Source organism: Quercus lobata, chromosome 12 (assembly GCF_001633185.2).
Source record: "Quercus lobata isolate SW786 chromosome 12, ValleyOak3.0 Primary Assembly, whole genome shotgun sequence".
Taxonomy (NCBI): Eukaryota; Viridiplantae; Streptophyta; class Magnoliopsida; order Fagales; family Fagaceae; genus Quercus; species Quercus lobata.
The window spans coordinates 35,828,430-35,900,518 of record NC_044915.1 but is presented as its reverse complement, the minus strand read 5'-3'; the positions used below and the strand labels follow the sequence as shown (position 1 = coordinate 35,900,518).

At 33.6% G+C, this 72,089-nt stretch overlaps 3 protein-coding genes, 2 long non-coding RNA genes and 1 pseudogene across 6 annotated transcripts; 2 read left to right on the top strand and 4 right to left on the bottom strand.

The window, feature by feature from the left end:
* The first annotated feature begins 15,563 nt into the window (after positions 1–15,563).
* LOC115972308 (low affinity sulfate transporter 3) lies at positions 15,564–20,022 on the top strand. Its single transcript, XM_031092550.1, has 12 exons — positions 15,564–16,004; positions 16,117–16,165; positions 16,331–16,538; positions 16,646–16,820; positions 16,971–17,036; positions 17,127–17,357; positions 17,444–17,570; positions 17,699–17,985; positions 18,977–19,170; positions 19,265–19,350; positions 19,445–19,521; positions 19,605–20,022. The coding sequence occupies exons 1-12, from the start codon at positions 15,675–15,677 to the stop codon at positions 19,755–19,757; spliced, it is 1,983 nt and encodes a 660-aa protein (XP_030948410.1). The 5' UTR covers positions 15,564–15,674; the 3' UTR covers positions 19,758–20,022.
* Positions 20,023–40,407: 20,385 nt separating this feature from the next.
* On the bottom strand, positions 40,408–41,316 carry LOC115969856 (annotated as a pseudogene).
* Positions 41,317–42,094: 778 nt separating this feature from the next.
* Positions 42,095–42,735, bottom strand: LOC115971043. Its single transcript, XR_004087202.1, has 3 exons — positions 42,508–42,735; positions 42,381–42,388; positions 42,095–42,273 (listed from the first exon to the last, which is right to left on the bottom strand). It is a non-coding gene; the product is annotated as an uncharacterized LOC115971043 (long non-coding RNA).
* Positions 42,736–43,254: 519 nt separating this feature from the next.
* LOC115970790 (zinc finger CCCH domain-containing protein 15 homolog) lies at positions 43,255–45,912 on the top strand. 2 transcript variants are annotated; one of them, XM_031090402.1, is made up of 3 exons: positions 43,255–43,623; positions 45,300–45,435; positions 45,594–45,912. In XM_031090402.1, the coding sequence occupies exons 1-2, from the start codon at positions 43,522–43,524 to the stop codon at positions 45,432–45,434; spliced, it is 237 nt and encodes a 78-aa protein (XP_030946262.1). In that variant the 5' UTR covers positions 43,255–43,521; the 3' UTR covers position 45,435; positions 45,594–45,912. The 2 variants fall into 2 exon arrangements, with proteins under 2 accessions (XP_030946262.1, XP_030946261.1); XM_031090401.1 differs by having other exon boundaries at positions 43,256–43,623; positions 45,597–45,912.
* A 3,469-nt stretch (positions 45,913–49,381) lies between these two features.
* On the bottom strand, positions 49,382–49,941 carry LOC115971084. Its single transcript, XR_004087226.1, has 4 exons — positions 49,922–49,941; positions 49,723–49,784; positions 49,566–49,572; positions 49,382–49,437 (listed from the first exon to the last, which is right to left on the bottom strand). It is a non-coding gene; the product is annotated as an uncharacterized LOC115971084 (long non-coding RNA).
* A 7,017-nt stretch (positions 49,942–56,958) lies between these two features.
* Positions 56,959–64,426, bottom strand: LOC115970588 (altered inheritance of mitochondria protein 3-like). Its single transcript, XM_031090195.1, has 19 exons — positions 64,280–64,426; positions 63,875–64,093; positions 63,139–63,345; positions 62,460–62,590; positions 60,814–60,943; positions 60,591–60,697; positions 60,372–60,458; positions 60,165–60,269; positions 59,690–59,800; positions 59,500–59,589; positions 59,269–59,382; positions 58,918–59,031; positions 58,682–58,783; positions 58,415–58,525; positions 57,755–57,866; positions 57,598–57,669; positions 57,391–57,471; positions 57,139–57,257; positions 56,959–57,046 (listed from the first exon to the last, which is right to left on the bottom strand). Exons 1-19 carry the CDS (start codon positions 64,424–64,426, stop codon positions 56,959–56,961), a joined length of 2,247 nt encoding a protein of 748 aa, XP_030946055.1.
* Between the last annotated feature and the right edge of the window lie 7,663 nt (positions 64,427–72,089).

The following is a 72,089-nucleotide window of genomic DNA, read 5'->3' as shown; positions in this document are numbered from 1 at the left end:
TTTATGTTGTTAAGATTTACTTTATTATATTTGATGGGAGATCTGAATGTCTCTTGTATAGATAAATAGATGACCATTTCTTTATACATTTAACCTCCACTTGCCCATAAAAGTAGGAAAGTCTTGATGTTTCTTTTTAGGATATGTGCCTACCAATTTAAATAGGTAGGATATGTACCATTAGCATGAGTGAAGAATAGTTTATTATTTTCGCTAGTGGTTTTGTTGGAAAGATATTGGTATAAAGCCATATTGGGCATAAATTTTAGCTAGAATTTTAAGCCCTCAAATGGTTATATCCCATGCTAAAAATTCCTTCTTAAGTTTGAAATGATTAATTAAGATTTATTACTCAACCTACTTGAGACTTGAGAGTTGAGAGAGCACTTTTTCTATAGGACTTGTCTAAACTGTATTGATTTTTAAGCAAATAAGGACTACTATAAGTAGATTCAGTACTATGGTCATCGCGATAAAGTTGTCACAATTAATCTTCTTTGTTAATTAAGCTATCTTAATTACCAAACAGTCGCTTTGAATCCGGAATCCCTAAAAACAAAATTACAAATGAGTCCAACAACATCCTATTTTCTTACCACTTGGAAGTTTTTTTCCAAAACTTTTATTCTTTTCATCGGAATAAAAGATATTTTCTACAAGAAATATCAACAAAATTTATGTTTCACCATCATTTTTGGGAGTAACTTTTGTGTTTTCTAAGAGATTAATGACTGATTCTTCAGTCTCTTAAGAGTTTTTTAGGCTTAAAATGTCAAATTTCTCTTAGATATGGCATTAGCATTCCCCAATGCTAATGCTCTTACACGATAGTAGCTTTCCCCTTTTTGGTAGGTAGAGTTAATAGAGCAGCACCTCCTTCAATTCAGAATCTTATCAGCAACTATGAAAAGAATAAAGAGGAAGAAAAAGAAATGCAAACTACCACAAAATTTTTCATTGATGGGAACTGAGAACAAAGTAACAAACAAGTAACATGATATTTTTGTTTACACAACTTTATGAGTTACGTTTTGAGCAAAAAAACTTTATGAGGTATGTCAGCATCTAACAGCAAGCGCAGCAAAGAGTAGAGTTGGGCTCCGTTATGAAAGCTGGCCCAACTTAGATAACGGGCCAGAATTGGCTTATTTTACTACTAAGTTTTAATTACAGGCCTAGTCAAACAGAATTGGGAACCAGAAAAAGTCCGGTTTCTGGAGGAATTTTATCAAAAAAAGAAACGAAAAGGAATTTCATCTATTTATTTATAGATTGGTCTTGTTATATGCTCAGGTAATTATTGGGAGTCAAACCCAAAAGTCGACACTAGTCTAAACAAAATAGATGGCTATTGGTGCATTTTTTAGAACTTCAAAAAAATAAGCCCAAAAATAACAAATAACTTTTTTTGAGAAGGAAAAATAACAAATAACTTTAATTTATGGTGTGATTTGGATAGGATTGAAACTGCGTTTACGTTTTCTATGTTTTTTTTTTTTTTTTTTTTTTTTTTTTTTTTTTTTTCAGCCCGCATTTGTTGACTTTTTCATGGTAAACAGTACATCCGTGCACTGTTCACGGACCCACAAATTCCACTTTTCAGCAACTTTTTTCTTAAATATGGGTTCCACGGTACTATTCACATATTTTAAAATTATTTTGCTATAGTGTTTTCAGTTTTCAGTTTCAGCAAAATAAGTTCTATCCAAACTGACCCTATATCTAGTGGAAAGTAAGGGATAGGATAAGATATATAGATGCAATGGTAAAATGAAGATACAACACATGTTTAGGAGTTTTTTTTTTTTTTTTATTTTTATTTTTAAAGAGAGTTACAATATGCTGTATAGATTAGTCTTGTTATATGCTCAAGTTATTATTAGGAGACAAACCCAAAACTCGACACCAGTCTAAAGAAAGTAGATGACTATTGGTGCATGTTTTAGAACTTCAAAAATATAAAGCCCAAAAATAACAAATAACTTTTTTTGGGAAGGAAAAATAACAAAACATAAATCCCAAAAATAACAAATAAACTTTTTTTTTTTTGAGGAGGAAAAATAACTTTAATTTATACCTAGTGGAAAGTAAGGGATAGGAATAGATAGGATTTTTTTTTTGATGAACAGGAATAGATAGGATAAAGTATATAGATGCTCGGGTTATTATTGGGAGTCTAACTCAAGACTTGACACCAATCTAAAGAAAATAGATTGGTGCATTTTTAGAACTTCAAAAAAATAAAGCCCAAAAATAACAAATAATTATTTTTTGAGAAGAAAAATAACAATGAGTTGAAAGTTTGAGATGACAACTTGACAGGTTGTGGAAAGGTGAAAAGGCGCAATTTCTTTGAGTTTTGGCCACGTTTATAAGAGCGAATTGGCAAAGCTTATAGTCTTCATTTAAAAAAAAAAAAAGAAAAAGAAATTTAAGAAGATGATGTTGGACAGTTGGAGTGGTAGAAGAGGGGCTAGTGTACAGTCCTAATTTAGTAATGCTACACATATAACAAATTTTACAATATTTTTCATATAAATTGAATTAATAAATTTTTATTAACTTTCACGTTGATTTACTACTAGTAACTCTTTTACTTACTAATACTAATTTACCATCTTCACCGTCCTAAATTTGTTTATGTCTCTAGACTTATTGGTCCTAATTTTTAGTGAAAATGGTGGACTTGGTCTTCTTCTTTTTAGCCTCCACGTACACAACTTTTGCCCATTTTTAATGAATAATGCAAGTTATAAGTTTCTGCTTTCCATTTGCATTTGCCTGTTTTGTACTATCTATTACATCCTTTATATTCACTGTGTTTTGGGACACTCCCGAACTCCACTCAAGACTATCTAATTGACCTTTTTCCAAAAACATAGGTAAGCACCCAACCCACATGATATCTTTATTTTTATTTTTTCGATCTAACCATTTGTGTTGGGAGAAATGCTTTAACCTATCTTTTTTTGGGGCCCTAGCTTGCCAGCCTAACGTAGTTTTTCTAAACTTGGGCGTTCTACCTTTCCTTTTTTTTTTGCCTGCCTTGCATTCTTTGTTCTGTCTTTCACTTTTTGGCTCTCCCTTTTCCTTTCTGTCAGTTTCACTCATCATGTCATCCCCAATGAGAGCCAATGAGCGTGTACTTAAGTCAAAAGGTCGATAAATAATGTAAAACGTTTACTATTTGAATAGGAAGTTCACAAGCAATAAATTAATTAATAGTTCCTGACTGCTTTCAAGAAATATCCTTTTTTTTTTTTTTTTTTTTTTTTTGGAGAAACTTCAAGAAATATCCTTAACCATAAAGTCTCGTACAAGAATTATCAATTACAAGAAGATATCCTAAAGAAAGGTATTGTGGAGCCAGTCATGCTAAGCTTAATTTGCTAATTATAATAAGGAGGCATTAGAACTTAATTTGCATCTTACATCTATGAATCTACCCCTAATTGAGTCCAAAATCAATTTGTAGGTGATGCCAAGGGAATGGATTTCACGATAGCAAAAGCTAACTTTTTGTTTTTTTGTTTTTTTAGTTTATTAAGAACCACTTCACCGAAACAATTATAAAGGAATCGATGTAGAAAGGCCGACTTCCACTTGAGCAATAATCGATTACAACGTAAGGCATCTTTGAAAATTTTGGAATGCATAGACCCACACGTAAATGGGCTATCATAGCAAAATGAGAAATTACATGGTCATCCTCTAGCTAGCTCCTAAATATCACCATGATTTTGAAGAGCCTGTCTTTTCATAGTTCAAAAACTTATGGCAAATGCATATCAAAATTGAATAAAAACTTTCGAAAGTATTGTATGGAAGATTCTTTCATATACTGAACTTAGATATGGTTGAAAATGAAACCCCATACAGGTAAAGTAGAAGATGCAGCTTTCAAATGACAAGCGCCAAAAACAAAGGAATGTGAAAAAAGAGCTGCGACATTTAGGAATAAGGTTAGTGGGTCGGTTCGAATAGTTTGGGATGGGATTGTGATGGTGCATGCTTTTGATAAGGATGAGCACTATTACATTGGTGAGGAAACCCTATGGACTTTGATTGAAACAAAGGGGACCATGGCACAAAGTCAGCCTGATCTACCTCCTCCATACATTTGTATTTCTCTCAAACAGGAAGTGGCAAGTACCAAAAAGAACAAGAAAAAGAAGCAAGAAGAAGTCGGCACCACCATAAAATCATATATATCAAACATCATATATGGTCCTGCTGCTTAATTTCTTTACATACATGACCAAACCCAATATCTTCATGTATACGTTTTCATTAGTCCTCCTCGGATAATGACCATCCACTTCCCTATCCAAGCTATATCATGGTTATTTTGTGAACCAAATTTAACATATGTGCCTTGACAAGAACACCTTTATCAAGCTATCTTCTTCTTCACTAGGTCCATGCCTTGGTTCTAAACTTAAAACCCCATCAATACATCTACATAATATTCGAAATTATGATTACATACATATTAAATAAACTTTTATTATATGGCAGGCATTGCAGTTAGGGATCTACCTATTTCCTCTTTAATTAGGCTTTTTTTATCAGAATCTGCCAATATATTCTATATAATATTTCGTAATATTCAAATACCCATTCTTGGTTTAGATTTTTTTTGACATGAATCTGCCAAAGATGATATTCTATTTGGGTAATAACACATTACATTTACGGGATAAAGAGATTTTTTGATGAGATTTTAATATAAAAATATTGAGACAACTCTTAGCTGAAAAGTTTTAGATTAGTGCATTTAAACTCAATTATGTCGTCTGTGGTACCTGTCCAACATTCTTTTTTACAATATTAGTTGTTTTAATTATGATGTAGAATAGAACTTCATGGCATTCTTGGACTCTCACGTGCGCTTAAAATTATCGCGTAAGGTAAAAAGGCACTAATAGAAATCATAGGTCTCGGAATCGGAATCGCATGAAATTTGGTAGGCTGAAACGAAATGGCCTTATTTCTTCATTTAGGCCCCGAAAACTACGATTTTGCTGTTTATAGTAATTTTTGTTTTCTTAATAACTTTTTGCTCAAAAGTCAGAATAAAGTTCCGCTTGTTTTGGGATGACTCTTAAGATCTGTAGTTTATGATTTTGCATTTAATTCAGTTTTGCCATTTTTGGTAAATTTTGGTATTTTGTCACTTAATCGCGTAATTAGTACGAATTAGGGTTTCACACGTTTTTCTCAGTATTTATATGTTTTGTAGCTTAGACTGTTATCAATATACATAGATTTTTGTTGAATTCTTTCTTTGGTGGATTCTAGTTTATCTGCTTGTAGATTCAGGAAACCTCTCGTAAATTCAAGGTTTACTATCAGAAACTAATAGTTTAATTTTTATTCTTTCAAAAGAATATTGTATGTGTTTTCTTTAAACTTCCGCAACAACAAATTATAAGACTATATCTTGGAGGCTCAGTCCCATTATCATCTTGTACATCAGTACTACTACTTCTTCTAGATCTCCCTCTCTTATTTCTTGTAGGACACTCATAAAGTGTGCCCATAAATATGTTTCTCCTCTCTCTCAATAGGGTTCAAGAGGCCCACCGCTGAGCTCAGCCGTTGCTGACCATATAGTTTGGCTCAACATTGCTGACCATTGTTTGGAACAGTCATCGTCTCCCACTGTTTTTGCATTCTGCATACGTATAGCTGTTTCTCTTGGATCTCTATCTTTAAATTGTCTCTTGGACTTTTGGGCACACTGATCTATAGATCTCTCAAAAATCATCGAGAACAACCTCTACGTGCACTTTCACACGTTGCCCATAGAAGTTGCCACGCACCCTCACGAGCAGCACATGCCTCACACGTCCAGAGACACTCGAGTTTGCTATGTCATATCAGTCCTAGTGTTTGTCATGTGTAAACGCCAATTTGAGTGACATTAGCCTTAGTTCTACATGCTAGTGTTTGTCATCTGTTAATGTGGCTAAACATGACTCACAAACTTTCATGTTTTGCCACATTAACAGAATGCATATATGCCAGCCATCATTGATTATTGATCGGCATTAACAGTCATCGTTAACCGGTTTTCGATCACTATTTTCCTCCAAGCATGATGCTTCAAAAATGCATGGTGAATCCTCTTGAAAGTAATATCAAAGATGTTAGAAAATTCTTAAGTACTATTAAGATACAGTGAATAGTTCTCATTTTTCTTACATTTATTTTTGAAAAAGCATTATCTCACATTAATGGTAGGGTTTACTCATTGATATTATTCTAGATATATATTCCATGCCCACTAATCCAAGGATGACACCCAGCCCTCTTTTTCTCTTTTTCTTTTTTTCTTTTTTCTTTTTTTGGTTAAAAAGGATGATACCCAACCTATTCATATTATTCTAGATATATATAGCTAGTACAAACAATAGTGCCTATGCTCACAAGTCACAACATGCGTCTCTTTCTTCGTGGTCATAATATTTGGGAATATATATATGTCACTATATAGGGAAGAAAATTTATTCAGCACTAATATTATTCTGAGAGCTCCTGTGCCTCTCGTGGTCATATATATATATATATATATATATATATATATATTTAAGTGTTGAATGTTGAAACTTTTTTTTTAGAGGGGGGCACAAGTGATAGGCTAACTGAAAATTCGTTTTACTCGAACTAATTAAATTTCCAAGAAGTAAATATATATATATATATATATATATATATATATTTATTTATTTATTATTAAAAAAAAAATGTTTCAATTGGAAAGAAAAGAAGGGGGTGTTAGGGTCAAGGAGCTCATGGCTCCCTTGGTCCCAACGTGGGTCCATCCTTCAAAAAAATAAATCAATATCAAAATAATACTTTGTATCAATAAACAAATCAAAACGTTCACCAAAACAAAGTTGACAGTTTGATAGTGTATGGGTATGATTTGGCCCTAAGCCCAAAGGGTTAAAAGGATTTAAGTCTAAAGAGCCCAATATAATGAATTTCTAGAGAACGGGTTATAAAACTAGGCTCTAATGAGTTAGACAACAATTATAGTAAACTCAGATGACCTAAAAGCAAAGATAAACTAGTTTCATCCAAAGAAAATCGTCATCGGCACAATCCGAGGAAATCAGTTCTTGTATATATTTCTTTTCAATTCGATTACAATCTAGTTCCTGTTGTTACAGTGTTTTTTTCCTAATTTCTAGATCCCTCCTCCTTAAGGTATTCTTTCTCTTTTATACTATCTTCTCTCTTTCATCTTCACCCTTCACGTGTAGGCCAAGTTTCTGACGTTGATCCATGTCCTATCAACATCTTCTTGAAGTCTCTAAGAGTAGCTGTAAGACTAAAAATTATTGTTCAGGTATTACTTCTACATTAATGCGATCAGAGAGTTAGTTACAAAACATTCAATGCGGTGGTAGCAGAGTTAGTTACAAAACATTCAATGCGGTGGTAGCAACTTTCTCTTAGATATTTCATGGCTTCCCTTTGTCCTGTGCTTTCATTATGTGTATTTTTATTAATAGAATCCCTCAAAACATTGTTCTGGATGGCAAACCACACCTTCTAACCTCTGCCTTGCTTAATCGAGGAGGCATTTCTCCTCGAACCACCTTCCTGGACCCTTATGACCAGACCCCATTTCTTCATTCACTAATGTAGACTTCCATGACTGCGTTTACCTGTCCTTGGACTACTAAATGTCTTCGGATTGTGGCCCCGACCTAATATATATACATACATATATATATATATACACACACTACTATCACCCTACAGATAGATATGGTAATCAAAATTGGTATATTGAATTAAATTATTGAGTGAAATATAAACTATGCATTATATTGAACCAGCATTTTTCTATTTATGGGACAAGCGTCATGTCTCCACACACACACACACACACACACACACACAAAAAAAAAAAAAAAATTTGAGAGAGAGGAGTGGGGGGTGGGGGGAGTGTCCCTTCTTAAATACAAATCTTCTATATTACTTTTTGGTGTTCTATTTTATACTCCTTCAATCACAATTTATCATTTATTCTTTTTAATTTCGTTATAAAATAACAGAAGTTTAATATTAAAAAAGAAAAGAAAAAAAAAAACACATAACATACTACAATTAGTGGAGAATATAATATATAGAATACAAAAAATGTTACAGAGAATTTGTATTCTCTTTTCTTTTGTGTTGTTGCATGTCAAGTAGCATTTCGAAATAAATAAGAAATTCATAATGCATGGCAAGATAATTAGGTCATATAAATTATAAAATGATAGTTTTGGAAGGACCTCTCCTTGGTATGGATGTTCATGGTTACAACTTACCTTTTCTGTTCTTTTTCTTTTTTTTTTTTGGAGGGGGGGGGGGGGGGGTATTGTTAAGTGAAAGAACATTTCACACGCTCAGTTGCCGTTTTTGAAAGACTTTTTCTGCTTTTTAATATATTAAGGATGTTCAAGGTTTCAATCACTTGCTCATACGCCCAGCATTGGTTATAAATTTATATTACAAGAACATTACGTAGCCTTTGCGGTAGATGAACGCTGGTCCCCAAACCCCTTTGTTGTAGGTCCAAATCCTAAACTATGATAAAAAGAACATTTTACACGCTCAGTTGACTAACTTTAACTCCCAAAGTCTTTCCCTGACTTGGGTCTCCCCACTGAGACTGAGACTGAGACTTTAAATTGACAGTGGCACGCTGGTCAAGTGACGTGTCACTTGATTACGAATAATCCTGAGACACGCTACTAATTTGTTGATTTGTGCGTTGTGAATGATTGATATTTTTTGGGCACAATTGCACTTTTAGTTCCTATATTTTGAAGTTTTTTCATTTTAGTCCCTACATTTTATTTTTTCCATTTTTAGTCCCTAAAACCAATTTACGCTTTCCGTTTTAGTCCTTTCCGTCAGTCAACCAACGGAAATAGCTGAGGTGGCAGCCGGAACAATTAAAATATTATAAAAAATGCCACATCACCCTGACAAATCAGCACATATATTTTAAAAATTAATTTATTAATTTTAACTAAATAAAAAAAATAAAAACAGAATTAAAAATCAAAATTCACCTTAATTAAGATTGTTCTTCATGTTCTTCAGATTGTTCTTCATTTTACAACTTGTTCTTCATGTTCTTCCCAAATCAAACCCAACAACCAAGAACTCAAATCCATCACAAGAACACAAACCTAGCAACCTAAGAACTCAAACCCAGATCATTAAGACATAAATGAAAACAAGAAGAAAAAACTCAAATTCAACACCTTAGAGATCATCAAACCAAGCAAACTATTCTCTCATCTCAACCAACCCAAACAAAAATTTATCATTAGATCGTTTTAGTTTTAAGTGTATTTACTTTTCTTTAAGTGAGCTATTCAAAAGCATCAAACGAATTTTTTTATTTTTTTATTATCAGACCTTTTTAAACCATGATCTGAGTTTAGAGAGAGCTCTACCCAAAAAAAAGAGTTTAGAGAGAGGGGGGGAGAGAATGAGATTAGGCCGGCGGTTTGGAGCAGATCTAGAGGAAGGGGGCCGGCAGTGGTTTAGAGAGAATGGAACTCCAACAATGGCAACCACAACCACAGCCACAAGCACAGCTCTCCGAGACCCACCTCAAATCCACAGATTCCCATAAACCAAATACATCGACGCCGTCCGCTAGCTCCCTCAACTCTCCGCCCTCGACTGCTTCGCCGTCCTCTCTCTCTTCGACCCCGACTCTAACACCCCCTCTCTCGAAATCCACTCCCTCAATCCCCAATCCCAAACCCTAACCCTAACCCCTCAATCCACATTTTCTCCACCTTCCCGAATCCCCTCCCTCAACACCAACCCCAACGCAGAAACCCCTCATTGTCGCCTCCACCTTCTCTAACTCCTTCCACCTCCTCTTCGCCAACGCCGTCGACACCTCGCTTGAGTCCAAGTGCTCGGTCCCAGCGAAGGAGCTACACGTTGGGGCTGTGTCTTGTGTCGATGTGAAGGACGGTGGGGCTGAGTGTGTGATAGTGGAGGGGCTGAGATCGGCGGTGGTTTACCTCCAATCTCTCACAGATCAGTGGGTCTTTATAGATCGATGGGTTTAAAATTTCTGGGTTTGTTTACAGGTTTCTTGAATTTGGGTTTGAAATTTATGGGTTTGTTTTTGGGTTTGATGTTTGTATGGAGGATTTGATTTTTCATTTGATGTTCTGGGTTTGCTAGAGATTAAGGGTTGGGTTTGGGTTTGTGTTCTTTGTGTTTTGAATCTTTGAAGGTCTTTGTATTTTGTAGATCTGTGCCCATGTTGGCATGTTCTTGATTTTTTTAATTTCCTCAACAACCTTGAGGAAGAACTTGTTCTTCATGATGGCTGGGAAGAACATATTGTAAAGAAAAATTTCTTTTTTAAATGATTCATTTTTAATTTTTTTTTATTTAGTTAAAATTAATAAATTAATTTTTAAAATATATATGCTGATTTGTCAGGGTGATGTGGCATTTTTTATAATATTTTAATTGTTCCGGCTGCCACCTCAGCTATTTCCGTTGGTTAACTGACGGAAAGGACTAAAACGGAAAGCGTAAATTGGTTTTAGGGACTAAAAATGGAAAAAATAAAATGTAGGGACTAAAATGGAAAAACTTCAAAACATAGGGACTAAAAGTGCAATTGTGCCTATTTTTTGTCCATTATCAACTATTTTTTTTTCGATCATTTATAAGCATACAAATGGTAAAATTGAGTGCAAAAATAGTCGTGTTCACACTAGCGTTGATTGATCAATTGATCAACCCCACAACACCTCCACTTTATGCCGCGTAAATGAGATTAGAAGCCATGGGACTAACCTTTTTTGTTTTTTTTTTTTTTTTTTTTACTTTGGGGTCAGCTTGGGTTGGCGGAAGGAACCTTCACTTTTTTTCTTTTTTTGAGAAAGGGAAGGAACCTTCACTTGATCAGTACCAACTGTAGACTATCAACTCATTAGTTGCCCATTTATTAGACAAGAAGTCACGCATGTATTGATTGATTGCTAATAAAGCGAAAGATATATAATATTATTTTAAAAAATCACTTTGGCTTGTAGCATATAGTTTATAGTAGGTGTTGGGTCAATAAGATTAGGATCAGTCCAAAGGAAAAAATTGGTGGAAAATCTCTTTCCATAAAAAGGATTTTGAATATATCCTCTTACCTTAGGGTTACATATCTACAAATCATAAGATGCTGGAACTTGCCCAACAATAATTATTAATTACTTAATAGAGTTCAAAGTAGTTACCCTTTTAAGGTTTTATTTAATATTTCTTTAAGATCGTAAATCCTACCAGCCTTGCGTACGTACCTTCCATGAGTATCATTATCTGTACAAAACTTTATAACTTTATTTGTGAGCATATTTTTATTGCCGAAATGATTAAAGGGCAATAGAATTAGAAGCAAATAGTCCATATTCCTTGCTTCTTCTTCTTTTTCCTTTTCTTTTTTTTTTTTTTTTTTTTTTTTTTTTTTTTTTTTTTTTTTTTTTTTTTTTTTTTTTTTTTTTTTTTTTGTCGTCCCTAGGGACCAAGTTTCTAAATGATTTGAACAATAGAGAATAACTATAATGAGTTTTCTATTTGTACCTTGAAACATGTAGGGATTTCCTTAATTTATTATATATGCAGTTATTTTGAATTAGAGAGGGACTACATTAATGTGCAATCACAACATATCCTTCTGGTTGATCTAGTCGTCAACATCGGAAAATTATTGTGTACTCTTGGAGTACTATAAATGCGTACTCTCTCATCTCACATAAATGGTAGGTTCCACTAATTAAATTCATGATAAGATCCACCATTCATGCATGTGAGATGAGGGAGTACGCATTTATGGTACTCCGGAAGTACCTAATAATTTTCCGTCAACACCTCGTTCTATTCGGGCTTTAGTGCTTGTGCCTGCCATGTAGGTAGTACCTGTATCAGATAATATATATTGGTTTATTTGGATATGTTAAAAAAGTTCCTTTTTCTTTTAAATGGCTTGAATAGATTGTGAAAAGTATAATTAATGTTTTTCTATTAATGGAAATCCATGAATGGATTAATCTTTAATGATATGTAGATTATAAATAATTAAGTATAAGATGATGTTTTAAAAAGTTGTAAGATAACTCAGGACAAAGGATTCCCAAAAAAAAAAAGAAAAAAAAAAAAAAACTCAGGACAAAGTATTAAAGTAAACAAGTAGAGGGATTAACCCTGACTCTAAGAAGATTTTTCCTATTAAAATTGAAGTTTACAACAAAATCAAACCCTTGATCCTAATTTCTACCTCATAGAAAACCTGTTACCCACTATCTATTTCAAGTCACTTGGACTCTTCTAATATGAAAATTTTTCACAAACCATGTTCGTGATTCCAAGGAATGTCTGAAGATTTGATATCTGTTAGATGTTTAGCTTTACTTGGCAAAACTGTTTGGCCATTAATGGACATGTTTTAATAGCAAGTTGGCCACATTAATGCATGTTTAATTACATCAAACATGCATGGATGTTATAAGGGAATTGTAACTATTTATATTGGTTGGCTAGCTACCTTAATGGCCTGTTTGGAAGTTTAAAAAAGGAGGGGGAGTAGAGTAGAGGGAGGGAGAGTAATTCAATTACCTTCTTTGAAAGTTTTTTAAGGAAGGAGGGGGAGGAATTTGGAGGGATTTGGAGGGGTTTCAACCACCTCTAACCCCTCATTTTTAATTCCCCCAAATTGGAGAGATTTGGAGGGAGAGTAGAGTAGATAAATTATTGACTAGATAAATTTCCCAATTTATCATTTCTAAATTAATAATAGACCAATGTTGCAAGTCCATTTTCAAATAAGGGTAAATTTGTCTATTTTAATAATTTTCTCTCCTCTTTATCCTAATTTTTAAAACATCCAAATAAGGGAAAGTACTAATTACTCCCTTCCCCCTTACTAATTTTAAAAACATTCAAACAAGGTGGAGGGGAACCATTCCCCTCTACTCTCCTCCCCTCTACTCCCCTCTACTCTCCTCCCTCTCTAAACTTCCAAACAGGGCCATAAGTAATTTGAAAGTATTAGTGAATATTGTATCTTTCTCGCTCTCTCTTTCTTCTTTGTCTAGTAGCAAGCACCACCTTGAGCAATAACTGATAGAGGTGTGGTTGGCAACGTGAATCAATCAGCAAATCCATCCTAGAGGTATGTAACAATTCTTTTAATCTTCATGATAAACACGTACCATGATTGACTTTGTGGCTTCACCCTTGATTACCAACTGAAATCAATGTCTTCAAAACTACTTTTTTGTATTCATAGGGTTATGGTGAGTAAATGTTTAGGGTTTCTTACATTCTTCTCTATAGTGCATGACAATAATCTTAGGGCACGTTTGATAAAGTGTAATAGACACTATAATGTAATAATTATTCATATAGCTTAACTTTTTTTTTTTTTTTTTTTTGAGGAACTTTCTATAGTTTAGCTATTCTTTAATTTTGCAATGTTTTTATTATGAGGAGTATAATAGTCATTTCTTATAAATATCTATTTTTAAAATGAGGAATAATTCTTATTTTCTAAAAATATTGTAATAGTTATTCCTTAGTAGGTGTAATAATTTTTAAAATGAATATATCTTCAAATAAACAAACTTTCAATATGCATATAACAATTATAAAAATTAAAAATCATAATAAATAATTCATCTCTCTCTCAATTTAAAAAAAAAAAAAAATTTAAGGAAATATAATCATATGAATAAGATATTTCCTAAAATAAATTTTAAGTTTTATCATAATGTTACATCTCACAACCAAACTTACGAATAGATTTAGTTATTTCATTACAATACATTTTATTCCTAATAATAAATATTACCTTTCTTATTGTTATCCTCATTCACTGTACCAAGTGTGTACTTAAAAAAAACAAGTTAGTTGATCAAGAAAGTCTCAATAGAGGGTGTCGAAAGGCTTGTCTTGATTGATCGAGATTTGATCAAAGGTCATTGAAAATCTAGTAATTTCTTTCTCATGAGCTAAATCTTGGAACCTGATCTTGTACTTGAAAATTGACATTACAACTTAAACAAGATACATAATCATGAAACTCATCAAGACTAGACCTAACACATATTGTGAGAGGAACACTCCTTAAGGCTGTCTCATAATATCTCTTCCCTACCTTTTCTTACTTTTTTCAAAATACAAGTATACTTTAGCACACTTTCAGCAAAAAGTTAAATAAGTAGTTCCCAAAGGACATTAAATATTGTTTCGTATTCAAAATTTTAAGGGTAAATTGCTAATTATACCCCTAAAGTTTGAGAGTGTTTGGATTTTACACCTTAAAGTTTCAAAATTTGGATTTTTTTCCCTGAAATTTGGGGGTATTTGGCTTTTACATCCTGACATTTAAAAGTTTGGCTTTTACCCCCTAATTTTAGGGGTGTTTGGGTTTTACTCCCTAAAGTTTAGAGGTGCTTGGAATTTACACCCTCAAATTTCAGAATTTCAAGGTGTAAATTTCAAACATCCCCAAACTTTAGAGAGTAAAATTCAAATTCTGAAACGTCAAGGTGTAAAATCTAAACACTCCCAAACTTCAAGAAGTAAAATCTAAATTCTAAAATTTCATGTTATAAAATCAAACACTCCCAAATTTTAGGGGTGTAATTTGCAATTTATCAAAATCATTAAAAAAAAAAAAAATCCATATTTTCAATAGCTTCAATTATTATAATGTTGGTTGTTGATTTCCTGTTATGATTCTGATTATGTGAAGCTACTTATGTGGTGTGCATATATGGAATCCAAATCTTTACTAATTACATTAAAATGCGTGAGGGGACATGGTCCCCTAACCGCTGTTCCACCCCGAAAATGAAACGGGCTTGGGGAAGAGAAATCTTTTAATGATATTAAAGCTACCATCCACTTATCGTGGAGGTGAAAAAAAGGATCAGACCTGCATGACAGGATGCAATGAACTTTATGTTTTGCTATTTTTTTCACAGTGAAGAAAGTAAAAAGAAAAAGTGAGAAAAAATGAAGTTTTAAAAATGTGTATATAAGACTAAAAACTAATGTTAAAAGCTGATGCTAAACTCACCCATACACTAGTGGCATCTTTTGTTAACAATTTACAGTAATTTATGGATAAGAGCTATACATAATTGACAGTATGCTTCATAACTAAAACTACAACTCTACAAGTAACATTAGTAATAATGATTTAGGTAAAGTTATTTAAAATTGTATGATAAGTTACTGAAAGGTGAGTTGTTAACAATTAAAAGTTAATGATTGAAGCAAAAGAACATTTTTCATGAAATAGTATAATATTCGATTCTTAAAACATTCAACCATGTTAAAAGAACACAAGCATTAAGCAAGTTGCAGCTCTTGACATCATCCACATACAATGACCCCTAGAATTTCCCAACTGCACAGAAGTCAAGCACTTTCTAAGATGACCCAATATCTACATTAAATTTTATTATTACACTATAATGGGTAGGTATATAACTAACTCTGGAGGTATACATACAACAGGTTATCCAAAAAAAAAAAAAAAAAATAGGAGGCATACATATTAGTATATAACAGGTAACACAGAGAGTTCACCCAAACACTTCAACTTTTTGAAAGTTCAAACAACCATGGGTTCAGTTCCAATTGAGACCTTCAGTATAGAGGAGAAGCAGCTGGACATAGAGGATTCTAGTCCAGTTCAGAGGGCTGAATGGGTTCTCAATTCTCCTGATCCACCACCTCTATGTCACGAGCTTATAAGTTCAATCAAACAGACAGTGTTTCCTCATGGAAAAAAACACTCTTCGTCTTCCAAGAAGCAAACCCCAAGGGATTATGCTGCTTCATTCCTGCAGGGTCTATTTCCAATCCTCAGGTGGGGAAGGAATTACAAGGCATCAAAGTTTAAAAGCGATTTGATGGCAGGTTTGACACTGGCTAGCCTTAGCATCCCTCAGGTATATACATAAGTTAACCCATCATGTTTGCTTACTAAGTTAAGTAGAACATTATGGGAGCTCTTTTCATGGACTAATTCCTGGTATACATGTTGTATGGAATTTCTTGCAGAGTATTGGATATGCTAGTTTAGCAAAACTTGATCCTGAATATGGCCTGTGTAAGTTGCTGAGCTGAGTTTAGTGCTGTATATTATGCTTTTAGTTTCTCTATGTATTGTTCTTTCAGACCCGGCAATATGCCACTGGAGAAAGAAACAGTTGTGTCAAATAGGAATTATTCTAATGTTGTTAGCCTGAAAGTTTATGTTTGTTGACTCCACTAGACACAAGCGTTGTCCCACCTCTGATTTATGCTCTAATGGGGAGTTCAAGAGAGCTAGCTATTGGACCAGTAGCCGTAGTTTCCATTCTGATGTCTTCCATGGTTCCAAATATACAAGATCCTGTGGCTGATCCCATTGCCTACAGAAATCTTGTTTTCACGGTTACCTTCTTCGCCGGAACTTTCCAAGCTGTGTTCGGAATGTTCAGGTAATTATTCCTTTTAGAGATACATTTATTTTTTCTTGTAATATGACACTTGCTCCTTGTTGTATTTGCTTCTCCTAACAAGTTGTTTTATCTTTCAATATTCTCAGATTGGGCTTCCTTATTGATTTTCTTTCACATGCTGCAATTGTTGGATTCATGGCGGGTGCAGCCATTATTATTGGTCTTCAACAACTAAAAGGGCTATTTGGGTTTAGTCACTTTACCAACAAAACTGACGTAGTATCTGTCTTAGAGTCTGTTTTTGAATCACTTCACAGTGAAGTAAGTTCTGCTATGAGAACCATGGTTCTTTTCTTTTTCTTTTTTGGAATAGGGGCTTCTTATTTTTGCTCTCTTTAGTCTTAATGTGCTTTCACTGATTTGTTACAAACTTTGATAGTTTCCATCTTTGCCTTGCTCTTTCAATGACAGTGGTTTCCTCTGAATTTTGTCCTTGGTTGTTCATTCCTGATCTTCCTCCTAGTCGCCAGGTTTATAGTAAGTAATTGAATCCTAGCAATATTCCCATTTCTTTACGCACTTTTTTCCTGCTTCTTTAGTCAAATTATAATCATGGCATATTTGCAGGGCAGAAGAAACAAAAAGCTCTTCTGGTTGCCTACTATTGCTCCTCTTATAGCAGTTATATTATCCACTTTGATAGTGTTTCTGACCAAAGCTGATAAGCATGGAGTTAAGATAATAAAACACATCAAAGTAGGCGTGAATCGAAGTTCAGTTAATCAGTTACAATTCCACGGTCCACATGTTGGACAAGCAGCAAAAGTTGGACTAATTACTGCAATTATTGCTCTCACGGTGTGATTTCATTCCTCTTGGCTATATTGGTTATACATTAATTTTGACTATCAAGTTTATTAATGATTATCAATCATTCACCTCAGGAAGCCATTGCTGTTGGCCGATCTTTTGCTTCCATTAGAGGCTACCATCTTGATGGGAACAAAGAAATGGTAGCCATGGGTTTTATGAACATTGCAGGGTCTTTAACATCATGCTATGTGGCAACTGGTGAGCTCTTCTTGTGACTTTTTCCTTTTCTTTCTTAAAAACTTATCTTGGACACTGCAATAATCCATATATCCAAGCCTAGTGATGCATAAATCAATTATTTGACAGGTTTTGGTCAATTTCTGCAGGTTCATTCTCACGGACAGCTGTAAATTTCAGTGCAGGATGTCAAACGGTGGTATCAAATATAGTGATGGCCATTACTGTGCTTGTATCACTTGAATTGCTAACTAGGCTCTTGTACTTCACCCCCATTACAATCCTAGCTTCAATCATTCTATCTGCTCTTCCTGGACTTATAGACATAAATGAAGCTTTCTATATCTGGAAAGTTGACAAAATGGATTTTCTTGCGTGTCTTGGTGCATTTATTGGGGTCCTGTTTGCATCAGTGGAGATTGGCCTTATGGTTGCGGTAATGTATATACTTTTTTTTTTTTACCCTTTAACTTTGTTAGTCCCCTGTGAGTTTTGGCATGGATCATTTCCCTGTTCGGCTGTGCACAAGATTGAGACAATTTCTACCTTAAAAAAGAACCCGACTTTTAGTAACAGACAACTTCATTATAATTGATTCATGATGGTAGAATAATGTCAGATAAACTCTGAATATATTTATACTCGATTTGGATGAATCCAATAGTCTTGTGACTGATGTGTTTTACTGTGAACGTGATGGTAGAATAATGTTAGATAAACACTGAATATTTTTATACTCGATTTGGATGAATCCAATAGTCTTGTGACTGATGTGTTTTACTGTGAACGTGATGGCAGAATAATGTTAGATAGACTCTGAATATTTTTGTACTCGATTTGGATGAATCCAGTAGTCTTGTGACTGATGTGTTTCACTGTGAACGTGTTGACTCAATTCCTGTTTACATTATTGAGACAATTTCTGCCCAAAATAGGACCCAACTTGTAGTAGCAGACAACTTAAAACAATAATTGATTCATGGTAGTAGAATAGTGATAGATAAACTCCAAATATCTAATGCTTAATTTAAAAGAACCCAGTAGTCTCATGATTATCGAATTCAATTACGTAATTGAGTTGGATTATGCTACAGCCATCTGATTAGTGGGTGCTCACACTATTGTATCCTTAGGCCTAATTGATTAGCAGACTTGGGTCATCCCTTTTGGCATGTAGCTTCTGTTCATGATTGGTATGCACCACTTTAAAAATCTGCCTAGTTATTTGGATGAGCTAGGATAGGAGTCCAATGAGCTCTGTACTGAACATGTTCTCAGTGAAGTGACTACATGTTAGGATGAAGTATGATCATAGTTTTGTTCAATGTGAAATATTTTATTTCTTGTAGGCAGTATACAAAAATATTCATTGTTTGGGAATGGGATAGCCACTTATTCTAACTCTGGTTGTGATTTTCGGAGTGCAGGTAGCAATCTCATTTGCAAAAATATTACTAAAATCAATTCGCCCTGGCATAGAAGAACTAGGTAGACTTCCTGGAACAGATATCTTCTGTGACATCAGTCAATATCCGATGGCCATTAAAACTCCAGCAATCATAACTATCCGTGTCAATTCTTCCTTATTATGCTTCGCTAATGCCAATTTCATAAGAGAAAGGTACTGCATTTTTTGCATTTATTTGTGTACCATGAGAAAAAAGACACAGAAGTGGTGCAAGTTGAACTTAATCCATGTATGGTACTTATTTCAGGATAGTAAGGTGGGTGACAGAACATGAAAATGAAATGAAAGACAATGCAAACGGAAGCGTTCAAGCAGTAATCCTTGACATGTCCAGTAAGTGTTATACACTTGGATATCTGGTACCAAGTTTAATTCTGTTTCAATGATATCATATATCACTAACCATATTGAATTCCTTTTATGACAGACATGATGAGCATTGACACTTCAGGAATTGTTGCACTACAGGAACTGCACAAAGAGTTGGTTTCTCATGGCATAGAAGTAAGGAATTGACCTGCATTTCAGGATTTGTGATATTTCAGTTTATTTTGTACCTTACCTTTAAAATATTTGTGTTTTTTCAGTTAGCTATGACCAACCCAAGGCAGCAGGTGATTCACAAGCTGAAGTTGGCCAACTTTTTAGATAAACTTGGAAGAGGGTGGATTTTCCTCACCGTCGGTGAAGCTGTAGATGCATGTCTTAATTCTAACTTGGTTAGTCTTAGCAGCTGTTAATGGCTCTATGAGGTCTTGAATGTATACTAATTAAGTCGGCTAGCTAATTTTGTGACATATATCCCTTAAGAAATTCACAATAGTACCGGATGTTGTGACCATGAACTATAGAGTGTGATGAAGCAGAAAACTGTAGCTCATCAATATGCTCCTCGTCAGTATGATAGACGACCTGTAAAACCTGGGTCACAAAAAGCACTCAATAGATAAGGGCACCGGTTTGGGGCTTGCCAAGGACCCTCCGATGCTTAAGTTAGCTTATTCTCTCTGGAAAAATTGTAATTTGTATAGCAGTTGTGTGTTCATGTCCTTTTACCTGTTTTTCCTAACTTTATATAGCCTTAGGCTAAGTTAATACTCAGTAAACCGTTATGTTGCAGCTAGGTAATCAATGCTTAATGATTGCAATTTAACTCCAACGTTTTCTATTCGTAATCGGTCCTTAATTCTTCATTATTGGACGATGGTAATGGTTTTGCACTATTCATTACTCAGTTATTGATTGCTGCCTGGAGTTAATGCACATACGCTTGTCTATATCCTTACTTGTCACTATCACTGATGGTTTGCAAGTAATGGACGACCATTTATATGCTACTCGTTAGTTGCCCTCCTTATTCCTTTGTCGTCCATCGTCTGGACGAGCTAAGGAATATGGAAAGTCCGTTTTGCGCGGATCACTTTATACGTGCCCCAAGATCCTCATTCCATCATATTTATTGTGGGGCTATATTTTTGTACGCTAATCACCACGTTCAATGTTTGTGTTGGCTGCACGTGTGTGTTTTCCTTAAGTTTCCCGTGCATTGAATTCATTTCCTTTTTATCTATTTATCAAAAAGCCTTCTCATATTCCTCTTTTTCTTCTTCATTATACACCAAGCTTGGAGTCTAAAACTAAAAGAGAGTTCCTGCACCTTCTATATGATAAGACTCCTTTTTCTCCCTTAATGGTTGATTTTGATTTCATTAGGAAAGAAACTCCCTCTGTTTCGTTCTTCTTTGCTAGGTTAGGAGTGTTTCTTGAGTCTTCTGGTGGACGTCATCCCCACATAGGTTTATTTGTTCCTCGAGACTGTAGAGCTTTCAGGCCTATTTTGATTGGCCTTTACCCTTTGCTCCATCATTCTCTAATTGCCTATCATCTAGAGATAACTTCCATAGAGTACAGAGATAGCGACGTTAGGTCTAGTGAGTTAGAAACTGGTTTGTCGTCAAGTGGTGAGTCCTTTGATAAAGATTTTGAAACCATCGTCTTCAAAACTCTCCTCTTCTTCAAAACCCTCTTCTTCTTCTAAAGTTCCTTCATCTTCAATCTCTTTTCATGCCCTCTCTGTGTCTTGCCTTTTAGAGTCGAGACATTTGAAATCTATTCGTAAGAGGTTTCAATTCCCTAAAGGGGTATCTATAAGATTATCTCGTCCTAATGAGAAAGCATGCACCTTTACCCATGGCGAGGTGAGTTTTTACAAAGCTACTTTTTCATATGGCCTTCATTTTCCAATTCATCCCTTTATTATGCAACTCTTTTCTGCTCTGAATGTTGCACCTGGTCAACTTGTCCCTAACGCATGTAGGACGATCATTGGTTGTATGTCAATCTGGGTGTTTGTCCATGATGGAGACATGATTACCCTGAATGAGTTTCTTTACATGTATCGCTTGAAGCCTTCCACCCGTTATATGTATTTTGAACTTCTGCCTTGGAATAGGGAATCTAGAATTGTTCGTAGCTTCCCTACTTCCTTTCTTGACTATAAGTCATGATATTTCTTCATTTTTGGATTTGGATGGGAAACCATGTCTGACAACCTCTGGGGTGAGGTCCCGTGGTTGCTACGGAAATGGGAAATTCCTTCTCTTAGTGCGTCTCTCTTTTCCTCTTCATTAAACATGTTGTTTTAAGTTTACTGCTCTTCTGATTTTTTTTTTTTAGTTCCTGATCATCCTTTGTTGGAGGAATGCTACCAAGGACGAATTAAGGCTAACCTTGAGTTTGCCTTCACTGTTGACGATTTCGATGAGCTGGTTGATCCTCGTCGTCTGTACGAGTGTTGTCTTGGACCCGAGCCTTCTACATACATTTTGATGAAAATTGCCTAGGAAGAGAAGAGTAGGTTTTTAATCCTTCGTCTTTTCTTGTCTTACCTTATAGATTTCCACCCTACTTACCTTCTTCTTGCAGAAATGGCTACTAGGTACAACAAAGACAAGTATGCTCGTGTTAAGAGCTTGAAGAATGAATGCTTATCTCTCATTACCCCTAGATCAAAGAAACGCAGGCTGGATGAAGGGAAGGATAAGACTCCTACCCTCTAGTCACTTTTTGGCACTCCTTTTCCCACACCTTCTCTCGAGATAATGACCTTCAGTCCTCCGACCACACCCTCTAAAGGGAAGGCCAAGGTTGACAAGAATGTTTTGGGACAACTCTGCTACTGCCCTTGGAAGTGCTCATAATGTTGTCATTGACAACGAGCTTAAGGGTCTCTCGTTTATTCCCTTCTCATGAACTAATCAGCCGTCATATTCACAAGTTAGTGCAGGCATTGTACTCAACGTTTCTTCATTACTCATTAAGTAGTTACACCTGTTAAAAATTATTAACTTTTTTTTTCTAGGTTCATGGTGAGTCCCTTCGTTTAAGGATAGACTACTTGAGCAGCAAGGAGAAGGTAGTGGTAGCCAACTCCAAGGTTGATTCTATTGAGGCTGAAAGCTCAAGGTTGAGGAAGGATTTGATTGAAGCTATGGATCAGTCGACTATGGCCAAGGAGAAGGTGAAAGAACTGAAAGAAGCACTGAAAGTTGAGAAAAAGCTCGTCATTCCGAAAGATAAGGAAGTTCAAGCTACCTTCCTTTGAATGGATGAAGAATGTGAGAAAGTGATTTCCAAGTTCCTAGAGTCTGATTGCTTCTCCAACATGCAATTCAAGCAGTACTTCAAGGGCTTCGAGCTTCTTTATTGGTGAATGATGAAGCACCATAGCCATGTAGCTAATTTTGTGAATCTGGACTTTGAAGCTATTGATACTGAGATCCTTGCTAACGAGGCTAATGAGAAGGAAGGTGAAACCATTGCTGAAGCTACCGAGGTTGTTGAGGGAGAAGGTGCTGCTATAGGAGGAGCTAATGACGAGGCTCAGACAGAGGCGAGTTTTGTTAAGGAGATCATCAGTGCTCCTTGAAGTAAAAATTTATGTAATCTTTTCTTTTTGTTCCATTTTAAAGATAACGGATGCCTCATGTTTTGAGGCTTTAAATTTAGAAATGATGGGTGCCTCCTGTTTTGAGGCTTTTATTTTAGAAACAAACACACTTATCTTGTTTTGAATTTTGAAGTTCTTATGATTCAAGCTTGCTCTTTTATTACCTTGCTTAATAATTTAACTCGTCATTTGAGTTTTCACTGTGTTCTGTGATTTCAGCTCATTGTTAGAGTTATTACCACGTCTATGATTTTCAACTTGTCATTTTGAGTTTTTACCATATGCCATGATTTTAACTCATCTTGTGAGTTTTTACCACATTTGTGATTTTAGCTTGTGATTTTAACTTATCTTGTAAGTTTTTACCACATCTATGATTTTAACTTGTCAAATTGAGTTTTTACCATATTTTGTTATTTTAATTTCTTTTTTGAGTTTTTACCACACTTATGATTTTCACTCGTTATTCGAGCTTTTACCATTTGTGTTCTTATCACGTTTGTGATTTGAACTTGTTACTAGATTTCAGATACTTCCTTTTCGTTACTAAACTTAGCTTTGACACTTTGTCAAACTTTATTGAAAAAAAGGATGGCTGAACAAACCTTATTATTTCATGCATTCCTCATATACGAGGGAATTACAAGCAAACAGCAAACTGAAAATAGCTTTAACAAAACACTTGAAGGAAAAAAAAATATTTAGAAAAAATAATTAAATCTCGCTTATCTGATGTGTCGTCAAGCGAGATGCTCTTGCAAATAGAGCTTATTAGACCAGACAATAGCTTTTACTAATAGTACTTATCGAGATGTTCCACGTTCCAAGGATGAGGAAGTGGATTGCCTTCCAAATCCTTCAAATAATAGCTGCCTCGTCTAGAGTAACGAACAATCTTGTATAGATCCTAAGTAGGCCCTAACTTCCCCTACGCTAGATCCCTAGTAGCTTAGGAGACTTTTCACAGCACCATGTCATCAGGGTTGAACCTTCTGAGTTTTACCCTCTGATTGTAGTACTTCTACATTTTTTGTTGGTACCGAGCCATTCTCAAGGCTGCCTCATCTCTGACTTCAGCCAAACAATCCAACTTGAGCCTCAGTTCGTCATTGTTTGTACCTTCGTTGTAATGAGCTTGCCTAAGACTGGAGACTCCTATCTCGGCTAGAATAATTGCTTCAGTGCCAAAGGCCAACTTGAATGGAGTTTCTCTTGTTGGTGTTTTCACTGTTGTCTTGTAAGCCTATAATATCCAGGCAACTCTTCAGGCCATGCACCCTTTGCCCTTTCAAGTCGTGCTTTGATGAGTTTAAGCAAAGTATGATTTGTTACTTCTGTTTGCCCATTAGCTTGTGGATGCCTAAGTGACGAGAGTGATTTTGTATCCCTAACTCTGCACAAAACTCTTTGAATTTTTAACTATCAAACTGACGACCATTATCAGATATGATCATCCTAGGGATCCCAAACCAAAAGACGATGTTCTTCCAAATGAAGGTCTATATCTTGTCTTTGGTGATTACTGCTACTGGTTCTACTTCGACCCATTTGGTGAAGTAGTCAATGGTTTCGAGCAGAAACTTCACTTGCCTTTTTCCCAAAGGGAATGGGCTAACGATGTATATTCCCTACGTAGAAAATGGACAAGGTGAGGAGATGCTCATCAGTAATTCCCTAGGTATATGCTGCATGTTGTTGAACCGTTGACATTTATCACATTTCTTCACAAGTACAGCTGCATCCTTCTACATAGTTGACCAAAAGTAGCCTACCCTAATTGTCTTTCCTACTAGAGATCGAGGTACGAAATGGTTACCATAGACACCTTTGTGTATTTCTTGTAGCACATACGTCGCTTCGTTAGGGGCCAAACACTTTAGGTATAGCATCGAGAATCCTCTTTTGTAGAGTTCTCCGTTCAAAACAGTGAACCTTACTGCTCAGACTTTGACCTTCTTTGCCTTTGATGAGTCAAATGAGAGTTGGCTGTCTCTAATGTAGGATATGATTGGTTCCATCTAGTTACTTTGTTGTTGGATCGAAATGGCTTGCAATCTATCAATACTAAGGGTTGTCTGAACCTCCATGAGCAAGCCTTCCGTTGCTGAAGCGTCTTCGGTTAAGGCAAGTCTAGTAATCTCGTCAGCAACAAAGTTTTCTTCCCTTGGGATTAGCTCAAGTTTAACGTTATCAAACTCATCAATAAGTTGGCTCGTTAGCTGTAGGTATTTCTTCATTCTTTTCTCCTTTGCTTCATATTTGTTGGTTTTTTGTTCAACAATCAGTTTGGAATCAGACCTCAATCTCACATTCTTAACTCCCAAGGCTCTTGCAACCCTTAAGTTGGTAATGACTGCTTCATACTTTGCCTCATTGTTTGTTGTTGGAAATTAAAGCTGAACCCCATATTTAAGGACGTCATTCTCTGGTGACTTCATTATGACACCGGCACCTCTAATATTATGCTTCTTGATCAATTTCTGGAAGAGTAAATTCCGCAATGAAATTTGCTAAAGCTTATGCCTTGATTGTTGTTCTTGGCATGTATTCAATGTTGAACTGGCTTAGCCCAACCGCCCACTGGACCATACGACTTGCTGCATCTGGTTTGCTTATTGCTTTTTGGATTGGTTAGTCTATCATAACCATAATGGTATGAGCTTGAAAATACGGACGAAGCTTTCTTGAAGCCACGATCAATGAAAAGGCCATCTTCTCCATGCGTGGATACTTTGCTTTGACACCCTGAAAGGCCTGACTTGTGTAATACACTGGCCTTTGTATCTTGGATTCCTCGTGGATCAAAGCTAAATTGACGATTGTTTGTGATACAGCTAAATATAAAAACAGATCTTCTCATTCTACTGACGGGCTTAAGAACTTTAAAGAAGGGAAGACACTTGTCATTGGCCTTTGAGACAAACATGTTTAATGCTGCCACACGCCCCATCAGTCTTTGCACTTCCTTGACTGTCCTGGGAGATACTATGTCAAGTATGGATTTGACCTTCTCTGGGTTCACCTCAATTTCTCGCTGAGATACCATGAAGCCTATAAATTTTCCTGAGGAGACTCCAAAAGGCACTTCACAGGGTTGAGCTTCATCTTATACCTTCTCAAAGTATCAAACGCCTCTTGAAGGTCTACAAGATGGGTTTTAGCTTCCTTGCTTTTCATAAGCATATCGTCTACATAGACTTCCATATTCCTCTATATCTACTTGCTGAACATTTGATTCACCAATCTTTGATAGATGGTGCCTGCATTCTTCAGTCCAAATAGCATGACTTTGTAGCAATACAGGCCCTAGCTAGTAACGAACGCAATTTTATCCTGATCTTCTTCCTTCATTAGGATTTGGTTATAACCTAAAAAAATATCCATGAAGGCCAGTAGCTCATGGCTAGCTATTGAATCAACAAGCTAGTCAATTCTAGGAAGGGGAAAACTATTTTTAGGACATGCGTTGTTCAAATTAGTGAAATCTATACACATTCTTCATTTTCCATTGGACTTCTTTACCATAACAATGTTAGCAAGCCATTTTGGATAATGGACTTCTCTAATGAACCCAGCAGTTAAAAGCTTTTCCACCTCTTCTATGATTGCTTTATTTCTCTCTAGAGCGAATACTCGTCTTTTTTGTTGGACGAGCTTCTTTGTTGGGTCGACGTTAAGACTATGCTTTATCACTCTTCTGTCAATCCCTGGCATGTCCTCATGGCTCTATGCAAAGATATCCAAGTTCTTTTTCAAAAACTTCACTAACTCATACTTCAAAATCTGTTGAAGTTCCTTTCCTACCTTGGTGGTTTTGGATGGATATCCTTCTACTAGCACTACATTTTCTGCCTCCTCCATGGGTTTAGGTGGTTCTTCTTCTACCATCCAAGTGTGATTTTCTCTAGATGCTAGGACCACTTGGTAAAATTCCCAAGCCAAAAGTTGGTCCCCTATGATTTCTTCAGTTCCATGAGGGGTCAGGAATTTCACTTTCCGGCAATATGTGGAAGTTACTGCCTTAAGGCGATTAAAGGTCGGTCGCCCAAGAATCACATTGTAAGACAAAAGGTAGTCGACGATCAAGAAATCTACCATCCTCGTCACTTGAGCGGGATAGGTCCCTGCTGTAATCCGTAATAAAATGATGCCCTTTAGCTATACACAGTCTCCGTTGAAGCTAACTAATGAAGATTCGAAAGGCTTGAGGCATTTTGGATCCAACTTCATCTATTGGAAAGCCGTCATATACATCATGTCTGTCGAGCTCCCACTATCCACTAGCACTCTTCGGGTGTTGAACCCCTCAATGGCTAGTATAATGACTAGAAGGTCATCATGAGGCTGCCTGATCCCTTTCACATCTTACTCGGAAAAGACAATGTCATCATTCCCAGTGTGACAATGTTTTGCCATTAGGTGGTTGACATGGACGCTATTCACTTGCCTCTACATCGCCTTCCTTAGGGACTTGTATGATCCTCCAATGACTGGTCCTCCAGTGATCGTCCTTATCTCTCTTATGATGGGTTTGAGATTGTCCCGATCTTCCTCTCTTTGGTCATCAGTGGGTTTCTCCTCTGTTTGCTAGCGAGCTTGATAGTCTTTCTTAACAAAATTTTGGAGCTTCCCCCTTTGGATTAATTCTTCTATCCGTTCTTTCAAATCCTTGCATTCGTCTGTATAATGACCATGGTCCTTATGGAAGTGGCAGTACTTATTTGGATCTCTTCGCTTTAAGGACGAGCTCAATAGCTTAGGCCATTTGAAGGTAGGGTCGTCCTTTATCTGCATAAGAATCTTGTCTATAGGCATTATCAATGGGGTGAAATTTAGCTTCTTCTTTGATAATGCCTCCAGACTACTTTTGCTAGCCTTAGCTTCCGTAAGACTATCTTTGCGCTCTTTCTTCTTGCTTTGGGACTCTGGGCCTTCGCCTTTCTTTTGTTTGCTCGTCAATCCCTTTGCTGTCAATGCATCCTCCCCATTCATGTATTTTTGTGCTTTAAACAGCAGTTTCGTCATCAAGGTCGAAAGAGTTTTCCTTAAAGAGAAAACGAGGTTAGGGTTGATCAGCCCGACCTGGAAGGTCATCATTATCACCTATTCGTCAGCCTCATCAATTTCTAGGACTACCTTCGCTTCATATATTCCCTCAGGGTCTCTCCTTCCTGTTGTTCCACAGTTAGCAAATAGGAAGTAGACCTCTTATGACATTGGCCTCCAATGAAATGACGGACAAAAGAGTCACTTAGCTGGTCAAAGTTTGCAATGGACGCTGTGGGCAGTTTACTGAACCATACCCGTGTTGCTCCCCTAAGGGTTGCTAGGAATGTCCTGCAAATAACTTCATATAGGGTCTGCTGGAGACTCAGAATTTTTTTGAATGCTTCTATGTGGTCTAGGGGGTCCTTAGTGCCATCGTAGACCTCCAGCTGAGGGAGACGAAATTTGGGAGGCAAGGGGTACTCCAGAACACTAGTTGTGAAGGGTGAGTCGGTCCTCCCGATCATGCCATCCAGGTTCATTGTTGTCTTTCCCTTCATGGCGTTCTTGACCTCGTTCAACTCCTTTCTCATGTTTTTCATCATTTGATCAATACCACGAGTTGACTGTGCGGTATGTTTGGAAGTATCCTTTTTGCTATTCTCTGGACTATGGGCCTTGTCATCGTTGTCATTGTGATTACGTCAAGATTACGACATAGTCGGAGTCCCAAGGTGTGCCCTTCGTTTCAATTCTTCATTTTGTTTCATCAATTCTTGCACGTTAGCAGTGAGTGCTTGAATCTGTTGAGCCATTACGGTTGGGTTCGTAGGAGGTGATGAAGTGGAAGTGTCCATGTGTCTCAAGGAACATTGTTGGTAGAGATATGATGATTTGCCTGAGAAAATTGCAACTCAGTCATTTCCCATAGACGGTGCCAAACTAATGAAGCAAAAAACTGTGGCTCGTCAGTATGATGGACAACGTGTAAAACCTGTGTCACAAAAAGCACTCAATAAATAAGGGCACCGGTTTTGGGCCTGCCAAGGACCCTCCAATACTTGAGTTAGATTATTCTCTCTAGAAAAATTGTAATTTGTATAGCAGTTGTGTGTTCGTGTCCTTTTACTTGTTTTTCCTAGCTTTATATAGCCTTAGATTGAGTTAATACTCAGTGAACCACTATGTTGTAGCTAGTAATCAATTCTTAATGATTGCAATTTAACTCCAACGTTTTTTGTTCGTAACTGGTCCTTAATTCTGCATTATTGGATGATGGTAACGGTTTTGTGCTATTCATTACTTAGTTATTGATTGCTGCCTGGAGTTAATGCACATATGCTTGTCCATACCCTTACTCGTCACTATCACTAACAGTTTGCAAGTAATGGACGACCATTTATATGCTACTCGTCAGAGTGCACTATGGCTTGTGTAAAAATTGTTTTTTGATTTGTTTGAGAGTGTTTGATGGTGAAGAAAATGTGGAAAAAGGTACCAATTTAAGCTTGTTGTCTAATTTGTTTGCATGTCAAAGTACATTATATGATTATACAGTATAATAGTTCATCTTTTATCACCATGAAGATAATCCAACCATGACATTTTCAACTAATCGTACAGAAGGTGGTACTGCCACTATGCCACATCCAATAAAAAATGATCCCATACGGCATATAGGCTGCTTTCCCATTTAAGTCTGAACTCAAGTCTCCAACTCCTTCCAACCAACAGGCTGAACAATGGATATCTTTCAAATTTACCAATAAATTATAGATATATTTTGAAAGGCAATCAGCCCAAACGTCCATCCTATGGATTAAGCCTAAAAAATCCCCTATTAAAAAATCGTAAGGCTTCTATGTTAGGTTAGGCCATAAATTAGATCAAACACAAACCAGATTGAACATAGCCCAACAATTAACAAGGTTTGACTTTATCCACGTCAAATGAGAAAGGAATGAGGTGGGGCATTATAGGCAGCTACGTCAAATGAGAAAGGAAAGTGGATCGAATAGAACCGAATGGTACCAAAGTTGAACAAAGTGGATCAAATAGGACTAAATTGGACCGAATGGACGAAATAGGACCAAAGTAGACCGAAGTTGTTAGAATAAACCGAATAGGACCAATGTGGACCGAATAAGACCAAATAGGACCAAAGTGGACATAATGGACCAAACAAGACCAAAGTGGATAGAATATACCGAATCGGATTTAATAGAACAGAATAAGACCGATGTGGACTGAATAGAACCAAAGTGTATTGAAGAGGACCAATGTGGACCGAAGTGGACAAAATGGACTAAGTATAACCAAAGAGGACCGAAGTGCACAACAGAAATATAAGAGAAACATATTTGCAGTGGTAAAATTTGGTTTAAAAATAAAATAATGATGTTGTGAAGCCTTCAAGGTGAGGTAGCAAATATAAATATAGAATACAAAAGATATTAAGTTTTATTTATTATTTCTTTTTTAAACATGCAATTCATGCATCATAAATAAATATAGGACGTTCAATGTTTGGCATCTTGTTTTCAATCTAGGTTTCGATGTATTTGGCATCATAAAAAAAGGGTATGCACAATTGTTATAGTAGTTCAATTTCTAGTTTGATTGCATGGGCTCTACACATATTTGGCATGTGAAGATTGAATGATCTTCCTGTACTTAGTCATGGTGTGTTTCTTCTTTTATATGTCTCACTGATGTTTCTATAGCGAGTTTCTCATGACTTGAAAGTTGAAACTACAACTACAATATTGTTTAATTTTTCTATGAGGGTTCTTGCTTCTTGTATAGATATATGGGTCGAGCTTAGCCTAGATCTTTTAGTTATATATGATTTTTAGGAGAGTAAGTCAGCTACACATCTTTTATTGTGAAAGAATTTGTGTTGCATACAAACATGCTTTAGAAGCAAGTCAAAGACTTGCATGCCATTCTAAGAAAAAAAAATCCTAATGGGATTCTAAATATTAAAATGAATGGTTGATATTTGATTAGTTTTTTTCAAATAAATAAGGAATTCAAAAAATAAAATTATGTGTCAAATAAAAAAAGAATTAAAAAAATAAAAGTTATGTAAAAAATTGAGACTACTAAAGCTTATGTGGCATAAGTCCTAAAAAATGAGGGTTCTTACTTCTTGTATAGATATATGGGTCGAGCTTAGCCTAGATCTTTTAGTTATATATGATTTTTAGGAGAGTAAGTCAACTACACATCTTTTACTGTGAAAGAATTTGTGTTGCATACAAATATGCTTTAGAAGCAAGTCAAAGACTTGCATGCCATTCTAAGAAAAAAAAATTCCTAATGGGAGTCTAAATATTAAAATGAATGGTTGATATTTGATTAGGTTTTTTCAAATAAATAAGGAATTCAAAAAATAAAATTATGTGTCAAATAAAAAAAGAATTAAAAAAATAAAAATTATGTAAAAAATTGAGGCTACCAAAGCTTATGTGCATAAGTCCTAAAAAAAAGTCAAACATCTTCGCCTACTATGTACTCGTTTGGATTCAAATTAATTTGGTGTTTACATTTTGCGTCTACGTTTAATGTTGGGGCCCATGCGCACGCTGAAGTTGAGAGGAAACGCAAGGCTGAAACGCAAGTTTTCTCTTTATACGCACCGTTTCATTTAATCCAAACGCGTGTTGCTACATTGTTCATGGACACCATTTCATTTAAGTTCTCTACGCACCATTTCATTCCAAGAGCTGAAACAATAATCTCATATTAAACGCACAAGCCTCTTGCGCGTACTGTTCATGGCTTTGGAGTGTGTTGAGGAAAACGGTGCGCTTAACTCTAATGAAAACCTTGCATGTACTGTTCATCGCACAAGAAGCTTGGAGAATCATCTCATCAAAACGGTGCGCAATTCTCAACAGCTATTTCTATTCTCTTCACCTTTCTGGTTTTTCTCTCAACTACCGTGGCAGAATGCCTTCAATCCCCTTCAATGCTCTGTTCGAATTCTCTTCAATGTCTTGCACCTACCCACCAACCACAAAGCTATCAAAACAGAGTACACCAATTGATGAAAGCAAACCCATTATGTGGAACTCTTAGAAAAGATCCCCTCTGTTCAATAAACGCTCGAGCTCACCTTCTCTCCACTTGGGACATCATCTTTGCCACCACTATGGGTCTCTGCTTTCACGGGTAAGTTGTGTCTAACTTCTCATGCTCTTTGATCTGTGCTTGTGTGGTTTTTTGTGTTCAATGTTTATGTGTGGTTTTTGTGTTCAACGTCTGTGTATGTTTCTTTGTTGTGTTTTCCATGACACTAGTATGTGGGTTTCTTGATCCTTCGTGTAATACCATTATTTCTCTTACTACCTCTGTTGTATTTGGAAATATGTGAGTTTACTTTGCATTTTTCATGTGGGCATGCCTAACTGATTATGATATGCACCTGAACTGTTTGTTGAAATGCCTCAATAAGTATAGAAGGAAGTTGTAGCAAAAATGGTTAAGCAGAAAAAATTGATGAACGGTGGTAGTAATGATGAAAGAGCTGACTAGAAAGACCCTAAGAAACTAGAAGCTTTTTGTCAGTTCTATGCTGTTCAAGTCATGGAGGGCCAGAGGAAGTCCATCGGATTTTTGTCCATAATTGGGGTTAATGAAGTGATTCGGTAGTTGGGTGAGATGAGAAAAGTGGTGATTTAGCTGCAGATTAAAAATAAATAGGATCATCTGAGAAAAAGGTGGAAGAATTATAAGTTATAACAAGTGTTTGGACAATGAGATTGGGTTGGGTTATGATGCTGGAATTGGGATGTTTGACGCACCTGATGAGTGGTGGAACCGAAAAATTGCGGTTAGTTCTGATCAATACATAATTGTGAAAAACTTTACTGTCTAAAACTATATTCTTGTGTTCTAACTACTGGTTGTCCACATGTAGGCATGTCCCGATGCAAAAACCTTTAAAACGCATGGTTTGCCGAATCTTGAGCTCCTGAACATCATGTTTGGAGGCACGGTTGCAACAGGGAAAAATGCATTCTGCACAAGTGGTCCAATACCAACAAAAACCATCGAAGGGTCTGGGGACTCCGCTGATAGCATAGAATTTTTTGACCCCTAATGTGAACCCATTGTGAATGTTGACGCAATGGAGGTTGAAGGTCCATCATCGTCGAGGGTAGGACTGGCAGTGAATAAAGGGAAAGGCTTGGCAACCAGTGTCCACATCTTCAAGCCAATTTGCAAGAAACCAAAAAACAAAGCGTTCAGTTGTACAAGGGATGTCCGACTCTTTGAAGAGCATCTCAAATGTTATTGTTGAAAGATCTAGTCTAAGTGCCCATACACCATTTGTTCCCACAGTAACTGCTCAGGTTAAAGAAATTCTGGACATGGTGTTGAGTCTTCCCAAGGTGTACTCAGGTCATTACCTTCATATGTTCAGCACCATCTACTTCATGGAAAAAGAGCCAGGTAGGCACATGTTTGCAGCACTTTTCGATGACAAGGTCATCCAGCTGAAGTGGCTAGAAAAAGAGTACCAAAGGCACCCTGATTATCATTTTTAGTGAAGGAACAATAGATTGTCTCGATAGGGTTGTGTAGGCTTGGTGTAGTAATCGAACTTTCAGTGTTGTACCTATTGCACTATTATTATTATTATTTTTTTTTTTATTGGTAGAAAATAATGCTTGTTATGGGTGTGTATGTAAGACAATGCTCATCATTTCTATGTGTTTGAGCTATATTTATATATGTTTGTCCAATGCTTTTTTTATCTGACTTTTTTGTATTTTTGATGGTTATGCACTATTATTTGTGGTAAAATTTGATGATGGTTGTTTATGATTGGAAAGAAGAAGTGATGGGATATAATTCTTGAAACATGTTATGAGCTCTGGTTTAGTGTGCTTTTGTTCTTTTCTGGTTCTACCAATGAGTCTGCTGCAAAATTGCTGGTCATGATTAGACAAGAGTGTTAGATGTCTTTTGGAGGCCACCATTAAGGGTGTATAACAGTTGCTAAATGAGAATACTTTCCATGAATATTTTTATATGCCCCAACTTTTGGGAATTTCTATATCACCTGTTTCTTTAATTACTTTGACATTAATAATAGGTGTTAGCTTTTGTCTATGTTGCTCCCCACCCCTGCATTTCTTATTTTTTAAAAGTTCAAACATTAGATTCCTTCCTTTTTAAAGGGATTTGATTGTTTTTTTCCTTGCTTTGTGGTGACTAGTGTTTTCTACCAAGTATTGTGTTATGAAATAAATAAAAAAAAAAAAAAAAAAAAAAAAAAAAAAAAAAAGAACTCACATGCTTCTTTGCGTGCCTGCATATCTTTTTTCATAATTTGTGCAAATATAAATCTTAATGGTCTTACACTAGAAAGTGTCATATCAACAAGTGTCTGACATGATTACCACTTATGCCCCATATTCAAAGCTCAATTGTTTAATTCAACTGCATGATTCCTACATTGCAGATCCTTTTCCAAGTGCAAGCTTTGAGGGAAACAATGGTCTTTGTCATGCGGAGTACTGTACCTGTCAGTTTGAACAGACTCCTATTCATTCTCCCAAGGAGAAAAAGAGAATAATTATTGGTCTACCATTTAAAATTGGAGCTGCAACAGGTTTTGTTCTTACTGTAATATACTGCTTCATGTTCAAATTGTCATTCCCATAGCAGAACAAGCAGGCAGAACATAAAAATTGAAATTGGAAGATAACTGTATTTCAAAGAATAAAATAATATGTATTACCTCTTATTTGATAGTGTGCTAGATTTCCTTGAGTTCATATGAGAATCTGATTGGTGCAGTTATGTTAATTTAATTTAAATATTCTATTTAGTATCAAACAAATTATTACATGTACTCTTGAATATGAAGGTTTCGACAAGTGTAGGTTGGATAAGCTGTACACAATTTTCCCTATTAATGGGTCTTGGTCTTGCAAAAGTAAGAGAGAGAGTTTTGTAGGGAGTGTTTTAGAAAGTGGGGCTGTCAATACTCAATACCCAATGGGATTAATGGCTAATAATAGCAATGAATATTTGAATAAGATGTGTAACTTAGTTGAAAATTGGATAAACACCTATTTCTTTATGTTGCTAAATTTTTCTCTCTTTTTTAGTCATCGAATTTAAGCTAAGACATTACTTTGAAATTGTTACATAAAACTGTAATCTCTCTCTATTTTTTTTTATTTTACTTTAATCTTTGGTATACAGATTTCTTAAAGGGCAGGATCTCGCTGAAATTGTTCTCAATTATAACACGTGCAGTAGAAACCCAGTAAAGAGTGTGATGTGTTAGTTGTGGCTAGTATGTTGAAATTGTATTGTATTAGTTGTGGCTGACTTCTCAGCTTTTGGTAAAGAGTGGTTGGTTTTTTCAGCTTGTTTTCACATTCTAAGCTTTTTCAACCTTAGATGTTGCTTTGACAGTGAACCATGGGCATTTTGAATGCCATTGCAAGAATTTTTTTTCTCTTTTTTCTTTTAGGTAGTATTTTAATTTAAAATCATGGCCCGAGGGCTTGAGATAACAAGTAATATTCGAGTGCAAAAGGTTGTTTCATTTTCAATTGTTTTTAGAAAGCAATAAGTGACATTATTATTAGCTGCCATTGTGTGGCTTTGCGTAGTCTGTGCTTTCCCTATATTACTTGCATTATTTCTTTGAAGCAATTACTTCCTACACACCAAGTCACCAACACCCCTCCACATGAAGCAATTCTAAAAGGGACCCATGCCTGCAAATGTAATTACCATGTTCTTTGTTTCATCCTTACTTTGCTTAATCATGTTCTGCATAATTATCAACTTGTCTTTTCTGATGTAATAAGTTCTCATTTTTGTAACACGTGGTTCTTGTTTTCTTTAAGAACATATGATCCATGACAGTATGATTTGAAGTTTTGTGGATTCTATCATTTATTGTCTTTCTTTGTTGTTATCTTCTCTCTCTATAGAATCATTTTCAATGGTTGCAGGAAATTCAAAATTTGCTCAAGGTCTTGAGACTTATTTGCTATATGTGAGCTTGTTTAGTGGACTTCATAACTACTGCCCAAATAGCTGAAAAACTTGAAAAGGCCACAGGTAATACAACTCATTTAGTATAGAAATATCTTCTGCTCGTGGTTTGGTTGTCTAATGAACTGGTTGTAATGTCTACCCTAAATGTTTTATAACCATTGCTTATACTATTTTCTTATTATTATTTTTTCTTGGTTTTGTAGTATTAGATATCTTCTGTATTTCAAGGCTCTGAATTTTAAGCTCAATATCTTTTAGATCATTGTTCAATAGCTGTAAAGCAGTCTCAAGGTATACAAAAGGATGAATTTGCTAAACGACTCATCTGATTCCCAGCAGCAGTGAGTTTCTATACTTTCCCCTCTAGATGTGAATCTACAATCATATTAATTAATATAATAAAAGTTGGGCTTAGACGCCGTGGTTGCGCCAAGTGTCTTTACCAAATTACAGAAATTTTATTAAATTTTTAGATTTTTAAAGAACTAAAAATTCATTCTTATCACTAAGTAGTTTATCTCATGAGGATTCTAATTCATTCTTATCATTAATTAGTTTATCTAAACAAAAAAAAAAAAAAAAAAAAAAAAAAAAAAAAAAAAAACCCTACTTCACTCTAATTCACCTGTTTCACGTAAAAATTTATAAATTTATTCCTTTTTTGTAGCTAATAACATTAACTATTTTTTTGGGATAAAGTATACCTAAACTTCTTGATTAGATAAGCTCCTTTTTCTTTTTGTTCATATCAAGTTATCTTCTTCTTTTTTGTTCATATCAAGTTATTTTCTTCTCAAATCCCAGATCTACTAATATTCCTATACACTAAGCTATTTAGTACTCCTGTCATTATGTGAGCTCACCCCCACAAAAAAGCTGATTAACTTCGCCCATCATGAAAATCTATAAAATGCAATGCGGCTCAAAACAGTAATCAACTCGAAGAACAAGAATACGTTGACAAAGAATAGTGGTGGTGGAATTATGAGCACTAAAACCTTTGAATCTTTGATTCTCTGAACCAATTTTCGAATATAAGATTTCACCATATGAGTCAGGTATACCCACCCTTCTTTTATTTTGTTTTATTTATTTATTTATTTATTTTGGGTGTGAGGATGAGGTAAAGAAAAAAAAGAATATTTGAATTTGAAAAAGAGTACAAATGAGCCAAGTTTGATTTTTTTTTTTTTTTTTAATGAACTCAAGTAGTTCCCAATATAAACAATGCAACACAATCGCCACAAACTTGATCCAATGATTAGGAGGAAGAACAAGACAAGGAAGAGGACCATTAAATGGTAGCAACAAGGTATTAATCATTACCAATTTTTTTCAAATATAAATGTAATAATGATCTTAAAATAAATAAACTTATATAATTCTCTTAGACTATATCTAATTATATATAATGATTTAATTAAGTAAATAAATCTATTTATTTACTATTTCTTAAGTTTAAATATTACTAAAAAAAATACTAAATGATGTAAGCAGAAAAATTTTAATTCTTCAATTTAATGAAATTAATTAGGTTAGAGATAAAATCTCTTTGGAACCATATAAAATATTTAAATGAAATAAGTTTTTTCGATTTTAGATTCATAGATAAACATTTTATTATAATTTTTTTAATTGAATCTTTTACTAAACCATGTTTTAAATTATTTTATGGATTGCATTTATATATTCAATCTTAGGTATTTTCATTTATATCTGTGTGTATATTGTGGTTTTTTATGTTTTAACTTAAACTGAAAGAGTACTTCACTTCCACAAAAAAAAGTAAAAGAATAATTTATTTTTATTGTCTATTTTATTATTTAATTTCAATGAAACTAAGAAATATTTTCTTATTTTCAGTTTACATGCAATTCTTGATTAAGCCCTTTGCATCGTATGGAAATTTTTGTACTTTCTTTTATTAAAAAAAAAAAATGTATAATTTTTTTTATTCTTACCTTCTTCTCCTATAATTTCTAAGTTGATAAATTGGATGACAATCCAAATTCTTCATCTGATCCTTTTATTATTAAGAGTAAATAAAATCCTATCTCCAAAATAAATGGATAGCAACACCATCATTTTGTTTAGTTGATTTTTTTTTTTTTTTTGAAGCCAACCCCATCATTGATATATAATTAACTTCACAAAAAAAATAATTTATGAATTTTATTCATCTCATTTTGGGTAATATTATTGTTGTTGTTGTTGTTGTTGTTGTTGTTGTCTCACACAATACACATTCATTATATAACTTAAAACAAAAATATTCATTTATTTTTATTTTCTATTTTATTATTTAATTTTAAGTAAATTAATTACAAAATCATCTACATATGAATTTTGATTAAGCCATGCATCGCACGGGCATAATGCTAGTTTTGAGAAATCTTGGATGAAATCGTGAAAGCATATACTTAGGATTGTTAATGCAATTGGTACGACCATAGTTTGAGCCTAGTACTAATAAGGGTTCAATAAAATTTAACAACTTGTTTTTGGCCTACATATTATAGTATTACATGAATAAATGTACATGCAATTAAAGTCGGTAACATATGCAGGGACACAGACTTCGACCTAAGCAACGACATTGTACTCACAGCATATCTAGCTGGGTGTGCTTGTCTAGATTATGTGGAGACCTATATGACCAAAGTACCATTGCATACGAATATACAAACAGGCTTAGAATGGGTACAGTATATATTAATTGGAAATGAGAAGAAATGTCGAAGAAATTTTAGAATGTCAAGCTATGTGTTTGGACAACTGTGTAATACACTGCACCAGTATGGATATTAGGTACTAGAAGAGTTTGCGTGGAAAAGTCTCTGGCAATAACATTGATGGTACCTGGTCATGCTAAGGGTAACAGAATGGTGCAAGAAAGATTTCAACACTCGGGTGAGACAGTGTATTGACACGTGGCCACGATAGTTACATTGTTAGCCACCGTTATGGCACTGGACATTATCCAGCTTGCTAATCGTACATTTCGGGACATGCCAGAACATATTCAGCATTCAAATCAATATTGGCCACATTTCAAGGTGCTTTGTGAATTTGGTATCTTGACTTGATTTTATTCAAATTATCTTTATGGTCATATCACGTATTTCATTTCACATGGTATTTTTGTGGCAATGGTTAGGGTTGCATTGGTGCGATTGATGGGGTCCACGTCCCCGTGGTCGTACCAGTTGATGAGCAGCTCCCGTAATATGGCAAGAAGGGGACCACCACAACAAATTGCATGTGCGCATGTGACTTTGACATGAAGTTCACATTCGCATGTGTTAGATGGGAAGGGTCAGCGCATGACACGAGAATTTTTTTAAGCATTGTAAATAATGAGAGTTATAACTTCCCAAAAGCTCTAACTGATTTGTAACTATGCAGTTTAATTACAATATTAAAGTATGTATTAATGTAGTGAAAATGCTAATGTAATAAAAGTGTTCATTTGCAGGAAAGTATTATCTGGTTTATTCAGGATACCCTATGAGAAAAGGGTTTCTTGCACCATATAAGGGGGAGAGGTACTACATTGGAGAATTTTGGCCTTCTAAAGTGCTGCATCGTCTAGAGGAGAGATTTAATTATCTCCATTCATCACTCCGTTCGGTCATAGAACGAACTTTTGGAGTTTGGAAGAATAAATGGAAAATTTTGAGAAATATGTCACCCTTTCATATACGCACTCAAAACTTGATCATTGTTGCTACAATGGTTCTTCATAATTTCGTTAGAGCACATGAGATAAACAATGACGTTGAATGTCCAGATCTACAAGGGGCACATCTGGACGTAGTGAGAGAGGTCATTATGATGTCGTGGCAGAAGCAATCTCAATCTTGGACGAACCTGAGATGAAACAGGTTCGTATTGATATCACAACATCGATATGTGCGGACGATAACTGATTTTTGTGGGGACCATAACTGATGGTTCACAAACTTCAATAATGTAAATGCATTTGTTGTTGTATTGTTGGTAAGCAAAATTGAGAGCTCACAAAACTTGATACATCTCACATTAACTCGTGGATTTGTTTTGTTGTGAAGCATAAGGTTCAAGTGTTAAATCTGTATCTTAGAAAATTTCAGGACACTTGATAGGCATATCCAAATTCACACAAAAGAGTATTTTGTTGTTGGCATAGAGTGTTTATTTTCACAAGTAGAATTAAGGCCAATTATCACTTTCATACTAGACTGCTCTTAAGAAAATTTATGATACTTTAGTGTTAAAAGATTTGTTGAACACTCAAAATAGATTTCCAATGACTTGTAAAATAAATTTGCATAATAAAGGCAAAAACAAATAGTTTTTCTTCAAATAGATTGTAAAATAATCCAAATAAATGACATAATTCACAAATGTGATTTATTTAAGTGCCATTTAGCCAGAATAATATCAAATACAAAAGAATCTACATCAAACCCCAAACAAATTTTAACTACCCCCAATAATTAAGATTGTACTCTTTCTACTACTTTGCAACCTAGCTTTGGGTCAGAGACAGTACCACTCTCTCTAACATTACAAAGCAAAGCATCACGCCCAGTTAAAACTACATGAAAAAAGCCATCATATTGGTTTGTAAGAAGATCTAGTCCTTATGAAAGTCCCTCTACTCTCCTTGCCAAATCTGAAACGGAATTCTAGAATGCTTCCACTTCAATAGGGTCCACACCATCTTGGATCATGCGATACAATTTCTTTACACTTGTATCAATTGCTTCGAGCTCTTTCGAAACTGTAAATCTTCCAGTTGAATATAAATTTCTAATTTCGCTATTAATGCTAGTTTGCAAACCGGTCAAAGCTTGAGCCCACATATATTTGTCATCAACATTCAAATCAAACAACTTTCTTGTAGAACCAAAGAAGGCTAAAGCATAGACACTGCAGATAAATACCATCTCCACCTTAACCCCATACATAGCACGCATTAAAACCTTCCCTTTGGCTGAGTTCTTAACCTTGGGAAGATCCAATGATTCCACAAGCTTGTTCAAAATGGGTGGAACAATTTTCAACTCTAGGGTTCTTTGAACTAATATGTTGTCTCCATGCATCAAGTGAAGATCGAGCCTTGATAAACTACTTTGAAGAGCTGGAATCCAAATTGTGCAGCACACACTGAAGTAAGAGATGACCCTAGTTCACCCTTGAGATTTCAGAGCTAAAAGCATTGCATATATCGAGCAAATTCACACTGATGTCTAAGAAAGTTAAAACGGGCAGGGATGACATTAGAAAAACCATTAGGAAAACCATAAGAAAGCACCAATTCCCTGCACCTATTTGAAGACCTGATTAACTAATTTATGCATATGGGCTAAGTAACTAACTTACTGCAAGCTTTGCTTATCTCAATAAAATTCAGGCCCATACACTTCAATTAGTAACAACCCAATGAATGTGTGCAAGTATACCTAGTACTCAATCTTAACAACAACTAACATTGTTGGATGGGCTTTGATAAGACTGCATAACCAACATCATAGCCACAAATACAACAGTAAGCACAAGTATGCGCAAAGGTAACAGGCAGCATCAACTAGGCTATGCAGTAAGTAGCTTAGACAAACATTAAGGTTGCTTACACAGGAATGAAGGCTCAAGGCAGCAACAGCACTGACGCAGGCAAGCACTAGGGTCTAACTTAAGCCCTCTGGAATACTAGCACCAATTATCAACTTAATGCCAGGCACATCAGCATTAGTATAGTAGCAAGCAACAAAGTTTATTAGAATCAGCACCGCAGCAATGCTAAACTTGACAGTAAACTAAGCTAAGCTAAGGTCATAGTAGATACAACCTAAGGACAACAGGGGATTAGGAGACCACAATAGGTTCCTAGCAAACTACTTATCAAATAACTAGTAAATTAAAAATAGATGCTTTAATACTAGGTCACTTATTAGTTTTTCACAGACCAACAACAATCATTGGGTAGTAACAAAAATACACAAAGCACATAATAACATAAGCTTAATTGACCAAATGCTTGGAAAAGGATGAAAATTATATTTTCACCTAAAAATCTTAGTTTTAGACTTTTAGTCAATTTTTTTAATAAGTAATGTTGAATGTGCTCCTGCATCTGAACATCTTAAACACATTCAATAGTAACATATAAAGAAAGCTACAGGATGTATCATTTTTGTCAAAGGAAATAGAGAGATTCAAAGAAACATTACATTTTCTGAGCAACCATTGTCAACCCTGTGAACACTTTCAATGGTTAACTGAAACTTGGAAAAGTGTGGGCACTGCAAAAAACAAAACCAATGGATATTATCACTGGGAAAAAAAAAAAAAAAAAACCGAGCAACATTTATGGAATTTTAAAAATTGATTGGAAAGGGGAAAAAAATACCTTGAGTACTGGGCAATATGACATCCATTTGCAGATAAAACCAAAAAGACATTAATATAAGTATTTTAATTAAAAAAAAAAAAAAAAGACAAGCATATTATACAAGGCTGAAGTCAAGAGAACTCACATGAAACGAAAAGTCGAACAATTTACAGGAACACATATTTATGGGAAGAGAGGTGTCATAGGCTAAAGCTCGAGGGACGGTGGGGAAGAGGGTGAAATGGGTTTATGGAAGGAAGAGTAGACACCGACGTTGGACTGGGGTTGTCTTCCTCGTGGATTTCCCAACTGGGCTTTTCGCCGACGTCGGACCGATGTAGGCCTTCCTTCATCAATCTTTGGTGGGTGTAGAACACTCCAAAGGCATAGGCTTAGCTAGGGTACGGTGAGGAGTGAAAAAAAAAAATTAGAGTAAAACTTTGGTATTTATTTGCTACAACACTTTCAGTTGAGCTACAATACTTTCAACCAAATAATATCATCCACTTTTTTTCACTTATTTGTTACAGTATTTTCAGTTTTCAGTTTTAACAAAATAAGTTCTATTCAAACAGACCCTATATAAGGAAAAAAAATAGAGAATTTTTAATAAAAAATACAATATTTTAGTTAATTAGAATTATAAATTTCCTCTCAAAAATTAGAATTAGAATTTCTTTAGAAAAAAAAAAATGAAACTTAATTAAATTAGAATTTTTTTTGGTAAATAATTAAATGAGAATTTATTTAGTATTGGGTTACTTTATTTAATTATCAAAATGTGGTCGGTTTATAAATTATTACATATGTAAAGAGTAATGCGTACGGCTATTCCTAAAGTTTTTTTTTTTTTTTTTTTGAGAAACCAAAAAGGATGGCTCACGTGTGATATCACAGCCGACCACACCCCACAGATACATCGCCTGTGAGTACCACCAGCACATAATGGTGCCCGCGACTTGGACTCCACCCATGCACTTTGTTTTTTTTTAGAAACCAAAGTCCAAACCCCACACCTATGGGGTATGAGGACTCGAACCCGTGCCTGGCACAGCCATCAAGAAGGGGGAACCACTAAGCCACACTAGCTGGTGGTACAAAGAACTCTAGCTGCACGAGCGAGAGAAGACGCGCTATCTGAAAAGAAAAGAGAAAGAAGATGGGAGCAGAAGCAGAAGCAGAGAAGCAAGGAACTGAGAATGAGAAGCCAAGCCCCAATTCCATCACGGTGGCCCAGTTCCTCTCTTGGAAGCGTCAGAAGGTGCTTTTTCTTTAAATTTTTATTTTCATGTTTTTAATTCCTTAGCTGTTTAAGAAGCTTGTATTCATGAAATAGAGAATTGGGTTTCTTTTTATTTCTATTTTTGTTTAATATTTTGGCTTGGAATTGGATTATTTGATGAAATATGTATTGGGTTTCTTTTTATTTCTATTTTTATTTAATATTTTGGCTTAGAATTGGATTATTTGATGATTTTTTTTTTTTTTTTTTTTTTTGGGGAATAGAAACTGAATGTCTATGCCCATATGGCCCAATTGATATTTCTGTGCCTAGTTGTGTAGGAATGATTTGGGGTTTAGATTTTAGAGACCCTTAGATGAGATAATATGCTTTACAAGTATTAGTGGTGTGGTGATGTATACACTTTTGCTTGAGAATTGAGATGGTGGTGTAGGTACTTCGTATGTGGTGGACAACATATGTGTGGTGGAATGGGAATCTGGGTTTTTTAAAGTTTATGTATTTGATTTAGTACTCTGTTTCTACTTTATGCTTCATATGTGGTTTTCACTTTCAGGAACTGTTTTAGTTATGATACCAACCCTGTAGTCTCTTGTCAAATTTTAGTAGCTATCTATCTATCTATCTCTTGGAATGTGATCCCTTTGTGGATAATGTGGACTATTTGGAAAGAACAGAATAGCCAGACATTTGAAGGAATTGAATAAGCTATGACGGATTGAAAGATGACCTCATGTTCTGTGTATGATTGGATGGTTTTCACTGGTCATTAATTCTCTAATTTTCTGCGATTTCTTGACTGTTGTAATTTTAGATGATTTGCCACACAGTTCATCTCCACAACCTGAGTACTTGGATGTGCTCTTTCTATACTTTTTAATAAAATTTATGACTTATCAAAAATTATATAATATTAATTTAAGATTAAGTTGGGTTTACCTAAAGAAGTAAACAATCTCATTAAGGGCCACCTCTGCAATTAAGATAATTTTTGGCATTTCATCTTAAGTTGTATTAGCAACATAATAGAAGCCATAAAGATTTGAATAGGCTCTTCAAAGTTCAAATAAAACTCACAGCCTCCCCAATCATGCACAGAGATACTCAACTGATAGTGCTTGTAATGAAGATAAACCTTACTGACTGATTAAAGTGGTAGATTCTTGATGAACATGCACCACTAGCTTGCATATTTCAATTCTATCTAGTGCTTACTGCTAATAACCTCTATAAAGTAAAGGATTTTCCTTGCCATTTCCATGTCATCTTGGAAAGCTAATTTGGAACACCCAATTGGTAGCAGATCATGTGTTGCACACACAGGTGTGTTCCCCTGCTGCTAGTACTTCTCCTTAGGTGTTTACAATGAGTTACACAGGTCAATTCACATCTAAGCTGCTAGTAAGCAGTTATTTAACAGCACTAGGAATTAGATGTTGTGGAAAAAGAATGAATCACATTCAAAGAGTTAAATGCTAATCTCAGATCTGATTGCTCATAGCAAAGTTGAATTGCCTGTTTTGAAGGGCCTAGCCACACAGTCTAGTGTCCTTGGCCTGCCTTAGGACTCAAGTTACACAGTCCCACTCACATTTCTATTAATCAAATCTGAGATTTCTACTCAATTGGAGGTATTGTATCAAATTGATCTGCCACAGAATAATCCTTCTTAATACATATGTACTTTAATGTAGGATGCTGATGAGTCAGCCAGAAAAGCTGAAGTGGCGAGGAAGCGTGCAGAGGATATTGCTGCAGGAACAGTCCAAATGAATGGCCGGGAGCTGTTTTTACATGAGCCTTGGGTGTTTGATGACACTCGTCTTTGAGGTCAGCCTTAATGAAGGATAACATTTGTATATTAAATAAAGGGCTAATCCTATGAAAGAATCATAATCATTCTTATATTGAAGTTCTACTTTCAGTGATTCTTTTATAAAATTAACTTCCTCTTTTTGTTTTTATCTCTATTGGGTCTTATGGAAAAGAAGTATTAAGTAGATTTGGCACCAACAAAAGAAAGAGTTGATCCAGATGGGAGAAACACAGTAATCTGTTTTGCAGACAGATCACTTAAAACTATATTTGCTTATACCAAGGAAATTTAATTTGCATATTTTCCATAACAGCTCTGTCATCTATGATAGTACTAAATTTCTTCTGTAAGTGTCAATTAAGAAGTGGGCTATACTGATGTTTTGTATCGGTTGGCTTTTTTTTACCATTCAGAGCATGAGGGATTTTCTTGCTATGTAGTTTATATACTTTACAAAGCATTTGCACAGACCAAAATATTGCTTTAGCATCTGAGGTAAGCTTTATCGATTTAAGTTGGAGAGTGAATGCCTCTCGTTCAGAACAAGAGGGATTTTCTTGTTTTGTAATTTATATACTTTACAAAGCATTTACAAAGACCAAAATGTCGCTTTAGCATCTGAGGTAAGCTTTATCGATTTAAGTTGGAGAGTGAATGCCTCTCATCACTCGCAATGGATCATCTTTTTGTAGTATATAATTTTGGGAATGCCATTCTCGACAACAGGTAACAAATTGTTAGAGGCTTCTGTTACTTATATATATATATATATAAACAAAAAAATGTAAGACTTCTGTTTACATGAAATACTCTCTCTCGACACTAGGTCAAATTGCACACTCTCTCTTGACGTCAATTGTCACTGGTCAGTGTTGATCTCTCAAGACCAGTTAACGTGTTGTTTCCTTGAGACGAGAATGGACATCAATGTCAATAAATACATGAAATGCATACTGGTCGCACAAAAATTAATACATGGTTGAAGAAATCTCTGACAATTTATATGGACCAAACTCTTTTAGAGGATTCATGGATAGGACTATAGAAGTATATCTGCCATCTATTCTTCTGTAGGCATCTCAATTAAGCTTTCATTCACTTCCTCATATAAGTAGTGGGGGTGATTATCTCTCCTAGCTCATCCTGGAACGGGGATTTGGCAGATTTAAAAACCCTTCTTGAAATTTTGGAATAAATATTCCCCAATCTCATTCCTCTACCTCTTTGGATGATGTCGATGACAGTTGATAAATGAATTTAACCAAAAAAAAACCAATGATGGTTCATCAAATGTAGAGAATTGGAATTGGAGTCGCCTTCTTCAAGACAAAATCTGGACTATTGTCTCCATGTGATTCTTATCTGCATGGGACCTTCCTCTATCTTCGCCTAAAGGTTTCTAGCTACTGCTAGATTACTCTTTGATGCTTCTTGTTGCTTTTAAATTTGGTCGATTCCAGCTTCAAGCTCCTTGAACGTCTCTCGGCAATTGTTCAAAATGCCTCTTTAACAAACTTCATTTTTATTCACGAGTTTAAAAGCACTTGACTGGCTTCCTTATTCCAAGTTTGTTTGACTAGGTCCTTCTCTTCCAAGCTGCAAGGAATCTAATGTTCCAAGGCCTATGATGGTCTCCATGCTAAGGTCTAGCGAATTGGAATTATAATTGGAAGCCACTGCTACAAGATGCTTAATCCCAGCTCGTTCCTCTAGTGACTCGTCCATGTCAAATTGTATTCGTCTCTGCTCAATCTTTGAGTAATTATTAGATATTCCTAGAGTATTGTGATGTGGTGCTTCATTCTCTCATATCCATAGTGGATGTTACTAATTAAATTCATAATGGAATTCACTATGAATATGAAAAAATGGAACACCACGTCATCATATTTCGGGAGTATCAAATAATATCTTCAATCTTTTATTAACATTAGTCAACCCCCTTTTATTCAAAAGCCCAAATGTACGCACTCATCTCTGAACATAAAGTTTGAGAAGCACTCTTTTAAGGACAACCATAATCTGTCATGGGTGAGAACATACAAATATAACTATTGACGGAAAAAAAAAAAAGTTTTAAGAATAACTGGAATTTATAACCAATGCTTATATAAAAATAAACAATCGAATTCTTGGTCCTTAAAACATACCTAGTAAGCACTTTTGTCTTTGAAGTTTTAAATTAGCGTTGTTAGTTTCTAAAGTTTAAAAAATAACCGTTCCCTCCGTCGACTTCCATTGGTTTTCTTGCTCATGGGTCTAACATAGCAATGATGTGACTCCTTTTTTTTAATTATGTGATAACTTATTTTTCAAATGCATTTCGATAATATTCACTGAGAAACTGTAACATTATATGACAATATATAAATCATGGAGGAAGCTACGAACATAATTTTATTAACCATAGCTTAATTATAACTTCTTGATACGTACAAACTACAAAGCCAACCTTGAAAAAAAGACCACGCATAAACAGTAAACACACCATTTTCTTTGGGAACAGTAACCAATTAACCGAGGAACACTAATTGCCGAGTAAAGCACTAGCCAAACCACATAACATAATTAGAAACACAAAAACAACACAACACAACTAGATGAGCAGCATCTCTCCTCCTCCATTTTACTTCGTCTTCTCATGATCAGGCACCCGACTATGGTTTCCCGCTACATCAGAGTATATCACATTTTTGTGAGCAATGCAAGTATGAGATACTAATGAGCTCAATTAGGGGGCTAATACAAAATACTAAAGAAAGAAAACCACTTTTATTAGATAATTTTCTTACAGAGGACTTGGTCTTTTTTAGGTCCGAACAAGCCCTCAAGCTGTTATTTTTCTTAGATACGGTTATAAATTTTATGGCTCAAGAGACTCAAACCAATTGTAGGTTCATATAATTGTATAACAAACAAACCAATCATGGGTTAGTCTAGGTCAACCTAGAGTTATTTAGTGTATAAACCCTATATTGGATTTAGTATAATACAAATGCTTAATAGTTGTAAGCATTTTTTTTAAAGCTAAGAGATTAATAGTTCAATTGTTTAGTACTTCTTGATATTTTCAACGGAAACAACGTGGATTCAAATCCTCCTAACCCCAACTATCAATGTATAAAAAATGTTTAAAAAAAAAAAATTGGGGGGCTGGACCCTAAAATGGCTTATAATCAACATTTATTTATTTTTTAAGTGCCTTTATTTATTTTTTTTATATAGAAACAAGGGTATCCAAATCTCTTTAAATTTTTGACCATTCAATCTAGTGTATGCAGTTACCTATCCCATATACACTAGATTTTTTTAATTGCCTTTTCTAACTTAGTATCCATTTGGTTCAACTTTTTAAAAATTATCGATGTTTGAAAAACTATTCTTAGATTTTATTTAAAGTTGTATTTTGAAATATGTAGTTTCAAATCATTTGCACCAAACAAAGCCCCTTTTTTTTTGGCATCTTATGCAGTTTTTCATATTTAGGTTTTAGGAATTGTTTTATTGTTATGTTAAAATTTGAACATATGTTTACTCCATAATTTTTTTTTTCTACAAGTAAGAAATTAATTAGTTTTTTGTGTAATTGGGTTTCAAGATGATCTTTTGTTTGATGACAAAAAAAAAAAAAAAAACTTTGTCAATTAATGAAACTAACCAAAACCCACTCTTTTTTAGAAGACATAGATTTCATATCTAATTTATACATATATTCCACATTTTGTCTTTGTATAAACTCTCGCAATCAAAGCCTTAGCATTTCAAAATATGAAAATGTGATACCATCATTTTCTTTGTAATTTTCATATTTTATTTATTTTTCCTTTATTTTCTCTTATCTATTTGTTACTATAATACTTGGTTGAGAGATTTTAAAAGAACTACATATATTGTGAGATCCCTACGGAACAAATTGAAAGAGATCATCTGCAAGGGTTAGGCTGCAAGCTTCACCTGAGTTCCTCTTGCAAGGCACAAAGATGACGTTGGACTTGTTCAAGGTCTTCCTGCATTTCCTGAAAGTGAAAAGATAATGAATGTCACCAAGCATATATATATTAGGTGATAGAAGAACACTATGTCTCGATCTCTTTTGGATGTAAAGTAAATTGATTTGTGTATACAAGGTATGCATATATATTACCTTGATCCTATGGTCGAGCAAAGCCATCATCATCAACCGTTCATATGCAAAAAAAAAAAAAAAAAAAAAAAAAAAAAAAAAAAAAAAAAAAAAAAAAAAAGTCATTAGATAAATTTTCTTTTTCAAATTTATATATATGAAATTAATTTGTACGTACCCCTCAAGCACAACTTCAAGTCCCTGTCTTGCGCAAATTTTAACAAGATTCTTCTCAATTTCCTATTTTATATATGTACAGATTTCAGAAGCATGCAATAGTAAACCATAATTTTTCTTATAAAGCAATATTTGAGTAGAACAAGCACATATATATGATAGAGAGAAAGAAGAGAGAGGGTGTGTGTGGTGTCTATCACCTGTACTTCTTCTTCTTTGGCATTCCTGTATGTCAAGGAAAAAAATATTTTTAGTTGTGAATAATACTAATAATAATATAATAAAGAAATGAAGAAAGAAAGCTCAAAAGAAGTACTTTTACCTGCTTGACTTGGAACGAGGTCGCAAGTAACGAATGGAAACATTTTCCTCCCTAAACACACACAAAGAAACCATATCATATAGCAGCTTTCTAGTTCAAATTCCTATGGTTTGAAAAATGTTTTTTTTTTTTTTTTTAAATGAATATATTCAATGATTATCAAATGGAGACCTGTTTTTGGATAATGGAGGAACGCTGCTGGGTCCCCTATTCCGTGGCAGTGTAAAGGAAATATGAAGGTTACTTGTTATTGGTCCCAAAGCAGCATCAACATTTCCATTTTTGGACTGTGGCTGTGGCTGTAGCTGCGGACCTTTGGCAACAGCCTTTCTTCTCTTCTCTTTTAGGGTAATCTTAAATGGAGCCATTAGTAGGATTTGCAGGTAACTGAAGAGACAGAGAGAAAGGCTTTGTTGATGATGAGTTGAGTGAAGAACAGAAGGCTGTGGGGGCTGAATTTATAGAAGATAAGAAGTTACGTTTTTGATGTGTGGTGTTATGGGATACCATATTTTACTAATTATAACCGTTTATCTATTATTATAATATATATATATATATATTTTAAAGGATAATAATTGGATGTATGATACATACAATAATAATTTAAAAAAAAAAAGTTTATACCATAGAATTCTCCTTACCTTTGTAGTATGGCAATGAACTCCCCATCATTCTCCCTCCTTCCCAATTTTTTTATTTTTATTTTTATTTTTTAAATCCAATTGAAATTCCCTAAATTACAAGACTAACTTTCCAAAGAAATCACATCTCAAACCGAGAGGGGGAAAAGGGTACATAGTTAGATTATATAGAAAGAAAGGTTGGCTAAATGCTAGAGGTGTTTTAAATTTTGAGGTGATTACTCTACAAGTATAAATTCTTGTGGAGTGTTGGGGGGGGGGGTAAGGGTCAAGGTTCAAAGTTCAAGGTTCTAAGAGGGAGTTTCACTTACATATACACTTAAATTAAGTTAGAATATAATTTCTATCTTATATTAAAAAAAGAAAAAAGAGAAACAGGGTGATAAATACGGAGAATGAAATAATGTTTGTGTATATAAATTTTGTATTTGATGAGTTCTTGGAAATATCCATTGCTGAATTGTATTATCTTCTTATACCCTTAATTACAAAGTATGAAAATGATATATAAGAGATTAATAAATATCTCATTTATAAAGTTTTAAACTTTTTTTTTGGGTGCATATATATAAAAAGTTTAAGGGTTGGATGGTAAATAACCAATTAACATAAAATAAAATAAAATAAAAATTGTGTGTATGTGAAATAAATAGAACGTTTGGTATAATTTTCAAAATCTTAATTATTAAAAAATTTATTAAATGATATAATTTTAACAAAAGTTATATCAACTATAATTTGATATGCCCTATATATCTTATATGTGTGGCTTTTAAATTTGTCTCATTTTTTAATTACTTTTTATCTCATTTTGGGAGCACATTTTAACTTAAAGATAAGTGGTAACCATAGTACGACGACCTACATCACAACGGTTCTCAAACTTATTTTGCATTTTTTTGGTTGATAATTAGATACATTTATATCATATTCTACATTCTCTAATTATGTCATATTGAATAATCTGCTAAAAGAAAGAAGCTTAAGAATCAACAACAGTAGAAGCTTAATGAGAAGAGAAATGCGTGTAAGTAACATTTAAATTCTAAAAAAATTAGGGGTTGGCTCAAGTGGTTAGGGCTTTGGGGTTGGTTGCATGCTCCCTCCAAGTCTAAGGTTTGAATCCCCTTGGATGCAAACAATTTCTAGGGACCGTGTCCCACATTGGCAAAGACAATGACTTATATAGACTCATGTGATGTAGGCACGTTACATGGATCTAGTTTTTAAAAGTTTCTAAAAACAAACATTGGTCGTTATTTTCTTTGATTTATTTCCAATGACATCGATCAAGTCTTTCCAATTAAATTTGTTGAATAGCAAAACACAAATCAATGTCCTCTATTTCAGTTTCACTTTAACTAGCAATCATATAATGAAAATGCATTTATTAAACATTTTCTATTAAATCATATAGAAGCTTAATGGGAAAATAGACACGTGTAAGCAACATTCGAATTCTAAAATCATGAATCATTATTTGCTTTGGACGTGTTACATGGATCCAGTTTTAAAAAGTTCCTAAAAAAAAAAACATTGGTCGTTATTTGCTTTGAATTATTTCCAATGACATTGATCAATTCTTTCTAATTAAATTTGCCAAATAGCATTATACAAATCAACGTCCTCTCTTTTAGTGTCACTTTAACTAACAACCATATAATGAAATGCATTTATTAACAGTTTTCTATTCAATCATATATAAGCTTAATGAGAAGTGAGACATGTGTAAGCAACATTTAAATTCTAAAATCATGAGTCATTATTTGCTTTGGACATGTTACGTGGATCCATTTTTAAAAAGTTCCTAAAAATAAATTGGTCTTTATTTGCTTTGAATTATTTCCAATGACATCGATCTAATCTTTCTAATTAAATATGTCAAATATCATTACACAAATCAACCTTCTCTCTTTCAATATGACTTTAACTAACAACCATATAATGAAATGCATTTATTGACCGTTTTCTATTCAATCATTTAGAAGCTTAATGAGAAGAGAGACATGTGTACGCAATATTTAAATTCTAAAATCATGAGTCGTTATTTGCTTTGGACGCGTTACATGGATCTTGCATTTATTAACCGTTTTCTATTCAATCATGTAGAAACTTAATGAAAAGAGAGACATGTGTGAGCAACATTTAAATTCTAAAATCATTAGTCTTTATTTGCTTTGGGCACATTACATGGATCCAATTTTAAAAAGTTACTTAAAAAAAAAAAAAAAATTGGTCGTTATTTGCTTTGAATTATTAACTGTTTTCTATTCAATCATATAAAAGCTTAGTGAGAAGAAAGACATGTGTAAGCAACATTTAAATTCTAAAATAATTAGTCGTTATTTACTTTGGGCACATTACATGGATCCAATTTTTAAAAAATTACTAAAAAAAAATAAACATTAGTCTTTATTTACTTCAAATTATTAACCATTTTCTATTCAATCATATAGAAGCGTAATGAGAAGAAAGACATGTGTACGCAACATTTAAATTCTAAAATCATTAGTCGTTATTTGCTTTGAATGATTATTTCCAATGACATAGATCAAGTCTTTCTAAATTTGTCAGGAAGAACATTATACAGATCAAAGGCTTTAGATTCACTTTAGCTAGTAGTATAACAAAATGCATTTATCAATTGATTTTTTATTTAATCATGGGATCCATTACTGTTCTTATCTTCTTAAGAATCCATACGTCCCTTATTAGTATATGAACAACTAATAAAATTTGAAATCTCAAAGTTGTTGTTCTTGGTTTAATTTACAATTTAAGTTAATTGAAGAGTCGAAAAATGCAATGAGACAATATCAATTATGTTCATGGGTCTACAATTTGACCTAATTAAATAAGATACGGTGATGTAATTACATCTTTGTCAAATTACATTTATCCGTGGTGAGTGTTTTTAAAAGTTTTAAGTTTCAACGTCCAACGTCATCGATCGATCTACGAGACTCTTTGACATGTTTTTGAATTTATCATCTTGATCTTATCCACCATGTCCTCACTTTCCACACAAATTTTCATAACAAAAGGCAGCCTTAAGATTGAGAGTTTACAATGTGAACTTATTGATTCTCAAAAAAGAAAAAGAAAAAGAATGTGAACTTATTAAATGCGGCTAATATAATTATCAAGATTGACACAAGGCCAAAGTGGCTAACAAGTTGAGAACAATTAAAAAAAGTAATTGAAAAAAGTATTGTTGCTTGGGAATAGAAAATTTCCATTGACTTGAAGAAGAATAAAAAAAAAAAGGACGCTATAATATAATAATAATATAATTTCCTAGAATCTCTCTGTTATATGGGACATAATTAAATTTCGATCTTTGAAGAATTAATCATTGTTACACATTCTTATATATATATATATATATATATATATATTATATTATATTATATATTAGACACAACTTATAATGTTTCTGTTTCTTCCCAAATCGTAGTTTTATTAATTTGAATTTTCCTCCCCTGCCAAAGTTTTCCTAGTATTTCACTTGAAAAGTAGTTTTAGGTTAATTATGACGAAATTGTTCTTAACACATACAATGAACCCAGTTTTTTTTTTTTTTTTTTTTTTTTTTTTTTTTTTTTTTTTTTTTTTTAAGTTGGAAATTTATTTAATGATATGGTGATCTACATATGTACGTCAATGGCATTCAATTGAAGCAAATGTGGCAGTGTTCCCTCCACAGAAACATGCTTAGCAAAACGCATCCCTAAAAAGCGAGCGTTACTTACTTTTTTTTATTTAAAAGAAAAAAAAAAAAAAAACAGCTTTACTTACTTTTGTCTGTATAGTCATTACCATATATACCAAAAGCTGTGTTCATATCTCAGTTTCAGTTACATGCAAAGATTCTTTGGCTGCTTCCTAACAAACACTAATACGTGTTTTGCATGCCTTTAATGTACTAATTCACGTAACGTAAGTTGACTTTAATTAAATATAATATAAACGACGGTTACAAAAATCTTAAATAACATCTAGAAATGTCCAGAAATTAATGCTTTTGTAGAGAGGGATAATGGATCTATTAAAAAAGAGAGAGAGATAATGAAAATATCAAGATATTCGCAACCGTGAAATTGATGAGTTCATACTAGAAATCCATAATGACAGTTATAAAATTTTTCAATAATATCTAGAAACATCGGATAATGAAAAAAAATCAACAGATATCTGCAATAATATTATAATTTTTTTGTTTTAATAAACTTTAAAATCATGAGCATATTTTGATATATTTTCTTAGTTTACCTATAATTTCTTACATTGCTTTTTACATTGCACATACATAATACTTGCTTTGCAAATGATGGATAGCAAATCATAGCACTTTGCAATGTATTCATGAACCTAAACAGTTGTGTGAAATTAATTAGCATATATAGGCCCCCCACCCCCCCCAAAACAACAATTTTTTTGATATATTAAAAAAGTATCTTTGAGCCTTTATTATGTTGCACCTTTTATCCCCTCACATAGTAACCCCAGATTTTGTTTTTGATAGAGTAACCCCAGCTTTATGTGTGTACTTTTAGCATATTTTTAATTAGGTTCATGCATGTTGCAAAACTATAGAATTTTGCAATATGCATGAACCTAAACAGTAGTTGTGTGCCTAATTAGCATATATAGGTTCAAAATACTTTTATGATTGAATTTATATATGGAACCATCTATTTTACCATTTGTGTTTGACGAATAATTATACAATATTTTGGAGGTACAATAATGAAATATTCTCTCCACTCAACTAGTTAGTTGGAACCTCTTAATATTTCTAATGATTCCAACTCAATTTTCAGCGACATTTTTCAAAACTAGCATAACTAGTAAGAACATTTTCAAGAACGTATTTGAATAGCTTCCAAATGATAAATATTTATTTTCATACCTTTTTTTTAACATTTATACAAAAATAATATTAACAACCAATTTTTAATCTCAAAATTTTGAGGTTGATTATGAATTGTTAACATGCATTAAAAAAATCTTAACAAATTAGTTATAGTCGATTAAATGTATTATTTTTCTCCATTATATTTTATCCAAAATCATACTCTTTCTTATTTCCTTAACCTGAATCATCTCACTCTTCTTTAATAGTTCATTAATTTTCTCTTCTATAAACATAACCAAACCATCTCAAACCACTCTCACTCATATTTTCATCTATAAGGGTTGAGCCTCATTACATAATTTCTTCATTTCGAATCCTATATTTTCTTATATTTCTACTTACTCATCTTAACATTCTCATTTAAGTTATACTCATTTTATAAATATGTTGCTTCTTAATAGCTAAACTTTGGGTACTATGGTTCATAGTGTAATTAGTCTTATAGTAGCCTTATAAATTTTGATTTCTTAAATAATCAACATTCCACTTCATCCACCCTACTTTTATCTTGTAATTCACATCCTCTTTTATCTTTATGAATTATTGGTCTAAGATATCAAAGAGTCTTATTCTTTAAAATCTCTTGGTCATCAAGTCATACAGTTCCTTCATCTTTAGTTTTATTTTTTACTAAACTTAAATTCTATGTACTTTACTTTAGGCCTACTTAACCCAAAACCTTTAGATTCTAAAGTATCTAACCAAGTTTCTAACTTGATAATTGAATCAAAATCTAGTTTCATCTACTAAAACTATACACTTTATAAAAAGTGTAGACCATAAGACCCTCTTATGGTCCTAACCTTTCTTTTCCAACAACCCATACCATATTTTATGTTAAAATTACTATGGCCCCCTCAAGATAAAATTCCTAGTCCCACCTCTCGATGTAACATGAACTTATAGCCATACTGAGTTTTAATAGAAAACCCAATTATGGGTAGTTTGAAAAAAGTCTTAAACTATTCAACATCATTCCATCTATATAAATTAGAACGACTATGTCTAGCTAAATTAGATTGGTTATACAGTCCAAAGCTGATAAAACTATAAAAGGATGATGCAAGAGGTCCTATCACGGAGAATAACAAAGTCTAACAAGTTGATGCTGACTCATCAAATCTTTCATGGTCTTCCATTGCCTGTGACATTGAAAGATAGAAATAGATTAGTCAGGTCAAATATATTATAATTTGCATATCACATTATTTTGGTGGACTAAATTGTGCTAATTTTGCATTAACTAATTATTTCTTGATGTTGATATAATCTTGTGCCCTATAAAACTAGGCTGCATATTGAAAACAAAAGAAGAAACAACTTTATCGAAGCAATTACCAAGGAACTAGTTAACTAGCCTGAACCAAATAGCCGGAGATGTGGGTCAACAGGTACACCTATGCCCTCAAAATTTGGATCATAAAGGGAATTGTTGAGTTTCCTGAAAACATACAATTTTGATTAGTTTGGATATTCATAAAGAATGAAGAGAAAAAAAATAGCACTTAAAAGCATGGTATAATGAAAACGTACTTTGCTTTAGGACTCTGATCATTAGGGTTTTCAACTTCAGTTCCTTCAGGCATAGAAGTCTTTTCTTCTTCTTGAGGATTGGATGCTGATAAACTCCTTTCTTGACTTACTGTTTCCGTCTACATTCAGGAAAGATACCTCATAATTATCTTTTGTAGTAGAATGCATTTAAACCTTTGCACCTATAAGCTTTTACAAATATAATAGGAAGAAGAATATGATTGATCTTTTGTGCTTGGTAAGTGATCATACCCTGGAGCGCTTAGATGTCAACAATGATTCTCCATACGCATTTCGTTTTGCTGCAGATCTAAGTCCTTCCACCAGTCCCTTCTACAATGTTTCATTTTATAAAAAAATATATATAAATAAATAAATTTGGAAAAACAGTACATTATGCCATTAACTATGTCATAGTAAAGGTAACCAAGAAAAGTTACAAAAAGTAGACAATAATACCTCCCTGTAGCTGCCCACTGATAGTGTTTCTCGTAGAAGAGGAACTGGCTCTTTGGACAGGCTCCCAATTTCCTATTGACAAGATTGTGGGTTATCTTAACAAGAACAGGAAAAGGAAACTCTCAAATAATATCTACAAGAAGAAAAATATTTTTACTCGTTGAGATTGTGAGTTCAGGCTTTGAGTCTGTTGAGTGCCAGGACTAAGGTAGGAGAGACTTTGTACAGCAGTTTGATTCTGTAATCCTTGCGTTTGGATGGTCTGTAAACTATAGGAGAAGAAAACCACCAAGAGCATGAAAAAAATTAGATATAGTGTATGTTTGGATACACAGCACGTTTACGTTTTGTGCGTTTGTGCGTTTTCCTTCTTTTTTTTTTTTTTTTTTTTCCTCTTCAGCCGCATGTTTTGACTTTTCTTCTCTGAACAGTGCACATGTGCACTGTTCACGGGTCCCACAAATTTTATTTTTCATCAACTTTTTCACTAAAAATGGGTCCCACGGTACTATTCACACATTTAAAAATTATTTTGCTACAGTGTTTTCAGTTTTCAGTTTTCAGTTTCAGCAAAATAAGTTCTATCCAAACAGACCCATATTTTCAGTTTTAAACTCAGTATTAAAAAATATAAATCAATATAACAAAATCTTTCTTGAAAAAAAAGCTAACAAAAGTAAAATGTGGAACAAGAAATTACACATATAGTATCACTAATGACACGTCACTTTGTTACATTTATGTAATAAAATTAGTAGTGTCCTTGACATCACTTCAAATAAATTATACAAAATGTAGAGATAGATGAGTTGAGTACCTAGAAGTCATTGAAGATTGTGGATGCAAGATTTTGTCATGTGAAGGATCAACTCGACTGGCCATTTCAGGAAGTTTGTTGAGTTGTTGATACTCAGATGATTGTTGTGACCTACATTTGAAATCATTCAACTATAAGGTGAAAAACTGAAAGCATTACAAGAATGTACCAGAAAGGTATACACAAATCCGATAAACTGCCTATCTGATCGAGAAAGCATTAACTTTCTTATATAGAATAAAAGGTGAAAAGTAGAGGATAAAGTACCTAGAAAGCATTGAAGGCTGAGGCAGCATGGAGCTACAAAATTTTGAATTTTGGACTTGCTCATGTTGATGGTCATAATCATACAACCTTTGGCTATGAGCCCTAATAAGAATCATTTAAAAAATAAAAAAGGAAACGCATATTAGTATTGCATCACTTTTATGCTAGTTAATTTTTAAGTCCTTTTGTTTTATAGTTGATGTAATTTGTAATATTGAAATTGAGTGTTTAGGTACCAAGGCTGTATGGAAGATCCAGCTGTTGTGGAGTTACGCTGCTGTAGATTCGACGCAAAAGGTGACATCGAGACCTGATTAGCTTGTTCATAATGATCCAGTGCATATGGGAACCTAAAGTCAACAAATAGATAATGATGATAAGCATGTAAAGAAACTACATATTGATGCCAGTTGTGATCTTTGATCAATTGTTACCAAGCTTAATGGTGTTTCTCTTTAACATTTGATTACCATGATAAACTACAATTGTCCCAAAATTTTAAAATATTAAGAAGTTAGGAATTAAACATTTAACCATTATTCCAACAACATTTGTGAAGCTTAATATTGAGGTTACCAGTTACCTACCCAGGAAACATGATTGGTTCCTGTAGCATGGAACTACTAACATGTGAAGTATACATATTTGGCATCAAAGTTGCTAATTGATTAGGTTGTTGACGACCATACGACTGTTGGAGCCTACAACTCAAGATAACAATGAGTTCATCAACATGCATAAAACTGGTTATCTTCATTGAAAGCTATTGCAATTTGCTCTATCTCAAATGATGGAAAAGATGAAAGTAGAATTGAGACCTAGAAGGCATAGACGATCCAGGTAGCATGGAGTTCTGTGTCGTCCAGACTTGGTTAAGTTGCTGTTGATGATTTCCAAGCAGGGAAGGCCTGAATTAAACAAATCATAAAACCCCTTAGGTACAATGAAAAATCTTAACAGAGATTTAACTTTACCAGATAGAAATATCTGTTGTGAGTTAACAAGTACCTGACCGAGATGGAAAGATCCTGAGTCAGCATGGGATTATAAACTTGTGGATCATACATGTTAGATGGCACCGTTATTTGATTAACTTGAGGATATACGTAACTTCTTGGCCTATAACTAGCAAAAATAATAACAGTAAATATCATCCGAAAGCATGCTGGTTATTCTATCCTTAGTTTAACCAAGGTTTAAGTTCCCAAATATACACCCCAAGGAATTATATATCCTTAGTTTAACCAAGCATGCTGGTCATTCCTAAGGCCTCATGAAGGTCTAGGGTTTGAAACCTCTAGTTAGCCAACATCTTTGGATCACCCCATTTCTCCATGTAATTCCTTACTTGGTGTCCGTGAGATAGAAAGAATACATACAGACAGGAAAGTAGTCCGATGCTCAAATAGCTCTAGACACCCTCGATAACACCAACAACAACAAAATTCCAATACATAAATTAGACAAAAGCTAGACACGATACCTAACAGGCATGGAAGGTAGCATGGAGTACTGATATTGAGGATCAAACACGTTTTGCATTTGCTGGACTTGGTTAAGCTGTAGCTGATTAGTCAACTGTTGGGGCCTAAATTTGAAGTATCTATTAATAATATGCTTGTAAACGTAATATTTTCTATGTGCGCATGTGGGTGGGTGTTAAAAGAGTAATTAGTTACATAGTAAGTACCTTAAAAGTGAATAAGCTTGAGGTTGCATGTGGTTGAAATATTGCGGGTCATATACATTAGCATTCATGAATTCATTAGATTGGTGCCTGAATTCAAAGATTAAATTTAAATCAAAACAAGAATATAATAATGTCAGAATAATTAATGTGTGTGTGTGTGTGTGTATATATATATACACACACGCCAAACTAAGAAGATGAGAAGTCTCATATATATACCCCAACTGAGTTAATTGTCTGTAAGGAGCATTCTGGATACTGGGGAGCAAACTGGCCTGGTGTTGGTTGATTGGCAATTGTCTTTGATTCATTACATCTACCTCTATCTGCTCATGGTGAACAACTTTGACATGGTCAAGCTAACATGAAAATTATGAGTGTAACCTAATTAAATAGACACTTTTGTAGAGTAATGATCTTAGGGTCAAATGATAGTACTCACTGTATTTTGAGGGAATAAAGTTGGGCCGACAGATGGTTGCTGACTGAGGCTGCTGAAATTATTGTTTGAGATGTTTTGCACCATTTGATTGTTTTTGCTAGATTGAATGAATGGACCCATACTTTGAGGCCTATGATGATAAGGGATATCAACACACATTGAGCATAAAAAAGGGAAACAAAATGGAATAATATTAATAAGGAAAATTTACATTTATGATCCATGTAAATTTCCCTAAAACACAGAAGTATTCTATGGTTATTATGTCACTTACAACTTACGTGCTTCACTTCTTTACACCTTTTAGTTAATATGGATGGAAAATAATCATGTGCTATGCATGGAAAGTCATTCAATCAAAATTTAAGGTCCATCTAACTCACCTTAAAAAAAAAACATATTTAATTTCTCTTACACCAAAATCTTAGATGGCATGGTTGTTTTAGAACCTAATCCAGATGGCACGATCTTAAGATTCGACGATCCTAAAATTGTTAAACAATCACGAACGTACTAGGATCTTTAATTAGTAGGATTGAGATAAGATCTCATTCCAAATCGTGGTATCGGTGGTATCATGTATGATCCCACCACAATCCCTAATTAATCCTATATTTTGACATATTTACAGCCAAATTTATGGGCTTTTGACTTCCACTTTAGAAAGTTTTAGTTTTTGCGAAACCTTTTGTAACAAATTCATCACTTATTCAAGATAAATCCCCAATTCTTTTTTACATTTCCCTATCAACGTATGATGATTATTAACTTCTATTTAATTGAATTTATGCTTTTAAAGCCAAAACTCATGTCAATACAATTGTTACAATGCTTTATAGTTAAAAACTTATTTATATTTTACTATATACAGTTTTATCTTTATAAAATTTATAATTTATTGCACATTATGGTTTTTATTTTCTATTGATGAAGATTTTATCACTCAATGTTGATGATTCTTCAACACATTATTACTAAAGATGGTTTCACTTTATTTTGTATGAAAAGTAGAATCATATGGCTTTTTATCTGATCCAAATGACTATCTATTAATCCTAGGTAGGATCTCGATTTTAAGAACCATGTATATGAGCTGATTTAGATTAAGTGTAGATGTGATGTTACTATTTTTTCTTTTTTTCTTTTTTGGTCTCTTTATTGTTTGTTTGGTTCTTTTAATTTTATGGGTAAGCCATTAAAATTGTAATACATTATTTGGGAAAAAGGTATTTTTGAGTTGGTTTTAATACTAAAAAAATGATAATTTTGTATTAATTTTTTGTTAAATAGGTAATTATACTTATTTCATTATAGAAATATTATTATTTCAAAGTAAATCACAGTTTATATATATTTTTTAAAATGTTGATGACATGTAAAAATATAATCAACTCATTTTACCCTATGAACTTTACGATCGCAATTTCTTAAATTATTGATGATGTGGAAAACTCTAATCCATTTATTTCAATGTGAATATATAAAAACTTTAAGAGTTTCACAGTAGAGTTACCTAAAGCTGTAGAAAATCTTAATTTGGGACCATTGTGGTTAGATGATAAATTACATGAATCATAAATATAATATCAATATGCATACAATGACAATCATATTATATGAAAAGAGCAAAAAATAATTTGACATACATAGGCATATGTTCAAATGGGGTGACAATTTCAGGCTGAATGTTCATCTGCTGATTGGAGTAGATCAAATTAGTCTCATGCTCGGCTTGAAATGAGTGAAGTGCTCCATTATCAGGTGCCACCAATCCCACCTGATCATGATCATAGTCAGTGATGATGCTTTTCTTTACAGATACAACTATTGATTTTGAAGCAAATACCAAAAAGAAGAAAAGCTTAGAAATATAAATGCTAAAAAGAAAGATAAAACAAAAGAAAAGTAACCCTAAGATGTAGCACAATTTGGTTAGGGACCATGTCTCATGAAGCGAGATTATTTGTTCAAAACTCTCTCACTCCTTCCTTATGATTAAAACCAGATCATTCATCCAAGAATAAAAGAACAAATAAATAAATGAAACACTGTGTGTTATCTTATAATTAAGGTATACAGTTGCTTGTGAATATGGATATGCAGTTCTTCAGAAAAAAAAGTATTAAAGAATGATGAATTTGTTTGCCTTAAATTTGGAGTGTTAAAACACTCAAAACTTGAAAATGTAGATTGCTTGAGGCTTAAATTATTTATTCCAATTGATAGTCCTATCTCGGAGTTCTCTAGTAACATGAAGAGAATGGGGCATGACATGGTATAAATTACTAGCTACATCTTATTTACTGAGGAGTAAAAGAATGTTACCATTGATGGTAGATAAGGTTGTGGTTCTCCTACTAATGTAGCATTAAAGGAGGATGGTACCGACTGTGGCAAGCTTGGAGCATTAACAACCGAAGGCCCAGGGTTTTCATAAGTATTATAGGCATGTTGTGAAAGGTTCAAATTAGGGTTTTCATTAGGAAGTTGAGGCTGGGTAAGTCCTGCCGGTGATCCGAGCTCCACATTGTCCTGGTCAACATGTGAAAGAACAAAATGAATGTTCATTGCAATGGGTGGTGAATTGAATCATATATATACATTTTCAAAAACTCAAAATTGTTTTAATTAATACACATAATGGTTGTATACCAATAAACAAATGTGGTTAACAATTAATAGTGTAAAAAATATACTAGAATAAATTTTATTTTCAAACCAGTGTAACGAAAAATTCCCCCAGCTCATTACATAATAACTCAAACAACCATGCATCTACGTGTTCTTTTGATCACATAATCCATTTAACGGGTTATGCGATTTAATATACTGAATGATTTTATTATTAATTGTTAGATAATATGCTGGATGAGATTCTTCAAGGATATTAATTCTAATCAAGTTATTAACTTAGATGTAAAAACTCTAAACCAAAGCCAAACAAACTGTTTAGCCAAAAAAAAAGGAAAAAAAACCCAAACAAACTGTGAAACTGCTTAAATTCATAGACATTTAAGCAAGCGCTTGGTAATTAAAGATAGAATAGCTTAGTTATATATACAGTTATTGGATGGTAGCATTGCTGTGTAGCCTGTGTTCCTATCGATGGAAGATTGAAAGATGTAACTGGCTGTGCTAATTTTTGAGCAAGGTCAAATGGTGGGTACGAGAGGGCACAACTAGTAATTGTAGAGACTGTGAAGTTCTGGTTCAAGTTTGTTTGGCTAAGGAGCATCGGCTGATTGCTCCTAGATGATGAACCTAGCTCCAAATACTCCTGCTGAGATATTATCGAGAAAATAAACATTAAATGTGTAAAATTTCATGCTCTATGTATATTGAAATTATCGGAAGGCTAATCTGGTCATGGTTGTTTTCAATTCGGTTGCACAAAGTGAAGAAAAAGAATTTCAAATTCAAGTGCACTAAGATGAGTGTTCATGCAAAATGATACAAATCAACGTACACCACAAAGATTTACTGCTGTTTCGTTCTGCGGATGAATTGAAGTCATCTGGGAATTGAGGCTGTGCACCATGTGTTCCTCATCAAAGTCAAAGACAAGGTCGTAGTCCGTACAAGCTCCTGCTTGACCAGCTGACTCAGTCTCCATCTGCTTCTGTATCATGAACTATTGTTAGTAATCTAATATGCGCGCTCTCACAAATTTCTAGACAAGGGTGGGGGTAGCTGTTGTCAGAAAATTAGGATTTAAAAGAATCTCATCTTGATATAGAATATCCAAAGCAATTAAAAATGGTTTACCTCCCCCATAAAAAATGTTTAACTATATTATAAAATTTTACCTTTAAGTACCCATTAACATGACATTAGAAACATTGAAAAATGAACCTATCTTAAATTCTATAATTAAAGATTTAACAAATTAAACTTTATATTATCAAAATTAACAAAATAAATCCTACATTTTCAACAATAAAAAATTAAACTTTAGTCCATTTAAGCAGAATGAAATGTATTATGTTATTGAAATTATATGATTTAATTTATTATTTTTAAAAAAAAAAATTTTAAGTTTAAAATTTTTTATTTTCAAAACTATAAATTTTAATTTATTATACCACAAAATTAAAATGAAATTATTTTCAAAATATAATAATAATTGAGAATATATAACAAGTTTTCCATTTTTAAAAAATGGAGAATAACAAATTAATTCGAGGGTAATGCTTCCAAACACTCCAGGCTATGACAAGTAAGAACTAAGATAGCCCATTAATTCCTGTCCCATCTTTTCCCACAGGGCCACAACCTTCTCCGACATTACCAATGAACTAGTAAAATGGAAACTTTTTTATAAAAAAAACTTTGAAACCTTAATATGACAACTATGCTATTGGCAAGTTAATAAATGAAGTATATGTGTGTCACATAATAAATGTGACAGCCCCGTTCTAGAAACTTACGTTAATTTAATATACCACTTATATTTAATTAAATTACTGGTACTTTTATGTAAGGTATATAACCAGATATGTGGTTATATTTAATTAAATCAAAGTTTAGAGGGTGAAAAGTAGAGTGGAATTACTATGAAAAAAAATAATAATAAAAAGATAGATTTACAGAACAGGAAAAGGCAGTATATCCCATAAAAATAAAGAAATAAAAAAAATAAAAAAGGCAGTTTAATTTATATTATATTTATTTTTCATTTACTATAAAATATATATTGTCTACGGTTCAAAAGAGTATCTGGTAGGACCCACTATATACATTTGGCTATATTTCAGGGAAGGAAGTAATTTGACTTATCCCTGTAATCAAGATTCAATAACTTCGTTAGTCAGGTCCAGCATGACTTTCCATGCAAAACCACCTATATTGCTAAAACACAGAAGAAAACAACATGATATTAATTATATTGGCATTTGCTAATGACGAATGATGCCATAATGGAAAGAGGAATCCAATGAGAGAAGTTTGACAAATCCGAATTTATGACGGAACTTGCAGTGCAGTAAGCAAAATGTGAACAGGACTGATGAATACAAAATTTTTTTTTTTTTTTAATGATTATTAAGGTTACAAATTCTCAATAATAAACAATAAAATGATGTCAGCAATAGACCCTTTTTAAAAATCAACAACAATTGACTATATCAATAATTATGAAAATATTGTAAAAATAAATGTTGTATCTATATCGATGCTCAAATGCAAATGATAGAGATTTAAAAAACTCAACTATCTTGTTTGGTTGCAATTAAGGCAAGTCAATTAATTTACAGTCCCCAAGTGGAGAAGAAAAAAAAATAAAAAAAAGAGGGGTTTTTGGTTGGTATGTAACTTTTTTATAATTTAAGAAGATAGGAGGATTCAAATCTAGATATTTTTGTTTGAAATTTAAAAATTCCATTGTAGGCAAGATGCATACCAAAGAAATTGCAGAAAATGGGCTAGCTCTACAATTGACAATCATGCACACTGACTCAATTTTGGGTTAGACAAAGTCTATTACTATATACTCAAGTAATTCTTAAGTATGACAGGTCCACAACCAAAAAAAACAAGGATGCCTAAAAAGTAAAATGCAAAAAAGAAAAAAATGGTGTGGGACTGTGGGGGCTTAGTTACACAACACAGGACTGCAAGCACTAGCCCTTCAATAATTTTCAAATTAACAGACAATTTATTTGCTTTTTCAGTTCATTTACCCTTAATCTTTTGTACAGATTGCTCACACACAAGCACGAATTTCAGCCCTGTACATCAAAAGAAAAACAAAGATAATATGAAATTATGAATAGCTAAATGACATGGGCTTTAAAAAGACATAGAATGTGGAACTGGAATAAAAAAATAAAATATAAAATATAAAAATTAAGAAAGTTGGTACCTTTTTTTGATACAGCACAAAATAGATGTTTGTGTTGAAAAGATATATGAGAAGGCCAACAGACAGATCGGGGTTAGAGGTTGCGCTAGCTATATGGGGCTATACCAAAGAAAAAATTGAAGATGGTACCATTGCCTGGAATCTTGACAGAAGCAATAGTTATGAAAGCTCTTTGCATATCTAAAAATGAAACCTAGGAAGCCTTTTTATAGGAAAAAAAAATTTTACTATGTGCCACACAGATAAAGGTTGTGAATTTCTTGATTATCCAAATTTTGCAAGAGTATCCAAGTATTTTTCTTTTTTACTTTTTTTTTTGGTATCTTTTTTTGTTTTTTTTTTTATTAATAATAGGTACACTTCTATATATGGTTTCAACAGGCATGCATATTAGGCTACATACATGTGTAAAGAGGAAAGAATCCACTTGCACCTAAAATTTGTCCGAACTTGTATTCAATGAATTTATCAGTGAGATTATATTTACATTAATAATGTACTTAGCTAGCCATAAAAATAATAGCATTCGCCCATTCATTAAAACTAATTACGCGGGCACTAACATTCTCTTTCTATGTAACAAAATTATCGAACATATTACTAAGAGCCGTTTGTAGACATAATAATTTTAAAATTTGTGTGTACACTGCTCAACTGACACTTCTTATTATGCGGGCACTAACGTCCAAATCCTTCCTCCCAACTTTTTTGAAGTATAAAAAAACAATACCAAACGTAACAATTTCCTTTTTTTCCTTTTTCTTTGTTTTATAACAACCTATCAAATTACTTAGGTCACCCAAGTTCAAAATTATAAAGTTATACCAAAAATCTTGTAACTCAACTGACATTTTTTAGTATTTTTAATTGAGACATTCAAGGTTCAAAACCAATGTAACTCAATTGCCTTTTTTTTTTAATACCAACCTATCAAATTGCTAAGGTTGGTCAAGTTCAAATCTATAAAGTTATTATATGTTGTCTACTCAATGGTAGCCTTTTTTTTGTTTGAACATGATGATCACATGATCCAAAATTCGGCAAAGAGGATACAGTGATTCTAAAGTCACTATACTAATACTTATTACCATAGTTGTTAAACATAATTTTTTTTTGAAACAGTTGTTAAACATAAATTGTTTCATGAATCAATTTTTTATTTTTATGTATTGTTATATATATAACTATATAAATATTATATTTATTATAAATTTGAAGTATATTCAAATAATTAATTACTAATTCAATCATCATTTATGCAACTATATTAATAAATATAACTAAATATATCAAATTTTTTCCATGGTTACCCCCTGGCCCCTCCTAATGTGTCCCTTAATAACATGGGTTGAACTTGAACCTGTTGCTGCTCTTAATATTAAAGAGAGAGAGTTTCTCAAAAAAAAAAAAAAGAAGAAGAAGAATATGAGTTAGTAAAGTATTATTTTCGTAAACCCATTGATCAGTAAAGTAGGAACTACAATTAATGAAAATATAAGAAGATCTGGGAGAAAATTCTTAATCGCAAGTACACATTATTGCCAAAAATGAATTGTGATTTATGATTTTTAGAAGACTTTCTTTTTCCCTCCTTTTTTTTTTTTTTAAGAATTTCTTTTTCCCTCCTCATATAACATTCAACTTATGTTTTAATTTTTCTTTCTTTTTCTCCCCTCCCAATGTAACGTTCAATTTTTGTTGTGGAGATGCAACACTACTTACAAGCAAAATTAAGTTGTAATGGCATAAAGACTTATATACTAAACTCTTGCTTTCAATAAGTCAAATAATATACGCTTATATAATTTTCAAATGTTTGTTTTTTAAGTGTACTGTTATGCTTTGTTTTTTTTTTTTTTTTTTTTTTTTTTTTTTTTTTTTTTTTTTTTTTTTTTAATAAACTAAAAACTTTTATTAAAAGAAAAAAAAAAAAAATTACAAACCATAGTCAGAGATAGCCTCCTTCTCAACTACACTTACAATACTAGGAGGGCAATGATCCACACTAAAACTGCCAAAATACCCGTAGTTTTCAGACTATTTAGCTAGATCATGAGGTGCCTTGTTAGCCTCACAGTAAACCCATCTAAAAAACATTGAACCAAAATATGCTTTGTTTACAATGACGTGGCCCATAAATTTAAGATATTAAAAGTTTAATCATTTTAACTATTATTGTAACAATTTGAATCAAATGTCAGTTCAGACTCTCTCTTAAAAAGTAAGATCAACACGTGTTTGCTTTAATACTATGCTTAATCAGTATTTATTCCAAAAGCTTTAAGTATTAAGAAAGAGGGATTTGAACCATAAATATTTTTAATGGCACCAATTAAACTATTGGCAATGATCCACACTAAAACTCCAAAATACCCATGGCTTTCAGACCATTTAGCTAGATCATGAGTTGTCTTGTTAGCCTCACGGTAAACCCATCTAAAAAACATTGAACCGAAATATGCTTTGTTTACTATCACGTGGCCCATAAATTTAAGATATTAAAAGTTTAATCATTTTAATCGTTATTGTAACAATCTGAATCACATGATAGTTCAGACTCTCTTTTAATAAGTGAGATCAACACGTGTTTGCTTTAATACTATGCTAAATCAGTATTTATTCCAAAAGCTTTAAGTATTAAAAATAAGGGATTTGAACCATAGATATTTTCAATGGTACCAATTAAACAATTGGCTTTGAGCTTTAATATATATATTTTTAATTGAACTTAAGTTCTCTCAAGATTTCCTATAAAACCCTCTATATTTAGGGAAATTATTGTGTACTCTCGAAATACCATAAATGCATACTCTTTCCTCTCACATGAATGGTGGGTCTCACTAATTAAATTCATGGTGGGACTCACTATTTATGTGAAAGTAGAGAGCGTGCATTTATGATATTCTGGGAGTACCTAATAATTTTCCCTATATTTATACCCTTCATTGAAAAGAATATTTCCATGAATAAATAATTCCATATACAAACATGATCGAAGTAAAAAAATATTAATAAGTACCATAACTATCCAATTATATATATATATATATATATTTCAAAATAAAATAAAATAGAGAGAATGTCATATTTTATATGAATTTATCGTGCATCATGTGTTACTGACTAATTACTATAGATATATATAAATATATATATATATATATATATTTCAAAATAAAATAAAATAGAGAGAATGTCATATTTTATATGAATTTATCGTACATCATATGTGTTACTGACTAATTACTCTAATAATAATTACCTCGGTTCTAAAATAGATGGCACCAGGACAATTGTGTCAATATTTCTTAGAATATTTTCATTAAAATTTTAAATACAATCACCTTATCCCAAAGAATTGCTAAAAATTTTCTTACAAACTAATGTATATATGTATAAATATAATATATTTTGATGACCCTGTTAATATATAAATTCAAGACCCCTATATAAAAATAATAATAAATAAATAAAGAAGAAGAAGAAGAGGACGACTGTATATCATCTTTGAATTCTTTGTCCATTTCCCTGAACATATATAGTAACTTGTAGGAAAATTAAAGATAAAAGTAATATATATTAATTAGCTGAACATATAAAGTACAACAAAAAAAAGAAACAAATCTATCATATGTTCTTAACTTTAGTTTGGGATTAAAGGAACAACATTTTAGTTTGAGTAATTCTCTATTTGTCAAAAAAAATTCTTCATAAGTCAATGTAATCTACAATTAATCGATAATCTATCGTCTATAGCTTATCTACTATCTATATAAAACTAAAGGAGTTTGACTTCTGGTGGACCTCTAATATTATGGCACATAAACTTTGAGTTTTTTTTTTACCCTATTATTATATATTTACTTAAAATTTGGACACGTCAGATTTTCTTTAAACAGTAAGAAATAGTTTTATATATCTTTAAACGGTAGAAAATATCATTTTATATACAAACACAATCATATATGTAGGGTCAGTTTTTAGGGCCCAGGCCCAGCAAGTAGGGATTCTGGCCCAAAGAACCCTAAACAATGAATTTGTAAAGAGCGGGTAACAGAACTAGGACTCAACGAAGTGGATGTTAGTTAATTTTAGGCCATGCAGCGGTTTGGACGTAAGAATATCTCCTTTATGTCCACCGGATGCTCAGTCCGAAGAGACGTATGGATGCAACTCTGTTTCTGATTAAAGGCTATAATCTTTCTCTCTCTCTCTCTCTATATCCTTCTTTCTTCCCTTTTTTTGATCCCCTCTTCATGGAGATGTCATTCTCTTATATAGCCTCCTTAAAGTAATAAGAGCCTTACACTTGTTGATCACATGGACCTTCACTTGAGTGTCTGTCCCATCAGACATCCACCCTACCTTTCTGTGAGTTACAGTGGCCAATGTAACACTGTTCGCCTGTCCTCTCCATATTAATGCGGTCAGAAAAGTAGTTTTCTTGCATTTAATGTAGCAGTTGGGGTTTCCCCCTGGACATCCTATGCTCTCGTTCTTCTCCCTGCTTTGTGAGGCTCATCCTTACTACCAATATTTGTTTGGAATCACTCCTCATTATGGATAGGGTGCATGTTGGGCCCATATTTGGCACGTCAGAAGAGACATTTCTTCTCGGACGTCTTTTTAAATAAGTTTGGACTTATTAGGGTTAGGCTGGGAGTCTTTTGGCGCCCCATTTTCTCCTTAGCTGTAGCTGGACTCTGTATAGGGCCCAAGGTCCGTTGTTTGACTTGGGAATTTTACCCTTACAATATATATATAATGGGTTGGGTTCAAGTTACATCTGGTGTAACTTTAAGCAATATTACATCACCTAATATTTTTTTTAATCAGATGTGAATTTTGATAAATTTACCGCTGAATTACATTGTCTTTGCATATTCTTCATGCTTACAAAATTTAAAGATGATCAAAGATTAATAGTCATGTCATCAATCAATTGTTTAAATTCAAGGTTTTTGTAGTTTAAAATAATACATAAAAGATAAGTTTATAGATCGAATGGTAAATTACATCCGATTAGCATGAAAATTGGCAAGTATGTTAAGAACATATAATTCAACAGTTGGATTTTCAAAATATAAATTTAATAACAAGTTATTATATGGTGTAATATTATTTAGAGCTACACTAGGTGTAACTTAAACTCAACCCATATATAATATGCCTAATATTAGATCATGTAGTTCAATTTATAAATACAATAAGAATGTCTAGAAATAAATACCATAATTATATTTTATATTTTCTTTAAATAGTAGAAAATATAATTTTATATATCTTTAAATGGTAGAAAATATATTTTTATATACAAACACAATCATAATATATGCCTAGTGCTAGAATATATAGTTTCATTTAAAAACACAATAAGAAATGTCTAAAAATAAATAACATAATTATCAAATTTTAT

Coding starts and splice junctions, on each gene's coding strand:
- LOC115972308 (XM_031092550.1), top strand. CDS start 15,675: ATGGGTTCAGTTCCAATTGAGACCTTCAGTATAGAGGAGAAGCAGCTG. Junction 16,166..16,330: donor TGATCCTGAATATGGCCTGT/GTAAGTTGCTGA, acceptor TGACTCCACTAG/ACACAAGCGTTGTCCCACCT. Junction 16,821..16,970: donor TTGAATCACTTCACAGTGAA/GTAAGTTCTGCT, acceptor TTTCAATGACAG/TGGTTTCCTCTGAATTTTGT.
- LOC115970588 (XM_031090195.1), bottom strand. CDS start 64,426: ATGGAGACTGAGTCAGCTGGTCAAGCAGGAGCTTGTACGGACTACGAC. Junction 59,590..59,689: donor GATCTTTCCATCTCGGTCAG/GTACTTGTTAAC, acceptor TGTTTAATTCAG/GCCTTCCCTGCTTGGAAATC. Junction 59,383..59,499: donor GGATCGTCTATGCCTTCTAG/GTCTCAATTCTA, acceptor CTTGAGTTGTAG/GCTCCAACAGTCGTATGGTC.
- LOC115970790 (XM_031090402.1), top strand. CDS start 43,522: ATGGGAGCAGAAGCAGAAGCAGAGAAGCAAGGAACTGAGAATGAGAAG. Junction 43,624..45,299: donor TCTCTTGGAAGCGTCAGAAG/GTGCTTTTTCTT, acceptor ACTTTAATGTAG/GATGCTGATGAGTCAGCCAG.